The 72089-nt window shown below is 33.8% G+C and overlaps 2 protein-coding genes and 1 pseudogene across 2 annotated transcripts; all 3 read right to left on the bottom strand.

The window, feature by feature from the left end:
• Positions 1-25219: 25219 nt before the first annotated feature.
• On the bottom strand, positions 25220-31808 carry LOC133182776 (retinal homeobox protein Rx1-like). The gene is made up of 3 exons (XM_061317624.1): positions 31682-31808; positions 29510-29844; positions 25220-25820 (listed from the first exon to the last, which is right to left on the bottom strand). The coding sequence occupies exons 1-3, from the start codon at positions 31806-31808 to the stop codon at positions 25326-25328; spliced, it is 957 nt and encodes a 318-aa protein (XP_061173608.1). The 3' UTR covers positions 25220-25325.
• A 19496-nt stretch (positions 31809-51304) lies between these two features.
• LOC133182775 (uncharacterized) lies at positions 51305-53367 on the bottom strand. Its single transcript, XM_061317623.1, has 5 exons — positions 53149-53367; positions 52978-53016; positions 52585-52777; positions 52248-52382; positions 51305-52131 (listed from the first exon to the last, which is right to left on the bottom strand). Exons 1-5 carry the CDS (start codon positions 53365-53367, stop codon positions 51305-51307), a joined length of 1413 nt encoding a protein of 470 aa, XP_061173607.1.
• Positions 53368-53672: 305 nt separating this feature from the next.
• On the bottom strand, positions 53673-55541 carry LOC133182774 (uncharacterized; annotated as a pseudogene).
• Positions 55542-72089: the final 16548 nt, after the last annotated feature.

Here is a 72089-nt window from a genome sequence, read left to right as displayed (position 1 = left end):
AGAAACATGCTTAATACTGATACCATTAACAAATAACTAATACTGACATACCAATAACAAATACCTAATACTTACATTCCAATAACAAATACCTTAATTATACTGACATAACAATAACAAATAACTAAAACTCATAACAGATAACTAAAACTCATAACAATAACAAATAGCTTAAACTCATAACAATTAAAACACAATAACAAATACCTAATACTGATATACCAATAACAAATAACTAGCACTAGTAACAAAAACAAATAACAAATAACTAATGTCTAACAAAAAAAAACATAATTTAACATAATCATAACAACACACCAATAACAAATACCTAATACTGATATACCAATAACAAATAACTAGCACTCATAATAATAACAAATAACTAAAACTCATAACAATAACAAATAACATAATCATAACAACAACAAAAAGATTGTACTAATAACAATTATAACAAAATACTTAACTAACCAAATCAACATAACAAAGTACAAACAAAACTTGAATTAACAAATGTCTAGCAAAAAAAAATGTAATGTAACAAATAAATAATATAATGAACAAAACTAACAAAATAAACATTAGATAAATAATATTATCTAAAAATAAACAAATAACTTACAACTAACAACAGTAACAAAGCAAGAACTTATAACAACTAAGATAACATAAACAACTTAACATTAACATAATAAAAACAAAACAACATAACAAAAACATCCATTCCAGCGTTGTTGGGATGCTGTTCCAATCCAATGTGCCCAGCCGCCTCCAAGTCCTTATTCCACCATCTCCAACGATGAGGTCCCGGCAAAGAGAAAACAGAGAAGATTAGACAAATCAAAAACAACACAACACAACAAAAAACTATTACTGTACAAAGATGTGCTGAGAGTGGGAGAGGGAAGGGAAATGTTAGTACTTAGTAGGGGTGCCAAAATGATAATGAAACGATCTTACCTCTGCTATTTCTTAATGACTAAGAAATACCTCCATTCCAGCGTTGTTGGGATGCTGTTCCGATCCAATGTGCCCAGCCGCCTCCAAGCCCTTATTCCACCATCTCCAACGATGAGGTCCCAGCAAAGAGAAAACAGAGAAGATTAGACAAATCAAAAACAACACAACAAAAAACTATTACTGTACAAAAGATGTGCTGAGAGTGGGAGAGGGAAGGGAAATGTTAGTACCGGTACTTAGTAGGGGGTGCCAAAATAACAATGAAACGATCTTACCTCTGCTATTTCTTAATGACTAAGAAATACCTCCATTCCAGCGTTGTTGGGATGCTGTTCCAATCCAATGTGCCCAGCCGCCTCCAAGTCCTTTTTCCACCATCTCCAACGATGAGGTCCCGGCAAAGAGAAAACAGAGAAGATTAGACAAATCAAAAACAACACAACAAAAAACTATTACTGTACAAAAGATGCGCTGAGAGTGGGAGAGGGAAGGGAAATGTTAGTACCGGTACTTAGTAGAGGGTGCCAAAATAACAATGAAATGATCTTACCTCTGCTATTTCTTAATGACTAAGAAATACCTCCATTCCAGCGTTGTTGGGATGCTGTTCCAATCCAATGTGCCCAGCCGCCTCCAAGTCCTTTTTCCACCATCTCCAACGATGAGGTCCCGGCAAAGAGAAAACAGAGAAGATTAGACAAATCAAAAACAACACAACAAAAAACTATTACTGTACAAAAGATGTGCAGGGAGTGGGGGAGGGAAGGGAAATGTTAGTACTTAGTAGGGGTGCCAAAATAATAATGAAAAGATCTTACCTCTGCTATTTCTTAATGACTAAGAAATACCTCCATTCCAGCGTTGTTGGGATGCTGTTCCAATCCAATGTGCCCAGCCGCCTCCAAGTCCTTATTCCACCATCTCCAACGATGAGGTCCCGGCAAAGAGAAAACAGAGAAGATTAGACAAATCAAAAACAACACAACAAAAAACTATTACTGTACAAAAGATGTGCAGGGAGTGTGGGAGGGAAGGGAAATGTTAGTACTTAGTAGGGGTGCCAAAATAATAATGAAACGATCTTACCTCTGCTATTTCTTAATGACTAAGAAATACCTCCATTCCAGCGTTGTTGGGATGCTGTTCCAATCCAATGTGCCCAGCCGCCTCCAAGTCCTTATTCCACCATCTCCAACGATGAGGTCCCAGCAAAGAGAAAACAGAGAAGATTAGACAAATCAAAAACAACACAACACAACAAAAAACTATTACTGTACAAAGATGTGCTGAGAGTGGGAGAGGGAAGGGAAATGTTAGTACTTAGTAGGGGTGCCAAAATGATAATGAAAAGATCTTACCTCTGCTATTTCTTAATGACTAAGAAATACCTCCATTCCAGCGTTGTTAGGATGCTGTTCCAATCCAATGTGCCCAGCCGCCTCCAAGTCCTTATTCCACCATCTCCAACGATGAGGTCCCGGCAAAGAGAAAACAGAGAAGATTAGACAAATCAAAAACAACACAACAAAAAACTATTACTGTACAAAAGATGTGCTGAGAGTGGGAGAGGGAAGGGAAATGTTAGTACCAGTACTTAGTAGGGGGTGCCAAAATTATAATGAAACGATCTTACCTCTGCTATTTCTTAATGACTAAGAAATACCTCCATTCCAGCATTGTTGGGATGCTGTTCCAATCCAATGTGTCCAGCCGCCTCCAAGTCCTTTTTCCACCATCTCCAACGATGAGGTCCCGGCAAAGAGAAAACAGAGAAGATTATGACAAATCAAAAAGAATACAACAAAAAACTATTACTGTACAAAAGATGTGCAGGGAGTGGGGGAGGGAAGGGAAATGTTAGTACTTAGTAGGGGTGCCAAAATAATAATGAAAAGATCTTACCTCTGCTATTTCTTAATGACTAAGAAATACCTCCATTCCAGCGTTGTTGGGATGCTGTTCCAATCCAATGTGCCCAGTCGCCTCCGAGTCCTTATTTCACCATCTCCAACGATGAGGTCCCGGCAAAGAGAAAACAGAGAAGATTAGACAAATCAAAAACAACACAACAAAAAACTATTACTGTACAAAAGATGTGCTGAGAGTGGGAGAGGGAAGGGAAATGTTAGTACCGGTACTTAGTAGGGGGTGCCAAAATAATAATGAAACGATCTTACCTCTGCTATTTCTTAATGACTAAGAAATACCTCCATTCCAGCGTTGTTGGGATGCTGTTCCGATCCAATGTGCCCAGCCGCCTCCAAGTCCTTTTTCCACCATCTCCAACGATGAGGTCCCGGCAAAGAGAAAACAGAGAAGATTAGACAAATCAAAAACAACACAACAAAAAACTATTACTGTACAAAAGATGTGCAGGGAGTGGGGGAGGGAAGGGAAATGTTAGTACTTAGTAGGGGTGCCAAAATAATAATGAAAAGATCTTACCTCTGCTATTTCTTAATGACTAAGAAATACCTCCATTCCAGCGTTGTTGGGATGCTGTTCCAATCCAATGTGCCCAGCCGCCTCCAAGTCCTTATTCCACCATCTCCAACGATGAGGTCCCGGCAAAGAGAAAACAGAGAAGATTAGACAAATCAAAAACAACACAACAAAAAACTATTACTGTACAAAAGATGTGCAGGGAGTGTGGGAGGGAAGGGAAATGTTAGTACTTAGTAGGGGTGCCAAAATAATAATGAAACGATCTTACCTCTGCTATTTCTTAATGACTAAGAAATACCTCCATTCCAGCGTTGTTGGGATGCTGTTCCAATCCAATGTGCCCAGCCGCCTCCAAGTCCTTATTCCACCATCTCCAACGATGAGGTCCCAGCAAAGAGAAAACAGAGAAGATTAGACAAATCAAAAACAACACAACACAACAAAAAACTATTACTGTACAAAGATGTGCTGAGAGTGGGAGAGGGAAGGGAAATGTTAGTACTTAGTAGGGGTGCCAAAATGATAATGAAAAGATCTTACCTCTGCTATTTCTTAATGACTAAGAAATACCTCCATTCCAGCGTTGTTAGGATGCTGTTCCAATCCAATGTGCCCAGCCGCCTCCAAGTCCTTATTCCACCATCTCCAACGATGAGGTCCCGGCAAAGAGAAAACAGAGAAGATTAGACAAATCAAAAACAACACAACAAAAAACTATTACTGTACAAAAGATGTGCTGAGAGTGGGAGAGGGAAGGGAAATGTTAGTACCAGTACTTAGTAGGGGGTGCCAAAATTATAATGAAACGATCTTACCTCTGCTATTTCTTAATGACTAAGAAATACCTCCATTCCAGCATTGTTGGGATGCTGTTCCAATCCAATGTGTCCAGCCGCCTCCAAGTCCTTTTTCCACCATCTCCAACGATGAGGTCCCGGCAAAGAGAAAACAGAGAAGATTATGACAAATCAAAAAGAATACAACAAAAAACTATTACTGTACAAAAGATGTGCAGGGAGTGGGGGAGGGAAGGGAAATGTTAGTACTTAGTAGGGGTGCCAAAATAATAATGAAAAGATCTTACCTCTGCTATTTCTTAATGACTAAGAAATACCTCCATTCCAGCGTTGTTGGGATGCTGTTCCAATCCAATGTGCCCAGTCGCCTCCGAGTCCTTATTTCACCATCTCCAACGATGAGGTCCCGGCAAAGAGAAAACAGAGAAGATTAGACAAATCAAAAACAACACAACAAAAAACTATTACTGTACAAAAGATGTGCTGAGAGTGGGAGAGGGAAGGGAAATGTTAGTACCGGTACTTAGTAGGGGGTGCCAAAATAATAATGAAACGATCTTACCTCTGCTATTTCTTAATGACTAAGAAATACCTCCATTCCAGCGTTGTTGGGATGCTGTTCCGATCCAATGTGCCCAGCCGCCTCCAAGTCCTTTTTCCACCATCTCCAACGATGAGGTCCCGGCAAAGAGAAAACAGAGAAGATTAGACAAATCAAAAACAACACAACAAAAAACTATTACTGTACAAAAGATGTGCAGGGAGTGGGGGAGGGAAGGGAAATGTTAGTACTTAGTAGGGGTGCCAAAATAATAATGAAAAGATCTTACCTCTGCTATTTCTTAATGACTAAGAAATACCTCCATTCCAGCGTTGTTGGGATGCTGTTCCAATCCAATGTGCCCAGCCGCCTCCAAGTCCTTATTCCACCATCTCCAACGATGAGGTCCCGGCAAAGAGAAAACAGAGAAGATTAGACAAATCAAAAACAACACAACAAAAAACTATTACTGTACAAAAGATGTGCTGAGAGTGGGGGAGGGAAGGGAAATGTTAGTACCGGTACTTAGTAGGGGGTGCCAAAATGGTAATGAAACGATCTTACCTCTGCTATTTCTTAATGACTAAGAAATACCTCCATTCCAGCATTGTTGGGATGCTGTTCCAATCCAATGTGCCCAGCCGCCTCCAAGTCCTTATTCCACCATCTCCAACGATGAGGTCCCAGCAAAAAGAGCGGAGAGAAGATTTCAAATATTCAGTAGGAAACTGAAAATAAACAGTACTTTATTAGATGCCTGATATTTGACTCTGTGTTGTGGATGATATACGTACTAGTTTAATTATGAATTGGCTTATGGATTTTAACATACTAAATTTTACCTTTAAAGAATACAGGTGTTTGTATGAATTTAGGTTAACTGATGATCTACCATATCTCACCACCACCACCATTACTAAACCACCCCAACCCAACTTCTACCAAGGACTGAATTATAAATATTTAAACCATGCATACAATTATCTCATTTTCAACTCCATGAACTAATTTATAATTAATTTCATCTTAATGAATGCCATCTAACTTCCATCAAAGTCTCACACCAATAACAAGAATGTTCTGGTATATGTGCACGGGTTATTATATAGATGCAAATCCATGCAAATGTTGTCTTTGTAGGTCTTATGGTTTCTTGAGAATGGTCCTGCTAAAAAAATTTGTTTTGGTTACCAGGAAAATGTATATCAGTTCATCCAGATAAGTCAGATCCTGCATCTGATGCATGTCTGGTTTATGTGCATCCCTACACATGTAGGTGCATCCATCATACTAGTGTGGTTAAGGTAGGGTTTATTTATACATGTAGTTATTTTGCAATGGACCTACTCAAACACCTTTAACCTGGTCACTTATCTAGAAATGTAGGTCAGGTCTAGCCTGTATTGAGTATCCTATGATGCATCAGCTATATTCGGTCTTCGAATTTGGATAACACATGTCATTTTAGTTACTTAAAGAATGAACCTGCTCAAAAATTTTGTTCAATCAAAATCTTGTATGTTAGACCCAGCATCTGAAGCAAATCTGGTAAGCTGCTTCCTCATTGCAAGTTCAGTCACCATAGGGATTGTAGTTACTTGGGAATAGATCTGCATGCTCCAAAAAACATCAAAAAAATATGGAGCGAAGACCCACTCATATCGAAAAATTGTGGTGTGATCCCTTTTGCCCTCTTTAGGATGTGTGTGCTTTTTAAAAGGCAATAAATTTAATCTTTGTGAGAGTTTTGCAAATTGTGGAGATTTTACATAAAGTATACTTTAATTTTTTATGAAATTTCAAAGAAAATGTTATAATTGAGATGTAATTTTTCACCTCCTTGTTTGTCGCACTATAGGCATTTCGCTCTCCTTGATCGCCCATCTTCTTTAGAAAAATTGAAAAGTATTTCAAACCTCAGGGTCATGAGGATAAAAATGGTTAAAAATGGTTGTACTTTTTGGAAGTGATTTCAAAGGTTACATACAATCACAACTTTCTTTAAGGGGCCACCTGAAATCAATGGCCGACTATAGTAAAGTACATATACTGACCTTCTCTAAACTTGCATCACATCTTGTCTATTGAAATGAAATATACATAGTATCTGATCATGCAAGTATTAACAGAATAATGCTAACATCTTTTGCAGGAACCTCTTGCAGGTAACCAATTGGCAATTCTGTATTCAATTGTCATCCCATTATAGCCAATGATATAATTTTTGAAAAAAAGTCAAACTTCAAATTCATAAGGTCAAAACTTACAATAAATTTGAAAATGACTCATCAGAAAACTGTACAAAAAATAGCTGTACAAAATATTGCCCCCCAAAAAATCAATAACATAGGTAATCAAAGATTACAAAGCTCAACTTGACAATTGAAATTTATAAGTAAGGCAAATCTCACTAATTTTTTTTTCTAGTGTGCATCCCGAGATCAATATCCATGCAAGTTTGTTTTAAAGCAAGACCTCTTCCAAAAACCTTTACCTTTTCACCCATGTGGAAAATAAAGGTCAGAACCAGTATCTGAAGCAAGTCGGGTAGTGTCCATCCCTATATACATAATCCATACTAGTTTGGTTCAGGTAGCATTTAAAAAATATACTTCATTTCCAGCATCTGAAGAGGTTGGGTAGTGTACATACCCAGATGCATCAACTATGAAAGTAAAGTCCAATAAGGCTTATAGCTACTTGGAAATGAACCTGTTCCCCACACTGTAACCTGGTCTCCCATCTGAAAAATGTATGTCAGATCCAGCATCCAAAGTAAGCCTGATAATGTCCATCCCTAGATGCATCATCCATGTAAATTTGGTCCAAATAAGGCTTATAGTTAATTGAGAATGGACTTGCTTCTAAAGCTTTGACATCTACGCTAAAGCCGATGCTAATGCCAATGCTTGGGGTATAGCATATAGCGACATGAGATTTAGAGATTCTTTAACTTTGTTGCAAAAGAGCAGCAGTAATTTTAAAGTGACACTGTGACGCACACACGGGAAAATTGACAAACATAGAATTTTTATATGACCCTTGCAAATTTTGTTCAATTCCTAAAAGTATTAGGTTTCAGAAAATTACAGGTTTGGGAACCTAAAAAAATCTATTTTTATGGAGAAAAAAAATAATTTCTGTATAACCAAACCTGAAAATATTGTTTTACCATTTCCTCCTTATTGTACGTGTGCGCAGAAAAGTTGAAGAAGTTACCATGGTCTCAAGTACCAAAAAATGAATGTCGGTAGACCAAGAATTTAGATACAATCTTCAAAAAAGATTATTAGAACATATTTCTCACCTTTGCATACTCCGATTGAATGTTGTTAACAAGTTTACGCTAAAAATAAAAGTGGTGTGACCTTGTCATGCACGATAACAACGAAACGGTAGATACAACCTTTGTTTTTCCGGCACTTTTATTGTGCAGTCTTTCCCTGCTCTGCAGTGCAATTTAGTTGTCATATTCTCGCTATACTCATAATTTTCATTAATCTTTCGCTTTATGATACAGATATCTTAAAAGAAACACATGATTTTGACTCATTCTGTAACTTAAATAACTGCAAGGTAATAACGAATTACAAAATATTTTGTAGGAAATGTTTGACACCTTTAATCCCTATGTTTTGTTAACCAAGCACAGATCTAGGGTCAAGCGTTATTGATTCCAGTGTTTTGAGAGTAAGAAAAATGGCAGTTTCTGGTAAACAATTTGATCAAAATAAAGGACACATTTTTTGTAAAGCTAGTAGACAACATAATTCAAGTAAATGTCTGAGAAAAATGAATGAGATTAAATGTTCTCACACTTTTGCAAACACATTTTGGTAATGCAAGAGAAATCTAAGAAAAAACAATATTGTGATTCCAGATTTGTGTTCAATAAAATTTTTCAATTCATTATAATTTCATCTAATTAATATCTACATCAGTATAAAGTATTGATTAGTAAATTGAATATACTGAGAAATTTTCCAAAGTATAATAACAGAATTAAAACACGTAATAAGAGTTATCATTTACACTAGAAATATGTCCATAGGACATGAATGCCCCGCCAAGTGCACATTAGTTATGTGACATGAAAATTTGTATAAGTGTATGAAGTTTGATGAGAATATCTTGAATAGTTTCTTTAAAATTAAAATAAAAAATTATGTATATTAGTGCATAAGCTTACATAAAAATAACTTAAATGGTTTCTTTAAAACTAAGCAAAATGCAAATTAAAGAAAAGTGAGGTCAAGGTCATAGGAAATTGAAGGTCAAAAGTTTTTGATACAGTTGAATAGCTCTCTCTAATGTGTATCAGCATATTAAGTTTGATAAAAATTTCTTGAATGGTTTCTTTAAAACTGCATGAGCTAAACAAAACACTAATTTAAGAAAAGTGAGGTCAAGGTCAAAGGAAAGGTCAAGGTCAAAAAATGTTGATGCAGTTGAATAGCTTAAATCAGTAAGTATCAGCATATGAAGTTTGATTACACTATTTTGAATTGTTTCTTTAAAACTGCGCTAAACACAAAATTATGAACATAAATGTAATCAAAGATTACGAAGCTCACCTTGACGTATGATATCTATAAGTAACGCAAATCTCACATCATATTTTGTTCTTTAGTTAGTGTACATCCCAAGATCAATATCCATGCAAGTTTGGTTTAAGTAAGACTAATAATAATAAGTTACTTGGAAATAGACATGCTCAAATACTTTTAACCTGTTTACTTAATTAAATCAACAAAATTTTGGTCAGTTCCAACATCCAAAGCAAGTCTGGATGTTTTCATCCTTAGACGCACCATCTATGCAAGTTTAATCATAACAGGCTATAATATGATTTAGCTACTCCAAAAACATTACCCTGGTCACTCATCTGGAAAATGTAGGTCAGATTCAGAATCCAAAGAAAGTCTGGAAGTGTCCATCCCTAGATACATAATCCATGCTAAATTTGGTTAAAATATGGCTAAAATTCACTCATGTGGAAAATCTAGGTCAGATCCAGCATCCAAAGCAGGTTGGTTAGTGTACATCCCTAGATGCATCATCCATGCAAGTTTGGTCAAGGTAGGGCTTATAGTTAATTGGGAATGGACCTGGTCCAAAAACTTTAAACTGGTCACTCATCTGGAAAATCTAAGTCAGATCCAGCATTCGAAGCAAGTGTAGTAGTGTCCATTCCTAGATGCAGCATCCATGCAAGTTTGGTCCAGGTAAGGCTTACTGTTCCTTGGGAATGGACTTCCTCCAAAAACTTTAACCAGGATGCTAATGCGGTCACCAACGCTTCGTCACTTCATTGAGGTGAGCAAAAAAGTAAGGTCAAAGAAAAGGTCAAGGTCAAAAAATGTTGATGCAGATGAATAGTTTATATCAATATGTATCAGCATATGAAGTTTGATTACACTATCTTGAATGGTTTCTTTAAACCTGAGCTTAACACTAATTTAAGACAAGTGAGGTCAAGGTCAAAGGAAAGGTCAAGGTCAAAAAATGTTGATGCAGTTGAAAAGCTCTCATCAATATCTATCAGCATGGGAAGTTTAATAAAAATATAGTTTCTTTGAAACTGAGCTTTGAACTGACCTCAATGCAAAGCAGGATGGAAGGACAGATGGAAGGATGAAAGACGGACATGACAAACTCTGTATGCCCTGGCCATTTTCATGGCGGGCCATAAAAATAATAAGTACATATCACCGCTTCAATTCACCATTTTTTGTTTCTGTAATTTTGACTAGTGAAAGCAATCTGAATAAGAATTTCAGATAATTATTCTCAAAAAATACAAAATAATTGTGTTATCTGTTAAATTAATATACATGTGTCTTAAATTATAAAAAGTTTGGAAATTTAAATGCTACCATAAATTTGAAATTTCTGTACTGAAATTCCTCTTCAGAATTGACCCTAAAGTCAAAGAATGAGCCTCCAATGATAAGATATGTTTTATTACTAATTCAGTGCCCATATGGGCATAAAGTGAACAACCTTAAGAAGGAAAAGGCCTAAAATATAGGTGAAAGAAAGAAAAAAATATAAAGCATGTACAAGTAGACATATGACACTTGTATATATATATATATATATATATATATATATATATATATATATATATATATATATATATATATATATATATATATATATATATATATATTGTAGTAGGGGGTATCAACATTATAATGACAATTAATTAATTAATACATGCATCATTAAGCTAAATTAATGCTTAGGTAGAGTATAGAAATTGCAATGTACATAAGTTGTAATAGACTGAAGTGCACATGAATTTAAAAATATTTTTTTCTAAAATTTTCCCTTTATCTTTCAAGATTTTTTTTCTCTTTAAATGAAGGATTTGCATTAAAAAAATCATGTAGTTTAAGTAATACATTGTGATCTTCATTTGTCATAATCCAAAAAAATTTTGATAATTGGATACAGTGTGGTGAAATTTTTATAAGTGTGTTGCTAAGGAAATTGAAGAAAGCTTTCTTCTCTTCTTTATATAAAGAGCAATTTGTAAGGAAGTGAATTTTATCTTCAATACAATTTAAATTAAAAAGGGTGCATATTCACTGATTTTTTTCTAAAAGAATCTTTTTCCCATTAACATCTTTTGTATAATGACATATCTACCATGTTCAATACTCAGTTCATGTGCATTTTTTTTTAATTAACCCAACATTTTCCTCTGTTCAAAAGATCTTAGAGACAATTAAGTATTTCTCTGTGGCAAAGCTAGGTATTTTTCAATAAAAAAAAAATATGTATCAAATTTTCTATGTTTGACCCTCATCATGTATTTAATTTAAGCCAGTATTGGTAAAAATGCTTTTTGATAAGTTTTCTCAATAATCCTTTAAAAGTGGTTATATTGAAACGTTTACAGATAAATGAATTATAAGGACATATGCAACGTAGTTTGAACTTGATTGTCTTTTTCCCTGGAGTTGAAGAGTTCCAATACTTAAAGGAACTGTGTGCTACATTTTAATGCCTATATATGCTGTTGTACACTTCTTCTAAAACAAGTTTAGATAAACAAAATATCTAGAATATATGTTTAGTAATTTTTGAATATTTTTCTTTGAAGTATACAAGAATTTTCATCAATTGATATCTTTTCAAAACCCCTGGTAATGCATGCTGATTTTTTGTCTATGAACATCTGATGGCACTATAATCTTAAATTAAGAATATCTTGAAAAATTATCAGTAGGTAAGGTACGTTGCGTATGTCCTTAATATCTAATTTGTAACATAAAAATTTGACAGTGTTATACCAGTTATTGATGTCAGATTGACTAAGATTTTTCCATTAATCATATACACAATGTAATAACTTCAGATGATTCTGACATATTTTCTAACCTATGCCAATTTAATAGGATAGTAAACTAAGGTGATTGAACTGAATACATGAATAATCTACCAAGTTCAGACAGAATAGCAATATTTGTACTCCTTAATTTACAAGCACCAAGAATAAATTTACAAAAGAAGATGGGTGAACAAGGCCGGTGAAGTGCCTATAGTGCAACAAACATGAAGTGAAAAATAAAATCTCAATCATATCCAAAATTTCTTTGATATTTCATCTAAAATTAAAGTATACTTTATGTAAAATCTCTATAATTTACAAAAATTTCACAAAGACTGAAATTATTTGCCTAAGAAATAGCATTAACACACACTAAAGAGGACAAAAAGAGTCATTTTCTCACACTTTAACTAAATTTTTCTATATGAGTGGGTCTTCTCTCCATTTTTTTGAAAGTTAATCCTAAAAGTTTGCATAAAAATATGCATTTTTTGGTTTACAAAAAAAATGGAGCAAAGACCCACTATATATTAAAAGTTCACTTTCATGACAAAGCATTCGCATCTTTCCAAAAAATACTTGAAGTCCATTAAGTCAAGGGTCATATCACAAACATGATTTAAATGCCACTATTCATCAGGAGCTGTGCAGCGTAGTGGGTAGCGTGTTAGTCTCAGAGCAATATGATACTCCGGATTTTTATTGTTAGGGGTTCGAATCCCACGAATACCATTTTATTTTTGTAATAAAAGAATAATTTTTCTGAGATTTTTTTTTTCTCAGAAAAGTTTTGATGATCATAATTTCATAAATTTCAACAATGAGAACTTTACTTTAAATACTTAATTCACAATTTGAATATGATTTTTTTCATATTTGAAGCTATAGGCATTCTGCACGCCTTGTTCACCCATCTTCTTTGATATTTAATTTCTACATACATCACAATTAACCTTTATATACATTATAAATGTCTTTATTTTTTCAACTTAGGTTGCATTTAGATAACATGCCCCAAACTTAAATTCACAACTGTATAATGATATTGCTTTGATTTATGGTCAAATAGGTGTAGCTGAGTTTTAATAGATGGATCTGATGATTCCATAGCTAGTTGTGGAGATTGAAGGAGGTGTTATTTAAGCTTTTTTAAATACTATTTCTTTGGCTTTCTTAAAGCTGGATGAGCAATTAGTACTATTCTTAGATATTTATACCTGTTGACACATTCAATTTCTGTGTTTCCAAGAAAAAAGGATTCCTGAATAAGGCAACCAATTTTGTTAAAAATGATTATTTTTGTTTTGTTACAATTTACTTCAATGTAAATATATCCGAGATTTATGTTAATAACCTTTAATTATTCTACAATGACCAGGTTGATAGTGATAGACATTTTAAAAGATGTATTTTTTGTTGGCCTGAGAGGCAAGAAAAATATTCAACAAGAGGCCTATGGGCCACATTGCTCACCTGAGTTACTATGGCACTATACTGTTTTCCATCTGCAGATTATTTCTTTTTAAAACTTTCATCATATATTGTGGCTTGTGGCCCCACCCCTTGGATCGACATTAACGGTTGTCCGATTGCCTGGGACAAGTAAATTTTCAGTTCGGGCAAGTGAAATTGTCGACATACTTGTCCGATCCGGCAAGTGAATTTTTTTCATACAAATGTACATATTCATTTAATTTACATTAATTTATAAATAACACAATAAATTGAACACTTGATATCCACAGGCACCTGGATGACAATGTTTTTGCATTCATAGTGTTTCTGGGTCATACCGTTCATTTAAAAATCGGGATTGTGTTTTTCTTTCGTAGTAAATACGCTCTACGTTTAACAAAATTTTGTTAACTTCTTATTAGGAAATTAGATTATTTATTCACGCACAGAATATAAGTACAGGGTAACACGATGTATCCTGATCAAGATAAGATGTATGTTTCGTAGCAACTATCTTCCTTTAGCGTTGCTTCACAGTTATCTCCAGAAGTCACGATTCACAAATGGATCCTACTAAAAATAATTTTTTAAAAATATAAATTTTATGAAAAGGAAACGGAAGGTTATTGCTGCATGAAAGTGTGTATTAAAAGGTCAAATTCACAAGTACAGTGGTATATATTTATGAACAGATGCGGCATCAAAATTTTTTTCAGGTGGCTCAACTTGCCAAATTGACAGTAGTGTATTTGGTCACATTTTTTCTTATAATAACATTTACAGTAATTAATAATTTTCTTCTTTTCAAAAGTTCTTTCCTAATTCTGGTCGACAAAGTTTTGCATTCGGACAAGTCAAAGTTTGAGATCACTTGCCCGATGGGCAAGTGAATCTGAAAGTTAATGTCTATCCCTGCACCCTATTCCAAGGAGTCATGGATTAAACAAATTTGAATCTACACTATCTGCATCTTTATAACTATGACTAATCATGGATAATCTGTTGCTCTTGTGTAAAACTAGATATAACACGAATGCCCCCTACACCATCAACCCCCCCCCCCCTTTTGACAAGCAAGTTCAAAATATGTGAAAGTAACAAAAGGTGGAAATTGCACAAACAAAACATGACAAAAATAAAATATCATTCTGCTGCTTTTGTTTTCTGGAATCAAAATTGTCTATACTATAATATACTTAAGCTGCTTGAAATTGTGCTCATTTACAAACAGGCAATAAACAAGAGGCCCATGGACCACATCGCTCATCTGAATATTTGGCTAGGAGTTCAGTATTATATAAGTGGTATCAACCTTCCCCTAGGGGAGATGATTTTAACAAACTTGAATCTACACTAACTGAGGATGCTTCCATATTTCTTTGACAAATCATGGCTTAAGAAGATTTTTCCCCATAAGTTTTATCTTCTATTGTGGCAATGCCCTATCCCCATGGGACATAATCTATGTCCCAAGGGGACATAATCTTTTTTTAAAGATTTTTCCTATGTATTCCTATGTAAAACTTTGATCATCCATTGTGGCCCCACCCTACACTTGAATCTACGCTACATGAGGATGTTTCCACTTAAGTTTCATCTTTCCTGGCTTTGTGGTTCTGGAGAAGATTTTTAAAGAGTTTCCCTATGTATTCCTATGATCCTATTTTCCTTAATTATCTCCCCTTGGAAGGGGGGTTGGCTCTTCACTTGAACAATTTATAATCCCCTTTACCCAAGAATGTTTTGTGTCAACTTTGGTGGTTCTTGAGAAAAAGTCAAAATTGTGAAAAGTTTACAGACAGAAGAGAAGACAGATAGATAAAACTTAGGACAGACACCGGACAACTGGTGATCAGAATAGCTTACCTGAGATTTCAGCTCAGGTGAGCTAAAAAAAACACTCTTGGATGTTATTGTAATATGAAAATAAGACATTCTTTGTGTACTTCTGTTGCATCATTCCTGTATACACCTTCAAAACATTTGCAATCTAAGTTCTATAAGTTTTGGGGCTATATTGAGTAGTTGGTTAATGAAATTATTAGGTGTCCTATTTTGGTACACAAGATAAATAAGCAATGTAAAGTATTGATCATACTTATTCATGCCTCACTACACACATGGTGAACAGTTACTCAGTGGAAATTTACATCTTTTCCTTAAAGTGTTAAAGAACACATGGTTTTAAAATATCTTTGCTTTTGGTTCAGGGCTTTTTTAAACTCCTGACTAAAAAATGTTAATTAGTAGTCAAATTCTTGCAAATTTTTGTACATTACAACAAGTATAATTTGTGAAAAACTCATTAAAATAGCTAAATGAAGCTTTTTGTAAAGCTGAATAAAGCTATTTAAGCTAAATTCAAGCCTGATGTAGCTAAATCTAATGATTGTAATCAGGTAATGGACCTCTTAAACAGAGTTCAATTGTATTATTATCTCAGTTACTGTTTGTTGACTTCATATTTCAGTAAGTAACTGCTCCAGAATTACTATTATAGTTCAAAGTTTTTAAGGCTAAGAAACTACTTTGTAATTATCTTGCACTTCCATGGAATGTTACCTGTTGAAGACACTAGGATGCAGAGAAGCATGCAGAGAAGCATTCCTCCAGAGAGACTGACATTCGAATGAAGACCTTCAAAGTGAGAACTGTCCACTGGGTATTTCCCATTTCACCACATCTCTGTTAAACTAGGAAAAATCAGTGAAAAACGTTTTGTGTTATTTAATATTACTGGTTAACTCTGTATATCAAATTAACCGTCAAACGCACTATAACATCGAATAAAATACATATAGAGACGACTTACCTGGGTTAAGAATTAATAACGATTCCTGTATCATTTAGAACACATCAAATGACTCAACGGATATACCTCACACACACATTCAGCAGGGCAACTCTCATGGCGGCAATACGAACAAAAGAACAGCAGAAAATTCCCACCAAAATAAACACGTGACCAAAGATCAAAGTGCATCCAATGAAAAACAAGGTTCACTAACCTATATATTCTATTTATAACATAAAAGTGGAAAAGGAAAGCATTTGTATGCAGCGACCTAAACTAATATATAATTAAGATTAATGATCTCATGAATTTTTCCAGAGGGGGCTAACTTCCTTAAAAAAAATCAATCCAGAAATTTGTTATGAAAAAAAACAAACTCAACTCCTTTCCAAAAACCCGCAAAATCTATTTCGAGGGGGGGGGGGGGGAGTCCGTGCGTATTTTTTCCTCTCTTCGGAGCTTTCATTGTCATTTTGATAACCCCCCCCCCCCGGATATTGCAGAATTGTTAAATGTATATATATATATACTAAAGCAACAAAAAGGACACACACCCACACCGGAAAATGCGGAGCCTATTACATGCAAGTTGGTAGGAAAAGTCAAATATGAAGCTTAAGAAGGAGTGGCTAACCCCAAAAGAAAGAAATAGGTCATTCACGTTTTTGAAACAACAAGTTTATGGAATTCCATATACGACAGCCAACTGCTTACTACCAACTGCCTATGTGATATTGCTTATTTTGTTATCTTAATAGCTTTATTATGCACATCTTATGATAACCGGTGGGGGGGGGGGGGGTGTTAAAGGCCTATATATAACGCCAGATAAAAGTCATTTTACGCTATGTAAAACCATGCAGTAGATCCTAGGCAAGGAAGCAATTTTCCTTTTTTAGGGTGGGGGGTGGCGGCACAACTCAACAGATATCCCTTGACAAGTAATTAAAAAGGTCACAGGCGTCTTTATTGAGGGAATACATGTATAACTGTATATTATACCGATACAAAAGTAAAATCTAGAGGATTAAGAATAACCGGGAATTAGTTTACGAAGCAGGGATTAGCTCACTTGACTAAGGCACGGTAAAACGGGTCCATTCACACCTAACGATCTAATTTTATATAAGGAAAAATCTGTAGAGGTCAAATAAATCTAATTCACGTGCGGAATCGGTTAACAATAAATTCCAACGGTATGATCATCCTTGTCTTTTAACATATTTTCAAAGTACCTTAAGACAACTGAGACATGAGAATAGGAGGACACAAGAGGTTTGCCCGAGATTTATTTATTTTATCAAAGTTGGAAAAACTATTATGGAAGACATCACAACATCAGCTCTGAGTAGGGTTGTCACCCTCTGCGCCCTCGGGTGACAACCCTTCCCCTGATAATTTGTAAAGTGTCCCTTCTAAAACAGTAGATAATAGTGTATACTGTCATAGTGGTACTACAGCAATATAATGCAATCTAGTCTTTGTCATATGCTGTATGTTTTATTCAAGACTTCTAGCATTGGATTTATTTCCTCGAAAGCAATGTAAAGGTCTAATAAACTTAAATGTCATTGCCATGCAAAAAATTCCATACAGCATGCAGGGGGTTGATAATTTTAGACATATCTATTAATCAATTAAATTTAAAAATACAGTAATACTTTAATTTAAAGATGTACAACATAATGGTGGAGATAAACCTTGCGATTTTAGTCCAGCATTTTACTTAACGTCAAATTTGACGTCAATTTTTAAGCGTCAAAACGACGAGCGATCTCGATGTATTTGAAAGCAAAATGGAATTGGGGTCGTTGATTACTTGTATTAACCCCTCCCCCTCCAACACACACACAGGAAAAAAGAAAGAAAGATTATCCCTTTTTCGGTAATTCTATAAATTGAATTTGTGAACATACCACAGCATATTTCTTTTTTATATTTATGGTACGCAGCTGCTTTCCGAGTTAAAATCTGCTAGCTATATAACATGTTCATATTACTAGTCTTTCTTATAATTATGCAGATAAATATTTTGTTTGTCTTTTATAAAAACTATGTTTAATTAACCTTTTCCATTTATCGATTCCATTTTCATCAAGTCACGATCAAAGAGGAACAACTCTAAAATATAGGAGATGTGTGTTTCCCTTCCCTTTGTTGAGTTATTTCTCGTGTTTTCCGAACAATATATTTTTTTCAACGATGTGCATACACATAGTAGATAAATTCATGTATAGAACATAGAAAGGTAACGAGATTTAAACGACAGGAATTTTGGGGGTGCGTATGTTATATAATCTTAAGGCCTATATCCAGATTTATTTAATAAACATATGAGTAAAGTATACTAGTACAATATGTATGTGATTCTTACTGGTATCATGTTCATATAAAATATTTTGGGTATTCCCCTACTTGTATGTCTTTTCTATCAATCAAGCAATTCTTTCCCTCTTATGTATATGTATATTGTATTTCGTGTGTATGATCATAATCATTATATACATTTTAACAATGTACTTTCTTTTTGCCCCATGAGGGCCCTTAATTGGTCAATAAACAAATTGAATTGAATTGAATTGTACATGTATATGTGTGTATTTTTCTTTCAGCCTTAAAAATCTGATATTTTGCTAATTTTGAATTCAAGTTTATGTTAATCAAGAAACATTTGTAGTTCAAAATAGTAATTAATAGCGATTCTCTGTAACCACTTATACTTCTTTGCCACGCATGGTCACCGATTTTGATGAAACTTTGCCTATTATTAAAGCTTGACACCAGAAACATATATCAAATAAAATTTCGTTGCTATGTGTCTTGGTTGCCATGGTAACAGCCAGAAAAGTTGGAAAAATTGAGATTTTCAGCTACTTTGAATCTTTATTAAGTCTTAATAAAGACTAAGAAAAACAAACAAACCATTCTCACAAAAACATGACACCTTGTTGCCACTTATGCTATAAATAAACTATTTAGAATTTATCTCTAAGTAAGTGGTAACCATGGGTACATTTATAATACATTTTAGATGCTGAAAAATGCTCAGTATTCACTAATGGTAGGTGTTACATGATCAAACTCAATCAACAACCTAAGAAAAACAATAAAAATATTTGACCTTAAGTAATTAGGTATTGGCAATGTTATTTTAAAAGTAAATTTCATGGTTGCCATGGTAACACAGTGTAACCATGCAAAAGCTGTTGCTAAGATTGGGTTAATGCTACTATCTTAAGGAAAAACAATAAAATTCAAGACTGGCACATATACATCCTTAGGACCTTGCAACACCGAAACCGAAGAAAAATTGGGATTAATTGTTACTTTGCAGTGTAAGTACTAACCATGGAAACAACGTATCAGTTGTTTAAAGTGATATTTTTTTTGTTGCCTTAGGAATTTACTTACCTTTTAATCAAGAAACATATCATTTGACTCACCTTGAAGAGTACTTATCTCGTAGAACTAAAGTTGAATGTCATATATTGAGAAAGTTTGTTGAAAAATGAAACACTGTTGCTATGGTTATCAAGAAGGGAAAATGTTCGATTTTTAAAATTTTATATCGATATAAAACCCTATGTGCCAGCTTTTTGCATCCAGTTAGAGATCGGGTGGTAGTCAAAATTGAAAGTCAGGTTAGTTGTTCATAAAAATCAATCATAAAAGTTTTGGGAATCTACATACAAGGATACGTATCCAAGGAAACAGATTATTTTTATGATTTTTGTGCACATTTTTTCGGCTAATTTCCATAGCAACGCTCTATTTAAAGAATTGAATTTTAATTTTTTTGAAATGTAAAAATTAGAATCACACCAACGCCTTTAAAATTTGATCATCAGTTATATAGAAATATGCTTTTTAAAAAGATAGGATAACATTAAAACACTAAGAGAGTGAATTTAAAATCCCTACGTGGTGATAAAACCATGACAACTATTGCCAACCTATAAGAAATATCATATTTCATCCTAGGTATATGTTACAAGAATCTTTTGTCTATTATTTGCTTGCATTTCAACCTATAATTGTTTTTATTCTTAAGTGTATGACTTTATAAAATTAAATTAATAAAATTATTACTTTTGAATACTTTGTTTCCATGGTAACGTAAGTAATAGTTGATTTACCAAACATGTTTATCATGCATTTAAGACATCAGGCCTTCAACTTTCAGAAACAGTCATTGCCACTTGTTTGCTTTGCTGCAAACGTTAACTGTGGGACTCTGAACATGTTGAAAAATGCCATTTTTCAAACTTTAGGACATGTTGCTATGGTAACCATGACACGTAGCAACCAGTTTTTGCCTGATTTGAGTTTACAGTATCAAAGACTTATCATAGAGAGTTTGGAGAAATTCTAAGACTATGCGTGCCACAGCTCCTATATAAAAGTTCCAGTCATTACAGAGAATTAAGAAATAAGGTATCATTTTTAAACATCTATCGGGATATAAATACGGGTTGGTCGCGAGATCAAATTCCATAAAGCCCGAATAAATGTTTTAAAATGATACCTTATTACTTATATTTACATTTGTGACTTATTCACATTATATATTAGCTTGATTATAACCTTTAAGGTCAAGATCTAGTAAATGACATCAGACTGTCTTTTTGGTGCTAGATCCAATATGACGTCATAATCAATTTCAATTTCTTTTTTCCCGAACTTTACGGCTCTAATAGAATTAGGTAGAAAATAAAGTATTTTCATGGAATTCAATTTGAAACATTGTGAAAAGTAATCCCGATACCTGTATTTAATTTAATATTATTTTAAAGAAGAGGCCAAGAACATACAAATTACCGTTTTCTGAGAGACTGTAGGCAATCTGGATATATTTCCTTTGTCTGATACGGAAAAAAACTCCTGTATTCATGACTGGTTTTCTTAATTTTTCATTGAAAATGACAGTTTAGAATATGATTTTTCGTCTTGTTTATCTACAAATTATGCCCCAAAACACCTTATTTGTCCAAGCTATAGTTATAAAGCATCATTAAAGGAATTCATTTCTCAAACTGGAGAAATCTGTAGGCACCTTTCATTTACTAGATCTTGACCTTAACGCGTGAAATGTTTTATTTTTTCAAACTCAACGGCATGAGTTTGATCTATTGATTGCGCGTCGACCCTTTATGTCGTCACTGAGAAATTACGTCGAACGTTCATGATGCGAGGAACCCGTGTTTATGCGGATATATATACGCGTTGCTTATAATAGTGTAATATAAAAGAACACATTTGCACATTTATAAATAATTTTAAAAATACGAACAAATAACGACAAAAGTGAAGTAAACAGGGCGCCCATTAAATACGCTTGCGATCGGTTGCGATAGATCACATTTGACTTAATTCAACTTGAAGACTTTTTAAATGAATTTTTCAAAAATTTAAGACATTTTTTAAATTACATGGGAGCCTCTATTTTTTTTTTTATTCATGTTACATTTCTTCGCGAAGTCTGCAGTCAAAAAATATTTGCTGCCACACTGTGTTACAAATCCTTCTGAAATCTACTCGTGCTCAAATATGTATAACAACTAAGGATTCGTAGTCTTTAAAAACAATGATAAATTTTAGTGATCATGGCAACACCATTCATCGTAATCAAATATTGATAAAAGAAAGACTAAAAAGGAATGTGTTCTTTGATGTAGTCTGCTTGAATGCCAAGTTTTCTTGTAATCCGCGAAAACTGTAGGGAAAATGAATTTTTTAAACAATTCGACAGATTCTTAGATCTTCTTTCAAAATCTGATTAAAATCAGATCCTTTAACCGCTCACAAAGATCGCTACACAATCGCGGATCTCTGGAATTTGCAGAGATATTAAAAGTAAATACTGAAGAAAAGAAAAAAAAATGACTTTGGACCCACCCACTCCTAGAAAACGTGGACCCCACCATCACAACCACCAAACAGGTTTTTTCCACGTTTGCGAAATGCATTTTACGTTGCTGCTTTTTTTTTTTTTTTTTTTTTTTTTTTTTTTTTTGGCTTGTCAAGAAATTTTCGGGGTTTAATATGTTTGGGAAGGGAATTTTAGGGTTTTTTTTTTTAATTGCTTGTCAAGGAATTTTGGGTTGGATTTGTTTTTTGGACTGGGATGGACCCCCCCCCCCCCTGGAAAAAATTCCTGGATCCGCGCCTGCTACACAAGGGTCTGGAAAAAAACATTGAGGGTCATTTCCTGGTGACCTTCCATTATGTTGTCAAGAATCTGCCAGTGTTTTAGATTTCAGCGAACGGATAATTGCAATTACTACTAGGCCTAGAATGATCAAACTTTGTCAGCTGATATATCTTGGGTAGAAGGTGTGTCGCACATTAAAAATAAGTCGCTGTGATCTTTGATTAAAATGATATGACAAAACCCTAGTGAGGGACTTTCACTTTAACGTCCAACTTCTAAAATCCCGATAAAGTATGAGCTCTCTGATTGGTTAAAAATTTAAAGAATTTTTAACAAGAGATGACCCTAAATGTTGTTTCTTACGATTCTTGAATAGCGATCTACAAAAATGGATAAAAGAATGCCGATTTTGATCAGATTCTTATTACAGTAACCATTGCAAAATAAAAAAAAAAGAGAAGATATTTAGAATGTCTTTTTGACCAACTTTACTGAAATCTACAGAAGCCGGTAGGTGCCAGGTAGAAAAATATTTTATCTGGCGGCCGCCACATAATTTCTGGCGGCCGCCAGATAAAATATTTTTTCTACCTGGCACCAACCGGCTTCCGTAGAAATCTGGTCAAAACATTAAAAGTAATATTCTGAAGTGTTTGTTGACAAGCAGAAAACAGACAGAGGGACTATGTACACTTCACCATCGCATAAACTCGATCTTCTTGTCTACGACAAGTAAACAAGAGGGCTACAGGTCACAACGCTTACTTAGTTTGAGTTACTTTTCTCTTATCCCGACAATAGTTTTTTTTGTTTTGTTTTATTTTATTTTTTCGTTTTTTTTTTTTTCATTTTTGTTTTCGTTTGTTTATTCGATTGCTTTCCATCTCCTCAAGAATGTTAAGATAACTCATGTTGGAATTCCAGGGTCAAATTATCTGTTGGAAGGCTGCAATTTTAGAACAGTACTCGGAATTTTTACCAATGAGAACACAGAGAAATCGCTTTCGTGTCAGCACGTTCTACAACACGGGACTTCGGTTTATACTGTCTTATGCCAATGATCGGTCTCCATATATTACAGTGGGATTCGAACCTACAAGGTAAGAATCGACTCTTCACTCTACGATTATAGAACAAACCAACCACTGCGCCAGACAGCTAGTGACTCCAACAATGAATTTGTAAACAAATGAAATTTTAGTATTCTTTTTTATGTATCGGGTTCCTGTGAAATAGGAAAGGGAAATATTTCCTGACTTTCTATTTTGATTTGCTAAAAATAACTTAAAATATGGTAAATGAGTTATTTGGTACCAAATGTTACATTTTAAACACGTTTTTCTAAAAAAAAAAAATTGCTATCTCTTGGCCCTCTCTCCACCATTTTAAAACGTTGTTTGTGTGTATTTGAATTCAAAGAAACGAGCAAACATTTAAAGAAAAAGGAGAGAAGACCCAGAAACCATAAAAGATAAACTTTTTCAAAAAAAAAAAAAATCAATGTGCACCATTGTCGTTTTAAAGTCCGTATTGTGTGTGTAACGAAGATAGCTCAGTAGTGCTATAGTATACAAGTGTTATCAGTTCAGAGTACCCAGGAATCGGAAAGTTTTTGGTTCGATCTTCGAACGGAGCGTATATTATTATTTTTCTTTTAAAAGAAAATAGTTGCACAGAGAGCGATAGCAATTCATTTAACCCACTAAGCGTCAAATCTTTACCCTTTATCTTACAGGTGTTTACAATTGATGCGAAATGTAACCTTGTCATCGTTGCTATTAAAATAAGCGGAACTACACATTACAATTTGACATGGTATGTAAATATTTTCCTATATGCGTTTGTAAAGTTTGTCCAGCCGTGGTCAGCCGATCAAATCGTAGAAATTTTGACTGTAAATGTTTCGTACACGATTCCTGCAGATCACACCCCAAATACGCCCATCTTCTTTACGAATTTTAAATATTTTTGCTCAGGAATTCTTTAATATCTGAGTAACCTTTATCAATACTGTTGACATACGTATGTTCCACGCTCTCCACCCTCTCCCTTCCCCTCGGGGGGGGGGGGGGGGGGGCAAGATATGAACAAACTCTCATACTAAAGATAGAAAGATACAAGTAATCTGTTCGACTTGTAATCTTCAATATTTATGATCGATTATGATTTCAACTTTTGTTGGGAGTGTTCAACATTACCATACCATTGTGTTCCATTATTTTATTCATCAATAAGTAAAGCCTATGGGGGTGGGGCTGGAGGGCATGATATGAACATACTATCAAACATAATAAAGATATATAATGTGTTATACTTGTAATCTTCAATAATTATGATTGAATATGATGTCAACTTTGCAACTGAGTGTTCAATACAATACATAACTATACTGTTGTTCTATTATTTTATTCAATAAGTAAAACATATTTCTACAACAAACCACTTGTCAACAAATAACAACACAGACATGTAAAGCAATAAATAAGCACTGAAAAAAAGCAATAGAATTTCTAAAATCCCGGACTAATTCAAATCATTTTTCCACAAATTCATTTCGGCAAAAAAAAACAAATAAAATTACTCTCACTCTAGTTGGAACATCCATTCACCTGAAACCTGATTTTTTAAAGGAACTGTGGTAGTATGGATGAACCGTCTATCCATTTTTTGCAGTGAAAATCTTGTAGCCTAAGTGTATTACAAATCAGTCAGAATTCTAAAGCGGTCTCGTCGTTTCAGTAGCACCCTTTGTAACAATAAAACTTTTTACCTAATTTGCTAACAACCTTACAATGCATTCCATAGACCATTCATTCCCACAAGAGTATGGCATTCAAAAATTAAGACAAAAATGGATGTTTCTCAGAAGATGCTGAACAGTGCTCTTTTGCTTTGATTCTTAAGTTGTCAATACTAGAGATCCTTAGGTCGAGAGATTCCTGATTCAAAGGTAAACGCCCTGGACCGGAACTAGGTATGCCGGATGAAGACGGACCGCTTCCACCGAAAAAAAGTCCAGGAAACCCAAAGGTATTAGAGGTTACTGGGTAATTTGGGAAGAGACCGCCAAAGGGAAATTTTCCGTGAAGTTGATGGGAAGCAAGATTTCCCATATTTTGTTGATACAGGGCTAACATGGGATTCATTCCTGTGAGATGGGACACTCGAAGAGACCAGAGATGTTCCGGAGAATTTGGGAAGTTGATTGTGTGTGGAATGTGCGGTGTAACGTCGCAGAGACTGGGCGTGGAATCTGACTGAAGGAAATTCGGACTCTCTCTCCCCATCGCCTTTTCCCGTTTTCTCCACTTGGCGCGTCTATTTTGAAACCATACCTACAAAGGAGAAAAAAAAGCTTCCTTTTTACAGGCAACAACAAGGCAGTAAAGTAATTTTTCTTCATTATTTGTATTTGTTGTTTTGTCTTCAGGGGTCTTAGAAATGTATTAGAAGAGAAAATTCAATCAGAAGAGTTTCCATTATATTATCAGAACCTGATAAAAAGTTAATTTAGGGCTGATTCAGGGAATCGAATCTTAATTACAGTCTATTTTAGCTCCAGGAATGCCTTAATGAAACCGTGGCGTTCAAAAATTAACATTTCGAGAACTTCTTCATGAAATCGTTTGTTTGTTGTTTATTGTAAAGTGCTTAAAGCAAACGTCTTGAAGGGAAGAAACGAGAAATAATCAAAGGAAAAAGAGACAATTTTCTTTTAATTCGCCAATTTTCTACCCGACTGCTCTTTGAACACTTCACACTATATTAGCTACTTGTGGGACGGCGAACGAAATTAATATCCTGTTTTTCTATTAGATATTAATTTGAAGATGAATTGTATAAAACTTACTTATGATAAAACATTGACATTTTATGAGCAATAGTACATGTAAATAAAGCATAGTATAAAACGTGATGTTCAAATAATTATACTTAAAAGTCAATTTCGCAGCATTTTTACCAATTAGAGTGTTTAAGAAAATTCCAGATAAAAAATTAATATAAAAATATATCTGTATGCTAATTAATTAAGCATTAAATTAAGAATACATTTGTGGTACAAAAAAAAAACAAATTTGCGACGCAGCCATCTTTTTATTTGTTGGCAGACTGTAGAAATGTCTGGGAAAATAATTATTTTCTTTCATGTTTATTATCAAGTAAATGCTAAATATTGAGTACGTGTATGTTGGAAAAACTTGCCCCTTATGTGGCATAGTTATGAATGTTTTCCTTTCACTCCCCCAAGCAATTTATCTCCAGTAACTGAGTGGGGAGTGCATTTACATAGAATATATATATATATATATATATATATATATATATATATATATATATATATATATATATATATATATATATATATAGTGTTGAAAGTTTAACTGTAAAGGCAGTCAAATTACACAATTTATTTCTTATATGTTGAAAAAATAAAGAATTAGTATATTTGTTCTCCATATCATTCAAAGGTAGCCACTGACTGACATCCATATCACAGATAAATATTAAAATGGTCTTTATTTTTATAAATGAAATGGGTGCTTTTGTCTTGTCTTGTGAAAAAAGAACTTGTTAACTGTATTTCCCTGACAAATAAAGTAAAGTATCATTGGCCAGTCGAATGTTTTCTTTAAGTAAACCTCTGTGACATTGCAATGGCACATGTATTACAAATCTATCGATAGTTTGGAATTTTTTATCCTTGTGGTTTTTTTTCGTCTAATCGAACTATCAAACAATGAAGTAGACTGTATATTCCACATCAGATCAGGAAAATGAGGTAAATCTTGCCGATTTTAAATGACATAGAATCCAAACTATGGAAATGTCGAACAGACGTAAGCAGACATTTTTTCAGAATGTTTCTTAATTTTTCAGTTTGTGATGCTCGAAAAAATGCTTGTTAAGTACGATGTAAACATGCAGTTTACTTACATCTTTATTTTTTTTTTACTATTTGTTTATTTTCAAAAGAAGACCAGTACACGTCCTTGATAGAAAAAGAATTGCTGGTACTGTTTTACGAATAATTAAAGAAGGCAATCTTCGGCAATCAAGATGACAAAAAAGTTTGAAACTGCAAAAATAGGATTGATTAATCAAACAACTAATATGGTCATGGCGTTTCTTAACGTTTATGAATTTGCGCAGGGGTGGCATTGCTTTTTAGAAACATCTTTTTTTCAAAATTATTCTGCAAAGTTCACAGCACGATTAAATCTATATTATATAAATTTACAAAAAAGTGGTGAAATAGAGATGACGTGATAATTTTACCAATCATTTATATATTATTTGAAAAGTAAACAAAACGGTAACAAATTGCACGCAGGCACCCACGCAATTTATTTCACAAGGGTCTATTTAGGAAGATTGGGAAAATGTTTTGATGTGTATAGCGTCAAGGTTGTTTCATTTTGAACGCTACAATATTCAAGTAATCCTAACGTAATTATAACACCATACCCGTCCTACTACAAATCCTATTGTCACCCGTCTACCCCATTTCGACGGTATCTATGTTATTTGGACGGCAGGGGGAGACTCCGGTCTTTTTGGAATCAGGTGTGACACGGCTAATTGTAATCTCTTTTTAAAAGTTTTATCCAATCTCGTTTCATTACTCTCTTTAAGAGGACTCCATGCACAGCATCCTCTCACCAGGGTCTTACATGAAGATTTAATCAAACAAATAAACGCTTGAAACAGATAATGAATGACTGAAATTATACTTCTCGACATGAACAGGATAATCAGATAACAATAGACAGGGGACAAAAGATCGCTGTAATTCCAGGCATTCTTATTCTATGTCTTTTGTCCGCTTAGTGTCTTTGGTTGTGGAAAAATATTTGTCATTTTTTCACCAGTTAACTGTTTTAATGAAAAAGGGAACTCACATCCTGTGGTTTTACCTCGCGGGATATTCGAGTTTGTTCTGCATTATAGCTATTTTCTACGGGCACACGTGGAGAAAATTCTAATCTGATCCGATTTAATCCTATTCGGAGTATTTATGACTAAATCAGATTCAAGAATTAAAATAACAAATTTTTTTTAAAAAATCCAAGACAAAATGCCTCTTCTTTAAAGCATGCATTGGGAAAAGGACGCGGCTACAATTCTATACAACGTGTATAATATAAAGCATTATTGTCTAATTATCGTGGCTGCATTACAAGATAAAGAAATTTCACTTTAAGGTGCTAAATGACAAACAGATAAAGGGATATAAAGAAAAACATCCGTGTCATCGAGTCAGTATTAAACAGCGAAAAGTAAATATCGATAAGAATCGCACTAAATCTAACTTTATCTGATTACAACTCTTATATAGAACAACGATTAGTTTATGATCATATTCATTCCAGTAAGAAGGAAAATATTTAATAAACAAACACAGACAGGATTTAATTGCCATATGGCTGTGATATTTCTGGTTCATCTGGTCAGTTTGAATTTAATGTCTTTTGCATCAGTCAGGAGGCAATGAAATGACAAGGCAGTCTTTTTTTTCTTTTTTTGTCCAGGGTTTTTAATAAACTTAACCATGGAAGCAAACTAATTTTTAGAATGTAATTATTTTCTAATAAGTAACTTTGTACATTTTATCAATTTTGAATCATTTTTACCGCTTTTTAGGAATTTTAATGTTGTTGATTGAATTATTAACTTGTCGTTACTACGCGAAATCTTTAACATTCAACTACGCAATTCTTTCAAATTTATGCAACATGTATTTAAGAAAATTGACACCAGTATAAGTATTTTATTAATTTACCGACAAATTCTAAATGTCATTTTCCTTAAGTGTTAAACTGCGCGGGGTGTAAGTGGTAAATATAGTGTGAACTTTCATTTGATTCATCAGTTGTGCGTTAATTTTAAAGAAAAAATATTTTATTGAATGACAAACTTCCTGTATTTGCGACTCGCTGAGATTGAGGAGACTGAGGCTCAATAATTATCTATCGGATGTAGAATAATTTATTCTAATGAATGACGCATTCTCAAAGTAATTTACCTGCACTCGCGCCTCACTGAGATCAAGCCTCATGGCGAGTTCCTCTCTAGTAAACACATCCGGGTACTGAGTCTTCTCGAAGGCGCGTTCGAGTTGATGAAGCTGGTAAGTAGTAAATGTCGTCCGACTTCGACGAATTTTCCGGGGCTTGGAGGAGAAGGATTCATCGGAGGCGTCATCACCTTTGTCCGATGAAGTGTTAAGCGAGGAAACGTCTGTTCCCTCCAAGAATCTCTTTTCCTGACCAAATTCTTCTGGCGTGGCACAGGGCGAAACTGAAGTATCGCTCCTACAATCATCCCCGGGACTTGGAGAAGACTGGGATCGAGGCTTTCCTGAAAACGTAAATAAAATGCAAATTCTTGCTTTCTAAACAGGTCCGTAGCAACGGTTTCAAAAGTGGGGAGGCCAACCTCCCCAAAAATCTGACAGGCAAAAAAAAAAAAAAAAAAAAAAAAATCTGACAAGGGAAAAAATCCTAAACTGTCCAAATTCTGGAATTTGCCAGTGCTCGATCTTACAGCAACAAGAAGGGGGAGGCAACCAGTACCGAATGAATATTTACTATAGCAAAATACTATACTCAGAAAAGGGGGGCTCCCGCCCCCCCCCCCGCCCCTCGCATTCTACGGGCTTGCTAAAAGAGTAAACAAAAAACAATAAGGACGAAATCCTGGTTTATTTTTTCGTTAAAAATTGTAAATTGGCGGTAGATACAAAAGTTACAATAATATAACATATTTTGTGTATATATTATTCAGCTATTTCTATTAGTAGATGATCAGATTTGCTACATAAAGAACTCTTTAGCTTTCAGACATTCCTTTTGTATGTAATGTCATTGGCATATAGAACTAAATACATGTAGATTGCTCAAGAAAAAGTGAAAAAGAAAAAAGTTATAGATCTTCATGGCAACAACAACAGCAAAATTGTATGACTTTTTATTTTAAGGAATAATAAAAATAAATATATAATTATTGATTTATTTTACTTATCAAAATATGAATAATAAATGTGAAATATATTTTCGGATTAAAACGTATAAAAAATTTGATGGTTGATAGAATTAACATGACATCATAATTAATATTCCAAACAGTTCTAAGAAACTATCAATTAATTCAAGAGACTGAATAATTCAGTTTAATATAAAAGAGGGGGGATATAGACATCTCAAATAAATTTAATTTTTACACTGGCAACAAGTATGAGGAATTATGAAATTGGAACGAATTAAAGAAAGTCGAAATTTTCCTGAGTTTATAAGTTTATAATTTTCCATAATTATCCTTTTTGATCCTGGACTATGCAGGGAAAAAAAAATTTTAAACCATGCATGAACTTCAAAATTCTTAGTGTTCGTTATATTTTAAAATGGCTAGTTTACTCAGGCTGATCTGTGCTTGTAAGCAAGGAGCATTACATTAACCTGTTAAATGTTTAAAAATTCGGATCCTTTACCAGGAAATAACATAAAAAAAACTTCATAGATGTGAAAGAGACTTTGTTCTTTAAAGGTCATGGGTAAGTCATATCTACAACATTTTCGAACTGATTTTATAATTTTGTCATTCTATATTGTTTTATGGGGAGAAAATACTTGAAAAAATTAACAGCTTTTCCTGTAAAAATTAAGATTTGATATTTCTTATCGAAGTTTCAAAAAAAAAATCTACATTTAAGACAAAAGATTACAGAGTAATGAGGGTTTTTCGTAATAACACTTCCTTTTTAAAGTGCATAGTGATTTTTTTTTTTTTTTCGTTTTATATAAAAAATAAATTTAGTTTTGTTAATTTAGGTTGGAACTCTTGGATTATTTGCAATGGCTTATATTTCTTCTTACACAATTATACCTTATGCTGTCTTCAGTTTAATCTTATTTTTTGTCTTCTAAAGTTATAAGTAATTATCTGTATATAACAAGTCTGAGTGTGTGCAATTTTTCTTTAGATTTCAGATTTCATAGACTCTCAAAAACACACAGGGGGAAAAAGTTCAAGGGGGGGTTGCTTTATCAAGACATTGATAACGTTACCAAAAATTATACTACGATCAGCCGCCTCCCCCTTCCAATTTTGTATTATATATGTGATGAAAAAAAATCATTTCTTCAATATATAATATTTATGTTAAAATACAGATATTTAGAATTTGGTCTGTACTCACCGTCAGGGCCGCTTGTAATGGTGGAAACCTCTGTATCCTCGTCTTCTAGAGAACCCTTTCTAAGAATACTGTCCATGCTGAAAGATACAGCTGGTTTGTTGGCCACACTACCGGTCGTAAGGTCCATTTCTGTTTAATTTGTCTTCTTCGAATGTTACCTTTTCTCAAGTTGTCTGTCTTTAACTTATATTAAGCAGCTTTATCTGATGGTAGTCCACGTTTCCTCACCAACTTTATTCTGTAATTATTTAATCACCAATGAAATGATAAAACTGACGCTAATTATCTAATATCGATAGATTTTTTTTCTAAAATGATCGCTTTTCTGATTGGTCGGTTGACACTCGAGAGAACCTGTTTGTTTTCACTGGGAGTAACCGCGTAAGCTTGCAACAATGTAATCATATCATATTCTACCATTCTAAACAGGGGGCGTGTCCTTGGTCTTTATCAACAAATGAGGGAACGAATAGGCGCCTTTCGCATAATGTCTGCATTTGCCATATTATTATTAGTTTAACGAGAATTGCATTGAGAAGCTTCTTTTCAAAGAGATTTTACTCGCTAATCATCGTTCTGATTGAGCGATGTTTTTAGTTGAGAAAAATAATTATTGATATTTTGAACTTAGCCGTTTTACTGACACCAAATTGATAAAACTGTGTTTGGAACATCTTGTAAAGATAAAAATTGCACTTAAAGTCACCTGTATTTCCTTTATTTTATTTCATGGTTGCAGAACGTCTAAAAAATGTTGATTCCTTTCTGATGGAATTTTCAATTATTTCATTTCACAAGGACAGGGGTAGAGAGATTCAAAAGAACAAGCAAAATACAAGTATTTTTCAAATAATAACTTTCCGAATTCCACCACTTTTTTATTGTTTAAATTGGGATTCCCTTTCTACCGATAGACAACGAGCAAAACACACTCTAATTAAATTTAAAAAAAATGTTTTCAAATGACGTTGAAATGTGGCGAAAATTAAGAGACCATGCGGAATATTTAATTTGATAGAAATTTTGTACTTGTATAATGGAAATAGAATAAGTTAGACATCCTTGTCTATTGTTGTTAATATAATTAACATGTATATATTGAAAGACAGGTGAATCTTTTGTAATCGAATCAATAATCAGGTATCATATTCTTTTCTTATTGTCATACTTAGCCGAGAATCAATAAACACAAATCAAAAATTAACACCCCGCAGAATAGACAACGTCGGCAGTCACACCTTCTTATTTACCTAATTGATAGACAACAAAACCTAAGTGTCAGCGGCTAAATGCCAAAAATATACCATAAGTTCAAACACGAAAAAAGTCAACAGTTTTAGAAAAGAACAACCCCGTGGTGCACGTTACTTGCAAATTACTTTATTATGAAATAATTTACCTTTAATTATTGCTATATTCAAATACTTGACCACTCGTTGATTTTCAATCTAAGTTTGGTCGAAAGTTTGTCGCGCCTGATGTCAAATAAACAAAGACCATCGTTAGTGTCACATAGGGCTTACAGCCTGACCAATCGTCTTATTGCAATCGGATCGTACCGTTGTTTTGTAATCATCTTTGATTAATTACATAGACTTAAACAAAAGACTTTATAATATTCGTACACGAGGATAGATGTGTGTATTAGATTTAAGTTCTAGTGTCAGCATATTCAAATTGCAAAAAGAAAAAAAAGATAATAATGTTCAGATTAAACAACACTGAATCAATTGATATATCTATTTTGATATTAACTTAATATCAAAATAGATATTTCAATTGATTCAGTGTTGTTTAATTTGAATATTATTATCTTTTTTCTTTTTCCTAATTAAGTAACTCTTAAACACTTTTTCTTATTCGTGCACATTTTATCTGTACATTTTTTTTTTTTTTTTTTTTTTTTTTTTGTAAACTTAGGGAGAAGTTTTTGTATTTTGTGTTTTTACATGTAAATTTTTGATAAATTAAAGGGGAATACATAGATGCTAATAAATAAGATATTGGAGGGATAAAGAAATGCAAATTGATTTTTTTTAAATTAAGATACAAGCTTTTGATTATGCTGAAAACTTTTTTCAACAGTTTTGGACTTAATCGAAAAGATCCACACATACATGTATGTATTTAGACTGAAAATTTTTTATCGATCCAGGAAATATATTAACATGATTTTAAAGGGTTTTATTTAGTTTAAAACATCAAAAATGAGGATATAAAAGAATTAAAATTTATTAGCTGGGTTACAGGACATTTGGAAAATTTCACTCAAATTATTCAAATTTGCGACTCCTTGAATCATAGATATGAAGTCATACCAAAATAGATGAAAAGGTGTTAAACCGAGATAATATACAATATTATAATTATTATTTATCATATACTTAATAGTAAATACACCGATTCTGCACTGTGCGAATCGGGTGACGTCACAATACTCCATATCAAGGGCCGGTCCGAAAATCCATATCACGTATCGGACCGGCGTGCAAAAGTCCATATCAAACCGGAAGATTAAAAGTTAAGTAACTTGATTTTATTTAAATATACACGTAAATTATTCTTTACTAACATTTGTGGACTTAAATTTGTTTTCAAAGACCTAAAATTGACTCTATTAGATTTTAAAGGAAGGTCATAAAAATGCACGAAACATTCTTCAATGACTTTATGTGGACTATTAAGTATTTTAAATAAAAACAAAATACCTCATACTTCGGCCCTCGGAATGATTTGGGACCACTCGGACTTATCTGACCTATCATATAGATTTTAGAATGTAATATTCTCTATTTATTAATTTCATCAGTTTATGTCATTTCAGTTAATGTTCAAATCTATTTAAATGAAAGACAACATTTTTTAAAGCAAATTTAAAAAAAATGCTATTATATTTAAAAAGAATTACTTGCAATTTATAACCGAAAAGCCAATGTCTTCTAATCAAAACATTACAGATCATTGGGTAATGTATATAGGGGAATGAATTTTTATGCCTTAAATATTATTTTTCATACATGTAAGAAATTGCGACACAAAGCACGTAGGATAACTTGGGATGAGACAACCTCGCACAGCTAGCTGAACCGCAGTAAATCATAATACCTTGTTTTATTGGATGTCAATCCTTATCACGTATACCAATAATTAAAAATTGACATGTACTGTGGGATACATTCTTATTGTATATTTTAAATAGCATATACGATATCATATTCGATTAGTCGCCCACGTGGTGCAGTGGTTAGAGCGTCTGCTCTAGAGTCCGAATTAAGGAGTTGATCCTTACGTCGCGGGTTCGAATCCACTGCGGGACGTGGAGACCGGTCCTTCGGATGAGACCGTATAAACCGAGATCCCAAGTCCAGTAGGTGTTGGCGCGAAAAAGATCCTTCGTTGCTCAGTGGTCCTGAGTGCCGAGTATAGGTATAAAGCAGCCCTCCAAGGGCAAGTGGTGGCGTCTCCATATGAGTGAAAAATTCTCGAGAGGGACGTTAAACAATAAATAAACAATAAACCGACAAGCATATACGATTATAGCGAATTTATGTTGCAAGTGAAATACAAATATGTATTGATTTTGGGAACTTTGAATAGTATCAGTTTTCGCTTTTTGAATTCAACATTTCCGAATCAGTGTAAAAAGGGAGTACAATATCAATTAGAACATTCAAAATATTATTATTTTGTATTTAAATAATAATATGAAATTATGATTTTACATATTGACTCCATATTTTTATCAGGAAATATGAAGAAAAAAAATAATAAAATTGCTAACAATAAGAAAAGGATATAATGGAATCGCTAAGTTGAATTCCCGGTACATTTATTTCTTCTTGTTTTAAATCTTTTAATATCCTTAATATTTGCTAAGAAGTTTTGCCATATATTCCTTAAAAGCACGAACGACACGAGCATTGCGCTTGAGAAAACCGTCTATGAGACAGTAATTCTATTAGACAGAATATTTATCCATTAAGAAATGATATTATCGCATGCTAGGCGACGATTAAACGGCAGAAGGACCGGCATCCGTTTTATCCGTACCGGAAGTTCCAAGACGTGGTTTAAAATCAACGTGACTGGAACTTTAGACACTGTTGCGTGCATTGGGATTTTATTAAACAATTAATTGAAATCACAAGAGGACCTGAATGGGTTAAACGAACCATACATAGACTAAATGAACTGATTGTATTTTTGTTGGATTTAAAACAATGTCTTCTAGTTGACCGAACATTCTATTTCATACACAAATTATCAGATATCCTTCTCTTCTTAGAACAAAAATTATCCAATACTCTGTATGAAGGATGACGCTAAAAGGGATAAAAACGAAGAAATCTAACTGATAGTAAACTTTTTTTTAAATTCAATTTGGAAAAAATTATAAAGTATTTCAATATTATTTTTCTAAAACGGTTATCAGCCTTCTTCAATTAATATAAGGAATATTACATTACACACTTGCAACAAGGAAAGTAATAAATAAGTTGATTGTTAGGAATAATATTTATGAAAATTGTAATTATTTATTCTGTGCAAATACACATACTCCAGTTATGTTCGAACACTTGATTTTTCATTATATAATCGACCACCTGGTTTTATATGATATAGATCAACCATGGCGTTCCAGAGTATCTAATATAACAATCAAACAGACATAAGGCATTGTACAATGTATGTCGTTGTAAAAATACACTGTAGATTAAACAAAAAAAAAACCTATATATATATACTTTTTGTTTTTCCGAATTCTTAAATGATTGGGGAAAAAATAATTAAGAGATTGTTACGTTTCGTTTTGAAATGACAGTACAGCTACTATATGCCATAATCGACATTTTTTAAGGGGAAAAAATCTTGCTGTATATCATTAATAATTCATTTGAATTGAAGGAAGACAAAGTATTTGTTTTGAAAGTAAAAAAAAATAAATCTACAGAAAATAACCCCTTAATATAGCCTCTACAAAGAATAAAGTAATGTATTTGCCTTCGACAAGACATTTTAAGGATTGATTTATCTTGGATGAGAAATTATTAGTTGTTTTACAGGCCGGCTATTTTACTTCCATTTGATATGATTACCCCTAATGGACGATCAACAGCCTCACAATTAGACGCTCGTTAGAGTGAGGTTTACAGCAAATTTACCACTCTTAACATTAATCCATTGAAAATTAAACCTCTAATATACCTCGCTGTAATTTCCTCTTGCTTCTTGTGTTTCTTTATAAACGTTAATCACAAGTAAATTTCCGCAGATAAACGACTGCCGAGCGAATTCACGCCATTAATTTGTCGACCGTCTTAAGCAAGCTTCATCTCCAAACCTGCACTAGAGGACATTTTTGAAGCTTGCAAGACAAAAAAATGTCCGACTCGGGGTGAGTTTGACTTGTCAAATAAAAGACGCTTTTGATGCGTCTGCTATCTCATTTGCAGTCATTAACTTGGGTAATTAAAAGTTAATGAAAAGTAAAAATGTTTCATTAATTTTTATTGCTCTAGTTCTGGACTGAAATTCGCCACCTGCATAAGGGGATGATTCAAGAGAAAGCGTGAAGCAGCATTGAATCGGTTCATTTTATAGTTTTGTGATCAGAATTGTGTTTTTGGCTCTTTATTGTTATCTTATATTTTTCCCCCGCGATTCATACCCAAGTTTAACGTTTAGATAGGTATAGTTCACTTAAAAAAAAAACAAACTCTCAAACATTCCTTTTCTTAGAGTGTTTGAAAGTTATGATTTGCCCTTAAAACAATAGGTAGTACCGAGTCTTGGTGCAATGAACCTTTCTATAGATAATAAGTATTTTTACCAAATCTGTACAAAAGTACTCGGATCATTACAAATAAGTGGGCATATGATGCAACAAATAATGGACTAATAATGATGTTGCAGTTTGAATGGACGCGATAATGATGCGGACATATAGCTGACCCCTTTAGAGACACTCATCCGTCTCTGTCCATTGTAACGTCAATCACAGTCACTTCGTTATTGTTCAATTATAATGCAATTGATACTTAGTAAATTTGCCAATAATAACCGAGCCCGTCAGAGAGTGATGAAAGCTAACTGACCAAATAGTCATCTTTTTTTCTCTCTATTTTTGCTGGGTAGAAGGATGAAGGGGAGAAAAATCAATGAGTCCAGAGTCTGGGCTCTAATTGCTTAATTCTCAAAACAATTTTCCACAGTTTAGTTATATGACAAGTAACTTAATTGAAGGAATTATCACAAGGGGTTACATTCGATTAATGTGATAATTTAGAGCGCTACAAACGAATGCCTATAAAAAGTCCCCAACCGATTCCGTAATTGATTATATTATGTACAAAATTATCAATTAATATCAAGTCTGCTGATGACAGTCCTGAAAGAAACATCGGTAGGACATCGCAAACGTCATCTGAAGGGAGGCATTATTAGCTTGTGGTGTCTATGACAGATGGAAATTTTCTTGTGAAGAAATGATCGCACTCACCCGATTTTTAATTTATCTAATTGATTGTATTTCATTGTCACTAGACAAAGTTATTAAATGTCACATGTAAAAAAAAAATATAAATACCGAGGGAATATTTGTGTATCATATTCTTTGTTTCATGATATATAGAGAACAATACATACATTTTTCCATAACGCATCCTGTGTCATCCCGAAACACTAAGATACTGTGCATCGTGTTTTATTTTTGTGTGGCCTTTTTTCCCTCATTTTTTTTCCATAATTAAGGTATGATTATTATATGCATTTTACCATACATATTTCCCAAGACTATGATTGAAGTATTGCTACTTTAACAAGTTTTCGCACAAAAATTGCACATTATCAGGCATTTTTTCACAAGAATAACCCCATATTTTGGTCAAACGGAGGTATCCAATATTTATTCAAAATTTTTATTTAATTATCGAAAAGTAGCAGACAAAAACTTATCAAGAATAAGCTTTACATTTTAAAAACTCAAGTCAGATCCTTTAAATAAAGGCAAAAATGTTAATGATAAAGCAATTATATTTATGAGTTCAAAATATTTTGACAAACTCTCTTACATCCAAATTAACTAAACAATTAATTCAATATTTTTCCAGTGAAAAGTAAAACTTTCAAAACAATTACTTACCGATGAATTGAAAATCAGGTGAAAACTGTAACAGAGGGTGTTACAATCTCACGCAGTTCTGGCCTTTGATCGGACACACAACGGGTGTCAAAATCTCAAGTAATCTAAGCAAATATACATGTGTTTTCATTTGTAATTGCTCAGTGTGAAAGTCTATCGTCCACATTTAATTTCAAGCACTCTCAAAAATTTCCTTCCATTATCATTAACTTCATTTGGCTTATTTAAAATGTCCGAGGACCGAATGTAGTCTTTTCTTGTCAAGCCCCTCTTATTTATTTAAAAACCTCTCCAAGTTATATGACAGCTAAATATTGTCATTTTCAACAAACAGAACCCTCTGATTCTTTTAACAAGCGCTATAATGAACAAATATTGCTTGATACTATCCAAAAGTATTTACTTTAATAAGATTTCAATTACCTACATCTTCAAGGACCATTGTATTTTAATTCTCTTGTAATTATCTGTTATATCATAGCCCGTGCCTTAGAAGAACAAGGCTGGAATTGAAAAGTCACAGTCTAAAGCTTTAAGTCACTACTTACACGGCTTAGTCCTCTTATACGTGTTGACTTTGACTAGTTATGTATATTTCCAATGATTGTGTATTGTCTCACACGACTAAGCTCATTAAGTATAACATGATTAAGTTGTTAGATGCTGTAATTTGGGGGTTTAAGATTTCTATTAGGTAAAAATTAAGGTTCTGTAAAATCTCGTTATGGTTCATTTTTCTCTCTTGCCATACACATCTGTATTAATTTTATGTAATGAATATGGTCAGAATAAGAAAGGTTATTATAGAAAAAAAAATCAGGTCTTTTGTTATCAATACCGACGACAATATAACTGATTTGGATGAGAAAAGGAAAGTAATACATGTATACAAAACAAACATATCCCAATTCTCGTAGAACTTACTTTATTGCATATAAAACATACTGGAAATTCAGGTAATGCACAATTTCTTTCTCCCACCTTCTGGAAAGAACAGTAATCAAAAAAGCTTACAAATGTAAATGTATTTTTGTGTTGTATTTTCTACCATTACATGTTACATTTAATTCATTTACTTTTGTAATAATGCTCAAATTGCTGATGAATTTTAACTTCACTACATTCTAGAATGTTATGTAATAAAAAAATTAACTGGGCAATTATAATGCTTACAGACCGACTGTTATTTATGGAACTAATGTCAACTCAAAATGAAAAAGAATCCTCAAAAACTATATATGTTTATCCTAAAAATCTATGAGGCTGTCTATCCTACTTGATATTTCCCCCCTCTATTTTTTTTTTTAATTTTTATTCATTCTCTGTTAATTTTTCTATTGTATATGTACATGTAGCGGTGACAGTTTTAATGAAGATCTTAAAAAAATTATTGATTATTAATCCCAACCATTAATACCCTTTAATAAAAAACATGTTACATGTAAACACAACTATTTTATTACAACCATGTATAATATACAGCCAACGTTTATTTGTTTGGTTGTTTAACGTCCATTCGAGAATTTTCACTCATATTGAAACACCTCCACTTGCCGGGGGGGGGGGGCTGCAAATTTTGACCTGCACTGGACACTTACGGCCTTTGAGCAGCGAAAGATCTTTTTCGTGTCAGCACCTTCTAAGACACGGGACTTCGGTTTATACGGTCTCATCCGAAGAACCTGTCTCCACGATCCTCAGTGGGCTTCCAGACGCGGATCCAGGAATTGAAGTTGGGGGGGGGGGGCGCAAAAAGTAGGCAGGGGGTCTGGGAGCCGCCTTGAGGCCCCCAGTGGATCCAGGGCGAAGCCCTGGTGGCGGCCCAGGGGGCGAAACCCCCGGAAGCTCCTGGATTCTAGAGATTTTTTAGGGTAAAATGAGGTCTATCGAGTAGACATTTTTACATTTTCTCGACGAAACTATGATTTACGCTAATTTTGACAATTTTAGGGGTGGAGGGGGGGGGGGCGCCGGGTGCGCCCCCTTTAAATCCGCCACTGGCTTCTAACCTGTGACGTAAGGATCATCTCCTTACTCCGCGACTCTAAAGCAAAAGCTCTAACCACTGCACCACAGCAACGTCTAGACGACTACAGCAAACGTGAATCTCATGTATGAAATGTGAAGATAACGAATAGTGATCAAGCTCAGAAGTCCACTTAAAACAAAATAAGAGCAGATCCAACATGGACCCCTGAAAACAGAAGTGGGATCAGGTGCCATGGAGGAGTAGGCATCCCCTGTCGACCGGTCACACCCGCCATGTGATCCATGTAATAATCGGATAATCGAGGCAATGCAGTGTAAAAATAATGGCCTAATAATTTGTATGGAAAGACCAGTCAACATTTGACCTAACGACAGATTGTATTTGCAAACAAGGTCAGTGTATCGACCATAGAATGTGCGAAATGTTGACTTTAAACTAGATTGTTGATGTCATTTTTTTGTCAACTTAGTTGTCAATAGCCTGCCTTGTTTTGTGAATTGTTCGTAAGTAGAACATGCCCTTGTGTAAGTAAACTCCATATGCTGGTGATAATGGTATATTGCTACATGTACATAAGAAGGGAAGTTGACAATAGAGAGGTTAAAGTCGTCATTTTTCATAAAGTTTAGTTGTTAGTTTGCCATCAATATACATATTCTCTCTTGTCTTTTTTATTCTCTAACTTTTCTTTCATTTGCACCAGTTTTGGAGATACTAACTGTTTCTCAGAATAATAAATAATAATATAATAATAAAAGATACCTTTTTGATCCACTTGATATGTAACAAATTAACATTCTTAATCATTATTACTGAAATATTCTATACTTTGTTTCAGATTTATGAGTGTGAAATATGAAGATAAGAACAGTATTCAAACTCAAAAGTCTATTTAAACAATACAAATTGTGAACAGAACAAACACGAACAGAGATGGGATCAGGTGCCATGAAGGAGTAAGCATCCCCTGTCGACCTGTCATACACGCCGTGTTCTCTTTGTCATGATTGTGAACATTCATTCACAAATTCACACAAAAATTAACAAGTGAACGTTTCGAAAGAGATATTTGCTTCAGAACTCAAGTTCAAGTTCAGTTTACTCCCAGAAAGAAAAATATTGGTACATGAGGGACATAAATAAAATAATATACATTTTATACTGGTCAGAGGAACATATAAAATAGAAAAAAAAAATGACAATAGAAAAAAAATGACAGAAAATGAATAAAAATAAAAGGGAGAGGGAAATATATCAAGGAGGATGGACAATATCATAATTTTTTAGGATTAACATGCATAGTTTTTCAGGATTTTCTCATTTTGAATTGACATTAGTTCCATAAATTTAATAACATTCGGTCTTTAAGAATAATAATTGCCCAGATCATTTCTTTCTTCCATTAACCAAAACTTTATATTCTGAGGAAATAAATTCATCAAAATTTGAGCATTATTACAAAGTGTACATTAAGGGATAGGACCGTTATTGGTCCGTTCCACAGGTGCTTGTCGACAGTAGAGTATTTTATAATACCGCGGGTATGATTCTTTAATAAAACGTTAATTCTACGTTATTTTTTTTTTTGGATTTTTCGTATGGAATACATGGTAAATGTGTACTAAAAGATTAATTTATGGAAAAAAGACGAATAAAAATATCCTAGGACACAGGTTCTCCCACGTGTCCCCTAATTCGCACATGTATTGTCTGGAGTAGACAATACCCGCGCTCTCTTTCGGTTTACGTTCACTCGGCGCTCTGTTTACCCAACTGGAGGCGGAATCTTGTGTATTACTTTTACTGGTCCACTCAGGTGTAGAACCGGTGGCGTATTCCTGCGGGGTGTACTCCGTACCGTCTTTGAAAAAGGACATCACTAACTTCGCATGTTTTTTGGTCCCTTTTCGCTTGTCTAAACATTGAAAAAAGCTTTTCCCATTTTTTCCTCAATTTCAGCCGGAAACTGTTCACTAGTATACATGTACACTTTACTTCCCTTGAGGTTTTTTTTTTAATTTAAATATACTCTCTGTCTTTCTCTATATTAGATCCGCACAAGAGTACGCCTCTACTTGCTGGAAGCGATATAGAACGTTATAGTTTTACCAGAAACCATTTTGCCTTTTTAAAACTTTAAATTCAAAATGGTCACATGCTTAAGGAATGATTATCCATACTCGAATGTTTAAAGAAACAATTTTCTTATATGTTCTGTACAGTGTACATATTGCAAAGAAAAAAAAAAGATAAACATCTTGTTCTCTCAAGTATCTGGAAACATACTTTCGTTAATAAAGTTATGTAGTAGCCCTTTACAGTTATGGGGTATTTAATTTTATCTTTGTTAATTATTCAACAGAATAAAGAAAGATACGCAAGTATATATATAGACTTAACCTCTTTTTATACCAAATATCTTCTACAGCCTACAAACTGTTCAGCACATAAGTTGGTCACTATTTTTTTTTTAAACAATCACTACTTTTTTTTTTATTGCTTTCGAAGTAGTGATAAGATATGTACTTGTGTAGTTTGTTAAACAAAACCATCTGTATAAGTTGGTATCCAAAAATTCACAGGTTCTGCATGTAACAGGTATGTCCAAAATCCAGTTGGAACATACAATTAACCTAGAACTCGCTGATGTGTTAACCTTTTTGTGACCAGGGGGTGGTCTCCTTACTTTAAAAAGACACTCATTGAAGGGGGGGGGGTGGTAACAAAGGGTTATATTCTGAGGAAAAGTATCCTGTGTTGAAAGTGAACAGAAATTGTGTTTAAAAAGAAGAAAAATAATAGAACACACCCCTTTTATTTAAATTAAATTTGCCTTTGCAGGATAATCAAGCATGTTCTAAAGCTTGAATATCTTTTATGTCTTCTCATTCCAAACCCTACACAAATACATATTTTGTGTTGCAAAGATTACTTATCAAAATACATGTATGATGATATTCTGATCAAATCATTTCATAATCACATATAGTGAAAATACTTTTGTAAATTCCGTTACAATTATATCAAAAGTAGAATTTACAACGTAAAGATATTACACTACATAAATAGCATGTACATGTATGAACGTTAATAAAATGCAGACTGTCCGTGATGCTACAAAGGAGCGCCATCTTTCGACCAATCAAAGCGCTCCAATGAAAAGCAATTCTTTACAAATGAAAGGCTCACCACAGGGGAAATACATGTTGTCCACGTAAGACCCAGCCTAAATTGGAGCGCTAGGCCCATGTGACAAAAATTTTGCAGGTGGCTGAGGAATCTATATTTACTATCATATTTGCACTGCTTGTCTCCCAAAAGAGTCAAGAAGATAAAGTAAACGACATAATACATATCAATATATGACAACCTTTATAGCCCGACGCCGGGCCTGTACCCTTGCCCACGGCGACATGAAAATTTTAAATTTTTAATTTTTTTTGTAGAGGAGACTAGCTGCTCACAAGAATCTTCAAATGTACGTACTAGAATTACATGAGTAAAGAATTTATAAAATATAGTGCATTTTTAATTTCGATTTATTATTAAATACATTGTATGATCTGCTCAAAGTCTGATGCCCGAATTTCCTTTGCGGGGGATTGTAAGTGAAGGTAATATTCCTCGAATAAAAATATCAACCATTTCGGATAAGCAGTCGAGAAAGAGAGAGGAGTGTGATTTTAATTTTAGATAAAAAATGATGTTATACTACTAGCTCTATATTTCCCCAGAGGTCCATGTACAGAACCTTAATATGGGTAATGAAGATTCAATTTTCCTACGCTGAGGAGGGGGAGGCTTTTGTCAATATATTTCCATTAATATATTTCATATTTGACAACCTTTAAGTACATTGCATTAATATACAAATGCAATTTCTGAGTGTGACGTACAGTTGCCTTTATTTTTCGAGACACCTGTCGTTTAGGAATATGTACAGGTAAAATAAATTATCACCTCATTCCAAATAAGCTTACAGAAATGAGAAAAAGATATGATTAAAGTTATCACCACTGTAGAATTTAAATGTTGATATTTTGACATTTGCTATGAATTAATTATATTGATAAATTGGTGAACTTTAAAAGTCTTAATTAAAAGAGTCATATTATAGATGGATTTCCGTTTCAACTGCTAATTTCTGGGAGTATTTTGAAATTTCTACCGTTTTGGTTCGTTCTTGTAAAGTAAACATGCTGCATAGCAAACCCTCATCTGGAACATTACAATTTAATCCCCCAACCTCCAGCGCGGAATAATTGTTACAGAGGAAACGTCATTCCGGATACTTTTATTACTTTACTTATTTGTGATTAGGAATAAGTATATACATCGTGTTGTTGATAACAATCAATTAATGTAGAAGATTCCGAATCAAAAAAAAAAAAAATTTTTTCCTAAATCATATTGAATTTATTGTGAAAGGTATATGTGGATGGATAATCTTCATAAAATTTGCATGTACACTTAAACCTGTACAATTATTATTTGTTTTCAAACCTATATTTTTTCAGAACTTTTCGAGAAATTAAATAATTGTTGTGTATCTTTAAAAAAATACATTTAGGCCATCATTAAAAATATTTTTGTTTCCCTAAGCCGACCATAAAATCTCAAGTTGAGTAGGTTTGTTTGTTTGTTTGTGTATTGTTTAACGTCCCTCTCGAGAATTTTTTACTCATATGGAGACGCCAAGTTGAGTAGGTAGGTAGGTAATTAATATATTTTCTGACAGCAGCTTTGATAAACCATTCTGAAATTAAATGGACTTATACTTTTATGAATAAAAAAAAGTATAAAAGAAAGCGATTTGTAAACAGATTATCTTATCGTGCTTACTATGTACCTTAATTTTATAACAGAGGCTTCTAAATACCACCGAAACACTCTAAGTCATGGTAAATTTTTTAACGAAATGTTTCAAGAGTGTGGGATTCTAATAAGCTTAAGGCATAAGGTTGATACGTCGCCGTTGTTTAATAACACGAACTGTGACCACATGTTGTGGACGCCATTTTGTTTCCAATAAATGCTTGAAAATCACAATTTAGAACAAAATCTGCCGTTCTGATAAAACAGATTTTATATGAAATTGTATTTTATAAAAGTTGATAAACATTTTTAAAAAATATTTAAATTATCTTATTAAAAACTTTTCAGTCGGCGCAATTTAATTGGGTCGGTCGGTAAGGAAACAAAGGTATTTTTTATTTTGGCCTTAGGTACCAAGATTTGTTAGTAAAATTTTGTAAATGCATCTTCCAAAAAAATTATTTTATAGGACGAAAAAACACGTATTTTCTAATCAATTAACGATATGAAAGTGATAAAACTATTTTAGCTACTAAAAGGGCGAATATTTATTTTACTACAACAATATATAAAATTCGAACCCTTTAACACTGTTGAAGGTAAGGTGGGAAGATTTTCTATTCAGAAAGAATACTAAACCTTCCTCCAGCGGTTAAGGCTTTTCATATAGTATCTCTTTATCTTCCAGGGGTATACTTTACCATCGGTGGGGGGGGGGGGTTATATATATATATATGTATATGACACTATCAATCGTCCCATTAAGACGAGCGGGTCAATTTTGGAATATGCAGTCGAAATCCTACGAAATAATTCAATTTTGTATATATATAATCTTGACCCTGGTTGAAAACTGAACCGGGTTTTTACATTTCAACGTTGAATATTGAGACCATCAGCGTTGAATTCAGACGCTTGCCTGTTGAAAATTGAGTCGGATCGTTGAATTTTGATCATAAAACCGGGTCAAAATTCAACAGCATAAAACACATATAAAGTAAATTGACGTTTACAATTATGATTTATTTATTCAAAAATAACACATGTATATAACACATCTATATTTATATTTCACCATGTCCGTAGGAACCAGGTAAGGGAAAGGGGGAGGGGGTACAGGGTGACTGTTTTCCTTAATACATGCGATCACATACTATATAATAGGAAACAAAACTAAAGAACGTCACTCTCTAGACCTTTTTGGTATTTTTTTGCTTGTCAATGAACTTTTGTTCAATACCCCCCCCCCCCCCCAAAAAAAAAACAAAACAAAAAAAAAAAACAAACACACACACACACACACAAAGAAAAATAAAACTGATTTTTCTTCTTACTTAGCTGTCCACTGAATATAATTTTATTCTTTAAATTAACATGAATACTGATGTATGTTCAATTCCAAAACCGTTCACGGTAGCTCAGTCGGTAGAGCGCTCGCTCCGTGATCGGGGGATCGTGAGTTCGAATCCCTCACTGCTCAATGGCCCTGAGTGCCGAGTAAAGGTCAAAATTTGAATCCCTTCACAGGTATATGGTGACGTCTCTATATGAGTGAAAAATTCTCGAATGGGACGTAAAACAACATACAATCAATCAATTCGAAATGGTCAATTTATACCTGTACCACTTCACGAAGAAAGGTCTAAGGTTTTCTAAAAACCTATCTCAAAAATACACAGCAATACATGTATTATTATATACCTATGGAGGGACAATCGACAAAACTTAACAAAAGGGAAATATCAGATTCTTACTAAATGAATACTATAACCAGCTTGAAAACTGAGTTACTTTAATTTTACACAACAGTTTTAGCCCTTATTTATTATTAAAACTAATTCACTTCCCAGACACCTATTTTTTTGTTACGCTATTCAATAATTTCAACCTTTTCTCATTTATTTTTCATTAATTCATTATACAAGATTTTTGACGTCAACATATGAAATGAAATCGGAAATGACAATTAACAGTGGGACGGACAACTTCGGAATGGACATTTTTCCGAACTTGCGCACCCTTTTCCTTTAAAGCTATTATCTTAGAATTTTTTTTAAATGGTGGGGTTTTTATATTTAAATTGATTTATGAAATAAAAAATCCAACATTTTTAGCTAGTTTTTGAGATATTAAGTGGCAAAGATAATTATGGTATTTAGTCTAATTAAAATACTATAGATCTGAAATTGGTAATCTTTCTTTCTGTATGAAATGAAATTACTGAAAAGGAAGAAGCAGCTCTTTCCACTACAGTTTTTAAGTTGAACCGACTGAATTTTCTTTACAAAGTTCTACCGGTATACGTAATTTTCAACAAAAATGAAAAAGATGAAAATGATAGTGAATGATCTCAAAATTCTCAAAACGATACACATTTGTGAACAGGACATAGAACACTTGACCAAATGGTCCTGATGTTCAAAAATCTGGTAAAAATATCCTTGTTTTTTTTAAAACCTTTATTCTGTTTGCCTTCGATATGCCAAAGAGCAGAGAAAATTGCAAAGAAATAATGCATTTTCACTTCAGATTCAACACAGCCCGACCCTAAACTAAAACCCATGTTTCAGGGTCAGGAAATTCACAAATTTGGTAGAGGTACCCTCATCATCATAACTATGCACTTAGTTGAAGATCCCCCCCCCCCCGAGAAACACCAAAACCTGGGACCACAAGTTTTAAAAAAAATGTAAGAAACACAATTGTTCATCATAACTATGCACTTTGTTTATCTGCTCAACACTAAGGAGCAGACAGGATTATTTAACAGAAATAATGCATTTTCACCCACCCTTACACCAGAACATCACAATGGTAGAAGCACTCTTGTTCATCATAACTATACATTTAGTTTCTTTGCTTTATAACCAGGGGCAGAAAAGAATATTTTCGAAGAAATAATGTTTTTTACTATATAATCAATAGAGCCCCACCCCTCCAACCCTTGAGTCCATGAATTTCACAATTTTGGAAATGGCAGCATTGCTTATCATAACCATGCACTTAGTTTGTTTAAATAATACACCGGAGTAGAGAGGAAAGTTTTCGAAGAATTAATGCACTTTCACTATATAGTTGATAAAGTCCCACCCTAACACTCCTGACCCAGGGGCCATGAAATTCACAATTTTGGAAAAGGAATCATTGTTTATCATAACCATGTACTTAGTTTGTTTAAATAATATCCAGGAGCAAAGAAGAAGATTTTCAAAGAATTAATGCATTTTCACTATATAATCAATAGAGCCCCACCCTAACACCAGAACCCCTGACCCAGGGGACATGAATTTAACATTTTTGTAAAACGCATCTTTGTGCATCATAACCACGCACTTAGGTTGTTTAAATAATACCAAGGAGCAAAGAAGAATATTTTCAAAGAATTAATGCTTTTTCACTATATGATCAATAGAGCCCCACCCTAACATCAGAACCCTGACCCAGGGGGCATGAATTTTACATTCTTGTAAAAGACATCCTTATGCATCATAACCATGCACTTAGTTTGTTTAAATAATACCCAGGAGCAGTGAAGAAGATTTTCGAAGAATTAATGCATTTTCACCATATAATCAATAGAGCCCCACCTTAACACTAGAGTCCCTGACCCTGGGGCCATGAAATTGAAAATTTTGGAAAAGGCATCCTTGCTTATCAAAACCATGCACTTAGTTTGTTTAAATAATACCCAGGAGCAGTGAAGAAGATTTTAATGCATTTTCACTATATAATCAATGGAGCCCCGCCCTAACACCAGATCCCCCGACCCAGGGGCCATGAAATTCACAATTTTGGAAAAGGCATCCTTGCTTATCATAACCATGCACTTAGTTTGTTTAAATTATACCCTGGAGAAGAGAAGAAGATTTTCAAAGAACCCCAATATATGATCTATATAGCCGCACCCTAGCACCAGAACCCCTGATCCTGGGGCTATGAATTTCACAATTTTGGTAGAGGGCCCAATGCTTAATACAATCAGGCCAACAGTTTGACTGATTGATGTCTAAGAGTAAAGAAGAGGATTTTAAAAGATTGCATCAATTTTGGTGGTTTTAGCCCCACCCCTCAGGCCCCAGGGGGGCAGGGACCATGAAATTCATAATTTTTGTTCCCCTTTACCCATAGATGCTATATGCCAAAATTGGTTGAAATTGGTTGAGCAGTTCTAGAGAAAAAGTTGAAAATGTTCAACAGTTAACGCAAGACGACAGACAAAAACGGATAGCAATAGGTCACCTGAGTGACTCAGGTGACCTAAAAGCAATCTGTCGTTAGGATGGATGACTGATGTCTTTTATAAAAAATGATGGGCCATTTTTTCATACTGAATACTGACCGTGTATTTCTCAATTTACCCGATCATGACAAGGGGCACGCCGCGGGTGTGACCTCTCAACAGGGGAAGCTTACTCCTCCATGGCATCTGATTCCACCTCTGATGTTTTAAAAGTTTGCTCTGCTCACAATTTGTATTGTTTTATTAAACTCTACCTCATAATTACTGTTCGTAGGAAAAGTTGAAGTCATCTCCTTTGTCATACATTTGAGTTGTTAGTTGACCCGTATCGTCGATAGTCAGTTAAATACCCAAATATGAAACAGATGTTGTGGACTCTCTGATGTTTTTTTTTTATTTCGAGTTCACTGGGATATATCAAGTCAACATATGAATGAAAGTAGCTATTGAAAAATTGAAAAAAAAAAAAAAACAAACAAACAAACGTCGAGATATCTAAATGTTGAGTTAAGGTATTAGGGGTAATGGTCAGTAATTCAGATATTGCCAAACACATCAGAACTAAGGTGAAGTACATTTAATAATTCATTTCAGCAAGTCTGGTAAAATTTTAACCACAAAAAAAGTTTTTACAACATTTTATATGACACTACCCATTACGGCTTCATTTCCACTAATGAACAGATGGTTACCACAAGTATTTTTTATATTTAGTTGGAATAATCAATCTTATTATAAGTTTTTTTTCCTGATATGATATTCTAAAATAAAATTAAATTCATTTGCATCCTCATTTTAATTAAGTAAGGAAATGCTAACATCAAATGAGTCAATACTTTTTCACAAAGACAACATTTTGACATGGAAAATACTAATTTCAATCCTAAAAAAAAAAATTATGAGTGCAGAACCAAAAAAGTTTTATTGCTTTCAAAGTACATGTATATATGATTATAATAAAAGAAAAAAAAAATTAATTCCATCCACACATTTCTGAAATATCATTTGCCAATCTAGGGTACCCCCTATTGAAAAAAATCAATTTCTGCACTAAAATCGCTTTATCATCCCATATAAGAATAATGATACTTCATGTTAACAATAATTATTTATTAAAACACTTTTACTGAATAAATATTTAAAAAAATTTAATCATTTGACCTTGACCTTTGAAATCCTTAAATATTTGTAATTCAACTAATGTCGACTATGACTAAAAAGGAATCTATATTTGAGCATGTTTACATTACATATTAGTCCCTTGTCTGATCATTGAAAACATCATCTGACCTCAAAAGAAAATTAATTTCACTCACTAGAGATTACAGTATAATATTATGTGTGATATATCAAATATGAAATACAACATTCTTTTTTTTTTTTTTTTGCTTTGATGTACAATTGGTACACAACAAGACACACATAATTACATGAATTTTACTTGTCAAAAAATTCAGATAATTTAGGAATAACAGTGTCCAATGTTTTCCTACAAGAAGTAACCCGAGCTTGGCCATGACTGTTTTTGCTAATAAAAACATTTCGAAGTCCATCCTCACCCTCCCTCATGTGAATTTTTCGAAGATTTGCAAGACACAAACCAGACCCTGCAACATTTTCTGCTGTTGTCATCTTCATCACACCAGCTGCAATTAATGGATTTAATGATCCAATGTTTTTGGTTTTATCTCTGTTAAATGCCAACTGATTTTTCACTGCTTCAGGTGAAAACGAAAAGTCTTTGAGATATTTATCTGTTACTTTCTCATGCTTCATGAGCCAGCCTAGTGATCTTACATCCCCAAGGGCATTGTGTGCATCATATGTTGCAGCTAGTAGGTTTCTGACAAGATTTTCTTGTTTGTATGAACTTTGTCCAGGAAAAATCTTTTTCAACAGAGGTAGACTGTCAACAAAGCCTATCACGACATCACATAACTCTGATACACGATCCACAGATGCAAGTGCTGTCATGAAGACAGGGAAATCGAAATTTTTGCCATTGTGAGCAATCAAGATGACTTTCTTGTAGAATTTTAGCCATTCTAGAAATTTCGACACAGCCGAGTCAATCGTTTCAGTCTCTACCTCCTTCCCATTTACCATTAATACATTGGATGAAGACACGGTGATTCCACTAATTCTCTGGGCTTCCTGTGACTGTGGAATCTTAGGAAGCACATAGCAGTTGAACTCCCTCTGTGATTTGGGGGTCATGTCAGATGCCGCAATCTGTGTAATATGTGGGATCCTTCCTCCACGAACTGCAAAAAAAATTTCAAATTTAATTAATATTTACAATGATTATACAAATAGCAACATGTTTATACAATAAATATTTTATTATTCGATAATTTTATTTCTAGTATTGGTTACTTACTTAGATCAGTTGTCTCCAGATCAAAGGTAACATATGCAATTCTGTCTTGAGGAGACCTGGGAATAGGTTTAAAATATCCCTTGGATACAGGACTAGGAATTTGTTCAATATCAACATTATCCTCATGTCCAACACCTAAATAAATAAAGTGTAACAATAATATAAAAAAAAAATGTAAATAAATAACAATCTGTCTCTTCATATGAAAAAGTAATACTTAAAAAAATGAATTTACATGAAACTAATTTTATAACAATTGAAAAACTAAATCTTTACATATGCCCTCAACATGTTCAATGTTCATAATAGCATAAAAATACTATAACTCATAACTGACCAGATTGGTAAGAAACTCCCTCCAAAGCTTCCATAGCCCCTTTTGTCACTGCCCTCTCCTGCTTTAGCATAAGTCTCCTCCTTTTCTGGGATGGCAGCTTTGCTTTCTCCTGTATGTAGTGTCGGTGCTTCAGCTGCATCTCCGCATAGGCTTCTGTGTATCTTCCTGGTGATACTCCAGCTTCTGCATGTGCCTATTAAATTCATTCATGTAATCAATGAAACAGACTAGTTTACGACTGAACTGTTTAGCACAAAACAATGAATTATCAATATGAAAAAGGGGGGAAAACTGATTTTATTAAGATGGCAAATTGTATATGCATGTGCTTTTCAAGGTAGAAAAATTAATTTTCATCTTTAAAATTTTTTTCTTAAATAAACACAAACTCACTGTAATAAACTGAACTACTAAGAGTTTTCTTGGAATGGACTGTAATGTAAAAAAAACATCAGGCAACTCAAACCAACTGCAACCTGAAAGTTCAAAAAGAAAAAAAAGAAATAAGAACACAAAAACTTTTAACAACAAACAAAACAAAAAATCCAAATGAATGAAAAATACCTGGGAAATATACTTTCGACCCTCGTTGATAAAAGCTGATGTGGCCATCACTCGGAAATCCAAAGACTCAGAGTTTCCATAGTGCAAGGACTTTGGAGCACGTAAACTTACTTCTCGATTGGCATGCTCACATTGTTGACTGGATCCTAAATCACAGTACTGATCCACATTTGAAATAACTGGTGCAAACAGTTTCTCAAGTTTTGTGCAAATCAGCATCCTTCAAAGCTGTTCTGTATGGAAGGCTGCGATGTGGATACACTTCCTTAGGATTGCGTTTATACCCACAAAAGTGTGGTTTACAGTGAGAATGATCACCAAACTGATGAGGGATTAGTGCTTTTAAATTCTCTTCCATACCATCTCTGTTTCCTTGATTTTTTGCAAAGATGTACTTTAAACATTTTTGAATGTGCATAATCACTGACCTACTAAGTTTTTTTTCTTGCAAGGAAAACATGCTTTTACCAATGTTTTTGACAATATGATTTCTGTCAAATCTTTTTTTCATGGAAATGTTCAAATCACTCTTTAAGTCTTGCAATTAAAGTATTGTCACCATCACCTTCTAAATATTCAACTGGTGTACCACTTTCATTAAGTTCTTTTACCCCTTGAATTCCACCTGTACTCTCCATCATATGTGCACTTCCTTGATGATTTTTTACACATCTGTGAGGCCGAACAGGTACGTTTGGACGATGTCTGGACCACCATTTGCAAGTTCCACATGCTCGATGTTTAACAATTGCTTTGCCTACCTTTTTCCCGTAGCAAGATTTGCCCAAGAAAAACGTGTGAGCTACAATGTGAAAAGGATTAATTGTTTTATAAATCTTTTAAAAATGACCAAAAAATAAAGGATAAAATATCAGTACTTTTAATTTTTAAAATATTCATTTTTTATTTATTTTCATTATATTTAAGAAATACGTTATTATTATTACATGTAAGACTATCAAATCCACGCTTATGCCAGGCTGTATCAACTGCCAGAGACATGCCACTTCTTGTGCGAGAAGGAAAGGTTGATGCAATATTTCTTTTCACATACTGGTTCTTCACTTGTCGACTACCTGTTTTCTTCAATGCCTTGTAGACTTTCTGCTGATTTAATGGTGTGCTGTAATTTTTTTTCAAACATTGCAAAATAAAGCTAATGGGAAACTATAAATACTGAATTGAAAGAAAATGTTTTTTCTCATACTTATATATATAAACTAAGTACACAAAATTCAATAACAATATCATGGTATGAGAAAAATTATTATAAAATTCGGATATCTCAGACAAAATTGATGAACAATAGAACAATTAATTAATTGTTGCACTACACTGTTAAATTTATATTTAGTTATTTACCAAGCAAGAGATGCAGCAGTGGACTGAAATTTGAATAAAGAACTAGTCTCTCTGTTCAATTCACTATTGGCAATCTGGTCCTGGTTATCTGTGTTGGATACATCAGGCTCATGAGGAAATGAGGCAATTCTTGAACTACAACATTATTTATCACATTTCAGATTTCAACCGCATTATTTAGCATGAATAAAAAGCACAATGCAGTATGTGCAAATGTCAATGATTAATGGGAAACACTAATCTTAGATAAAAACAATGTTCGAAAATGACAAATTTGTAAAATTATTTTGTTTACAAGTTCTTTGAAACAATCTAGACATATATAAATTAGCATCAAACAAATAAAAGCTCTGAATCAGCAAACCGTAAGGATGGTGATGCATCAGGCATGAGCCCAACGCCCAAGTCATTGATGACTTCTCCCATCTGCCTGGTAGCTTCAGCCATTTCTTCATGTGAAACATCCCTTTAAACATTAATACATTCTAACTGTAGCACACCACTCACATGAATAAATTTTCAAATGCATTAAAATAATTTTATAGATGACTGTAAAATATATTTAACTTACCTCATTTCTTGTTTATATGTTTCTTTTGCAGCTCTGTCCATAGACTGTTTGGCTACCTCTTCAATTTTTTGCCCTGCTCGGCGTTCCATGGACTTTAAGTTCTTTTGATCAATGGGCTTAATATTTAGTGTTGATAAAAATTATTCACTCTGTTTGGCCCTCCAATGCTGTCAATCATGGCTATCATTAAAAAAAATAGTTGACAATATTTCAAAATTTTAATTTATATCATGCAAATACTCTAAATATCACTAGTTGATTTATTTTAAAAAATCAATATAAAAATACTTACCCGTACCAAGCTTCGTGTTTGCAACGAAACAAGGCATGCCCCTTTTCCTCTGGCGATGTGTTTTCCCGTATGGGGCAACATTCACTTGTTCACAATCAGGGTTCGTGCATTTGACATATAAATACCCCCTAGTCCTTTCTTCATTTCACCAATGATATTATATATAGTTAATGGCACGGGACCTAGTTTGCAGAACGTACACGTTTTCAAACTAGACAATAGGACATAAAATTCTACTATGCGCCGCCCCACCTCCATCCAAACCTATCGACATTTTCCCCCAAATTGATGTTTTCTTGAAGCGGACAGTATTGATCACTTCGTCCCGATAAATAATCGTGGTCAACTTCATATGTTGGTTTTGATTTTTTTCGCACAGAAGGACCGATGTTAGTTTTTTTTCCTCTCGACACCCAGAAACTTTCCTTTGGTGTCTCTCTTACGCGCCATTTTTTTTCCTTCTTTATCAACTTTCGTTTAGTGACGGTAGATAACTCGTACCGTTTTCCGAGAATTGCCGAGGTGGGAAACATCGGCTTACATCGTAACTTTTACCGGAAATGGGGTATTACACCGCTAATACCTTAAAGCCCAAAGCAGGATTTTTCTTGTTCTCATGTAGAAGTATTTTGAATAAAGTCTAATTCATAAGATTATAAAAACAGATCTGTTAATAAAGGAGCACAATTAGTTCCCATTGAAATTCCAACAGACTGTTGAAAATCACGTGATCCAGGCGGTCACGTGACATGCTCCGTGGCGTTCTGTTCACAGAAGCTAAAAGATTTTTCCGAGTCCTATATGTCTTACCCTGCAAGTTATTTTTTATAACAAAAAATGTTCGTTTGTCAGAAATGGCCGTATCTCGAAAATAGGATGGGTGGATAAAGAGGTTCTTTCCCAGAATGAGAATGGTGACCATCACAACCCGAGTTCTCTGTCTTAGAAACGTCGTTTATCCGATATGGATATAGTATAGACGCCTTCTTTTTATAAAATCTGATATGTTTAAAGTTTAAAATAAACAGTATTTTAGGGATTTAATAATTATATTATTGTTAAGATACTCAACTATTTTTCTAACTGTTACTTGGCGATCTTTCATAACAAATTTCTCAACTAAAGACGGATCTCTTCCCCAGCTTGCTTTCACTAGGCAACATAACAAACATCATTTTTAACCACCCCCTTCCCTCACTAAAATAATCAATTATCAATTATTGACTGAACCTCTGGGGAGTCTTTTGTCTTTATAAACCTTGTACAAATTATCATATGCTACTGCAAAAGAATTTCCAAGATATACGTTCAACTTTACAGTCTTTCGTTGCTCAACTACGATTGAGTCAACTTTTTTTTGTCACAAAGCACCTACATTGTGACGTCATTTTCACATTGTGACGTCACAAACGTAGCAAAACTTTACATAACGTCTGTTATTTATAGAACATTTGTGCCAAATTGTACTCTAATCTGAATTGTGGTTTTCCAAATATAGAGATAGTTCGCGAATTTTTTGATCACCCCTCGTACATAGATCTTGAGAAATAGGAACTAAGGCATATTTTTTTAACATCAACCTCAGAGTGCTTGTTTGTAGAATCAGACTGTTTTTTTAACAAATTAATAGTATAATGACTAGTCACGTGAGAGGAAAATTCCTAAATTCCATTTTTCTCGAAGAGGTCGTTCTATGATATTAAAACTATGATGGCATATTTCTGCCCCTTATATGCAAGATAAATTATGTCCACATGCAACATAATTATGTAGACATGCGACTTATTTATGTCAACATGCAAACTAATTATGTTGACATGCAAGTTACCAATCTCTTTAGAGAATCTAATTTTAATGTTGGTAAACTAACTTACTAACGCCATTAAATGACATTATACAAGCAAGATACAACAGAATTATGTTGATTTTTGTTAACATGTGAGATGATCATGTACATGTAGACATGCGATAGGACACAGGGCAAAACGCTGTAGTTGGGGCCAATATTCAACAGGGTCAATTTCTAACGCGTTTATGTCATAAATGCCGAAAAAGTGAATTACCAAGATGTTGTTGAAAAATGAACCTGGGGTATAAATTCCACGACTTTTGGTCTCAATTTTCAACGTTGAAAAGTCTCCCCTGGTTCAATATTCAACGTTGGAAAATGAACCCCGGTCAATTTTCAACCAGGGTCAAATTCTACGTTAAAAATATTCTGATTGTACACACAAGTACTCTGAAGTTGACATTAAAAAGATGCTTGAGTTTCTAATTGACAATATCTATGTGGTTTTTGGAGAAGAGGTCTTCCAACAATCTATTGGAATTCCCATGGGTACCAATTGCGCCCCGTTATTAGCAGACCTTTTTTGTATTCATATGAAGCAGATTTGTCCAAAATCTTGCACGTGAAAAGAAGAAAACACTTGCTGTGGCCTTCAACTCGACATTTAGATATATCGACGACGTATTGTCAATAAACAATGGCTATTTTCATTCTTATATCGATACGATATATCCTTGTGAGCTTGAGATAAAAGATACCACAGAGTCTGACACATCTGTTTCATATTTGGATATTTTACTTGAAAAAGACGTTAATGGTAATCTAACAACCAAGCTTTATGATAAACGTGATGACTTTAACTTTCCAATCGTCAACTTCCCTTACTTATGCAGCAATATACCTTCATCACCTGCAACCGTTCACGGTAGCTCAGTCGGTAGAGCGCTCGCTCCGTGATCGGGAGGTCGTGAGTTCGAATCTCGGCCGCGACAGACCTAAGTCGATAAAAATAGGTAGCAACTGTTCCTTCGCCATGCGCTCGGCACTTTGAAGTGAAAGTTGCGGGTCCTTCGGATGAGACCTTAAAAACCGAGGCCCCGTGTCACGGCAGGCGTTGGCACGATAAAGATCCCTCACTGCTCAATGGCCCTGAGTGACGAGTAAAGGTCAAAATTTGAAGCCCTTCACAGGTATATGGTGACGTCTCTATATGAGTGAAAAATTCTCGAATGGGACGTAAAACAATATACAATCAATCAATCAATCAATCATCACCTGCATACGGGGTATATATCTCTCAGTTGATTCGATACGCAAGAGCATGCTCTACGTATGTACAATTTCTAAAAACAAGGTAAATTATTGACAAACAAGTTGATGAAACAAGAATATCAGCAGTCTTGTTTATAGTCATCATTTCGTAAGTTCTATGGTTGATACAATGACCTAGTCAGCAAATACAATTTATCATTGACTCAAATGCTGACTGACCTTTTACACACTGAATTGTCGACGGATTTTTCCGTTATTTCCCGATCATGACAAGGAGCACACGGCGGGTGTGACAGGTCGGCAGGGGATGCTCACTCCTCCATGGTACCTGATCCCACCTCTGATGTTTGGAGGTCCGTGTTTGCTCTGCTCCTATTTTGTATTGTTTGATGGACTTTTGAGCCTGAATACTGTTCGTTACCTTCATATATTTCATTACACGATCAGTCTGATATACTGTGGCGATGTGTATTTTAAATGACAATGCCAACATTCTTACACCCATTTGATGATTATTCTGTAGATAAACAGTAAATTCAGAGATCTTGCAAGGATTATAATATAGTGGAAAGCAGAGGTAGAGTGCATAAGGCTTTGTGATATGATAGAAAATTTTACTTGCCACTGGGGGGATAGTACTCTAATATAATAAACAAATACTTACAATTACTTAAAATTACATTTTATATAGTTGAACAGCAACTGAATGTACCAAAAGACGATGCAATGGAACAATTTAAAGAAGCACATTGTTTAAATTTTTTTAATAGCATATATGTCCATTGTTGTAATTTAACCTGAAGCCAATTAAAGATAAAAGATAAATCATTTGTATTGTATATCTAAAATACAAAGATAATACCTTGGCTTATAGACTCTTAAGTTCTTTCAGTGAAGCATGTTTATCCGAATTTCCTGCTTTGAAATGATCACTTGAATTCAACTGACTTTACAGATAATTCAAAGTCTACGTAGAAAATGGCCGACACTTCGGAAAGGAGCCCATCAATGACTGTGACTTTTCGCTTTCAATAAGGTAATGAGATATAGAGATAACCAACAGTATTTAAACCTCAAAAGTCCATCCAAACATGGACCTCTAAAACATCATGGAGGAGTGCGCATCCAATGCTGACCGGTCACACACGCCGTGTGCTCCTTGTCATGATCGGGAAAAGGGGAAAATCCATAGACAATTCAGTGTGTTAATAATTGTCTATCAATTAGTATGAAAAACGTCAGTCAGCATTTTACTTAATGATAGATTGTATTTGATGACAAGGTCTTTGTATCGAACATAGAACTTGCGAAATGATGACTTTAAATGAGACTGTTGATATTCTTGTTTCAACAACTTGTTTGTCAATAGCTTGCCTCGTTTTAGAAATTGTTTGTACGTAGAGCATGCTCTTGCGTATCGAATCAACTGAGAGACATAAACCCCATATGCAGGTGATAAGGGTATATTGCTACAAAAGTAAGGGAAGTTGAAGACTGAAAAATTGAATTCATCAGGTTTATCATAAAGCTTGGTTGTTCGGTTACCATTATCGTCTTTTTCTAGTAAAATATCCAAATATGAAACAGATGTGTCAGACTCTGTGGTATCTATTATTTCAAGCTCACTTGGATGCAGCGAGTCGACATATGTCGAGTTGAAGGACACAGCTAACGTTTTCTTCTCATGTATAAGATTTTGAATATATTCTGCTTCATATGAATTCAAAAATAGGTCTACTAATAACAGGGCGCAATTGGTACCCATGGGAATTTCGAAAGACCGTTTGAAGACCTGGTCTCCAAAAAGTACATAAATATTGTCAATCAGGAACTCAAGCATCTTTTGAATGTCAACTTCAGAGTACTTGTGTGTAATATCAGAATGTTTTTTAACAAAATAATGTTGCAAATGACCAATGACAAGGTAAGTAAAATTACTAGGTACATTTTTATTGAAAAAAGCTGTCTATGATGTCAAAAAGCCTGAACTTTAATTTATCGTTGGTAATGGTTGTATAAAGTGTTGAAAAGTTGTACCTTTTTGATGTTATTGATTTTGGTAAAATTTTGTGATTTTAAATTTTCAAAAGACTCTTTGGAATTTTAAGCATCCACATCTGATTTACACTACTTCTCTAATATATTGTTGTTTAGTACTCCTGAAATTTCTCCTTCACTGCTGTTAATATTTAAGTGATGAACAAAGAAAAAGGCTTGGTAGAACATTTACTGGAACCCCCATATGTATCTTTATTTGCAAGGATTTTTATGAAGTTAAGGAATCCAGTCTAGGTATCATATGGTAATTCAAATTTATTTGATTATTTGGAATATTAAAATTACAAAATATTTAAATCTGACATATGATTTTGAAGAATTTCCTCCTTAGAAAGGGAGCTATGGGTAAAGAAAGAGTAAGTATCCCCTGTCAACCGGTCACACCCGCCGTGAACTGGTCTATCAATTAGTGGCTATGGGAGACATTTCAGTCAAAATACAACCCAACAATAGGATGTTTTTGCAAAGTTAATCATATACGGTACCAATTTTGATACATCAGATGCGCATTTCGACAAATTATGTCTCTTCAGTGATGCTCAAGCCGAAACGTCGGAAATCCAAAATATTTAAATAAAAAAGACTTGGAGGAGTTGAAAAAAGGTGCCAAAGACTGGAGCCAAATTTCTCGAAGGATCAGAGCTATGCATGAGGGAGATAATCCTTAATTTTGAAAATAAAATTTCGAAAAATTTACCACAGCAATTAAATATATCCCCGTATTTTCAAGCCAGTACCGAAGTACTAGGTAACTGGGCTGTAGAGACCCTCGGGGACTAACAGTCCACCAGCAGAAGGCCTCGACCCAGGGGTCATAATGTAAATCATATACGGTACCAATTTTGATGCACCAGAGTCAGTAACTATGAATACAGTATATATTTTTCAAAAATTATACTTAGGAGAAAAAAGGAGCTTGATTTAAATCATGAAAATAATCATTATATATGGGAGAGTGTTAGACTACATAAAGTCAAAGACGTACTGTGCTACAGCCTATTCAAGAAATGGTGTAAATCAAATGTGGATTCTCAAGATTTTCGAAGAACTTTTAGAAATTTAAAATCACACAACTTTTCTAAACTAATCAACATTATATAAATAGTGCATGTTTTGGAGTGTAACGGTTGAAATTGACAACCCGAGAGAAAACTGTTGTCAACCGAAGCATCAGTGGAGGTTGACAATCGTTTTCCGAGGGGCGTCAATTTCAACTGTTAGCCTCCAAAACACACACTATTTATTTTATTACACTGAATGTCTGATTGATAATTTGAAAAGTTGGAAATTGTCTTTCTGAATCAGATCTTGATTTGAAAGGCATTTAAACACTTCGCTTACGTTTTACGTTGAGAAAGCTTCAAAAAATATTCAACAACCTCTCAAGTCTTTGATTGGTACTTAGAAAGTCCATATTCTTCAAAACTTTTGTTACTTCCGTTTTCCTTCTGTTTGTTGTTTTAGCAATTAATCTTACTCGAACCAAGCGTTTAATAACATCCAGTTTATGACACTCAATTCAAACGCACGACAGACGTGTTGAGAATTCTAAGGCGAACCGTACGCGCATAAATTACACGCTGTGACATTATCGTTGTGTTACCCGTTGGCAAGTGCGTTGCTAATGCTGAGGGTAGCATAAAAATTGGTTAATGCTTCTTAATCAGTAAGACTTTGGTATTTAACATTAAGGTGTATTAACAAAAAAAATTGACTCTTCGACACGTAATACAACCATTCCTCACGATTAATTAAATATTACCCTTTTTAATACCAAAGACAATTGCTTATTCAATAATAAAGAAAAAAGAGCTCAGAATTGTGATAGTCATCTACATAATTACTTTGTAAAAAACATAAGTTCTCTGAGGTTGAAAGGATACTGGAGTTCCTCATTGACAAAACGTATGTCTTTGGGGACCAGGTTTTCCAACAATCTGTTTGAATTCAAATAGGAACTAACTGTGTTCCTGTTTTAGTCGACCTGTTTTTATATTTCTTTAAAGCAGAATTTATTCAAGAACTTCTGCTTTAGGAAAAAAAAACACTTGCTGTGGCCATCAATTGAACATACCAGTATATCAACGTTTTATTAATTACTAAGTATTAATAGTTACTTCCATTCATATATCGACTTGATACATTCAAGTGAACTCGAAATAAAAGACACAACAGAGTCAGCTGTATCTGTTTCATATTTGGATGTTACACTGACTAAAGACGATAAGGGCCAAGTAACAACTAACGTATATGACAAACTGAGATTACTTCATCTTCTCTATTATCAACTTCTCTTATTTATGTAGTAAAGTTTCAATGTCACCTGTGTATGGTGTTTATGTCTCCCTTTAACTTATTCGATACTCAAGAGCATGCTCTGAATACGATCAATACTTAAACCGAAGCAAACAACTAAAAAAGTTGATATCACAAGCATTTCAACAACCTCGTTTAAAGTCAGCATTTCGTAAATTCTATGGTCGTTATAATGACCTTGTTAGCAAATATAACCTATAACTGGGTCGTATTTTGACTGACATTTCGTATCAATTATTAGGTCTTTATTTCTATACATAATTTGACTATGGATTATTCTCTACTTGATCATTACATAATGCTCTTAGCGTGTGTGATCGGTCGACAGGGGATGCTCACTCCTCCTAGGCACCTGATACACCTCTGGAATTTCCAGGAGTCCGTGTTTTATGTCCCGTTCAGATTTATATTTTTGAGATCGATCACTGTTCGTTATCTTCCTCTATTTCATAATGTCTTTCTCATGATAATATTGTAATGACTAAAACGCTGACATAACTGGCGGATTAAAGGGGGGGGGGGGGGCAGGGGACCAAAAAAGACATGATTAATAAATCAATTTTTTGGTGTGTGATACTGCATTAATTATACGTAAAATATAGCTAAAATAAATTCGAAAACTGTTTCATAAACTCTTAAAACCTGAGAGCTTCCGGGGGCTTCGCCCCCTGGGCCTCCACCCCACCCAAACTGTCCCCTTTTTCGAAGAATCCTGGATCCGCCAATGAAAGTTTATCATAGTGAAGATATATTTGTGAAACACTGATCACCTCGTATGGCTGCTCATCACCAAGGTTGATGTCTCTAAAAAAGTAATCAAACTCAAAGGTCCATGTTTAAAGGTAAAAAAAAAAATGAATTCACATGTGATGCATGAAAGCCAAGTGTTAAAAAATAATGGCCAAGGATATATTCATTAAAAAGTAGGTCAAGCTCCAAGGTTAGGGTCCTAAATGTTAGTTACCCAAAGGAGAGTCTTGTCACAAGAAATTCAAATTTCTACACCTTACCCTTCTGTTTCAATATTCAATGCAGAGTTTTTAGAATTGGACAACTGTTTTATGAAAACTTATCTCTAATTTAATTTTACAAGTTAAATAAAAAAAAATTGTAAATGCTCATTATTATTTTTTCTATATTATATAAACATAGTCTGTAATGTTACAATATTTAAGAATTATTTTAATAATCACCTAAATTTATTCTAGTTAAGGCATTCTCAAGAGATCTGCGTCTAAATTAAGAACTGTCTTAGGACTATCCTAAGTTTTGTCCTAAGACAATTATTAAGTCACTCTTATGACACTTTCGATAGCATGCATGCAGTTCTAAAACTACAGAATGTATTATATGCCGTATATAAAATTTTCATTAAGTATTAGTAATATTTTTTTTCTAGAAAAAAATATTTCAAAGAAAGATGTCCTGCTGATGGATATTATTTACAAGCATAGAAAATAACTTGATATTCTTTCTATAAAAGCAACGCTTTATTTCTTTTTCAACATGAATTTAACACGTATGACACTTAATATTATTTTCATGTACATCTCACGTTTTTCAATTTTTTTTTTTTGTTGCGATAATGAATTATTGTCTTCCTATTCCTGTGTCAAAAAATTTCTTCATGTTATGGTAGACATCAATTTCATTTCCGAGAAAGTAAGCACCAGTTTTTACTATTTTACATATGGATCTAATTCTATAGTTGTTGATGCAAATCAGTGTTGGGAATTTTTAAAAAAAAATGTGAAATTTAGAACAGAGGGTTATTACTCCTTAAAGGTACGCACGTGTAGTCTGCATGTACTCATTAGTAATATAGCATATTATAAGCGACATTTTATAATTAGGTCAAGAATATTAAATAAATATATAACCACGAAAGATTCTTTTGTAAATTAATCAAGAACAAAATCCTCTGAAAGCTTTGCAAGACTTCAGAAGCATTTGTGATGAAGACATGTTTAGTGACACATCATATATATTCTTTCGCTGAAATACAGTACTGTATATGTCAAAACAGCTATAATTATTACCAAGTTAACACCTTTAATAATATAATTATGTAATCGTTTAAATCAAACATTATTTACTTAATATGAGTTATTTTGTTTAATCAATTTGTCACACATGCTCATATGCTAACTGCAATTGTGAATATACCCAAGGCTAATAACACCCGGGACTGCATCCTCACAACATCAGGGGTCCTGTGTCCAGTCCTGGCCGCGGGACCTCAGACAATTTACAGGAGCGACATCTTTCGGGGGAAATTACAAATCCTGATTTTTTTTCCATCGACCAATCACATTAATTTCGCCTTTCGATGATAAATGTGCATTTAAGTGTCAATTGATAACTCTGCATGTTTACTTTTTATGTCAACTTATGAAAGCCTCAATTTGATTGGTGAATTTCATTAAGCTGGCCCAAAAGAAACAAATAAAAGTTTGTTAGGGGTCTCATGGCCACGAATGGAGAAAGGACCACAAGCTAATTCATCGATCAATGAGGATTTAGCCTAAGGTTCATGGTAGACCTGCTCGAAGACAAGCAAGTCTGTAGTGTTGTCTGATAACAACTCAGTAAAACACGATTCTGCTGCAGATGTATTTTTCGGATGGTCACACATAGTCCGAGTAGCTGTTGCGGAGACTCAAACTTAAGGAAGAGTAAGACAAGGACCACAAGCAAACGGCGAAAGGATTCGTCGGTAATTATGACTGACTGCAGTAGGTGAAATCGCTACCCTCCCCAAACATTAATTTCGAAGCTATTCGCAATTAATTTAAATCAACGGGCCTTCATAACCAACTAGTAATGCGGACTAACAGTAAGGCTCTAACGAGACAATCAGCACACTTAGAGCAAGTTTAACATAAACAAACCGTGACATATTCACCTTTCACCAACACATTAAGAATTGAGGAAAGTTTGTTGAAACCATAACAGCAACGAACAAATTAAAGTAATTCAAGTAAACACGGGGCCAAACCTTCCTTCCCCCTGGTACCAAAATCAACCTAGCGATTAAAACCAGCAACCTTATGTTCTGTATGCTACATTGTAGTTTCTGGTGATTCTTGAGACGAGGAGATTTCGAAGTACGAGGAAATTATCACATTGTTCTTTGATGAAGACATGCTTAGTGACACGTCAAGTTCTTTAGATTTCTAAGCTGTTTTAAACATTTTATATGTTAGTTACCTATAATTACGTAACTATTCTACAGACTTTAATTACGTTTCTGTTTAACATTTGAATTGATTTAGTAGTACTCAACATCAGTTTTTCTGTCACTCATGTTCATTATGCTAATTGCCATTGCTATATTATTTGATTCATACATTGTATGTTATACATATTCTTTGTTTATAATTTTGGATTGCTCGGAGTAATTACGGATCCACTTGAAGTCAGCAGTCTGTTACTGATTCTCTTTCTCTGTTAAGTGGAAACAATTCTGTCCTATTTGAATATATCTATCCGTTCTCTTTTGGGGGGGGGGGGGTGAGGTTTTGAATAAGGAGGACAGTTTCTAAGTTCCGGGGGGGGGGGTGAAAACAGGAATCAATTATAAGGGAAACAAAATAAAGCCAATTGTGGACAGACTCCTAATACATGAAAACTTGATAAGTTTGAATCAATACAATAATACATTGCTTTTATATTAGTTTTATCAAACGAAGCCTTGGAATTAGGTAATAATTTTAATTCCCTGTTTCTCTTTTTTTAAAACTGTGACCCCCCAGTTACAAGTACACCAGAATCCCTCTCTCAGAGATAGGCATCATTTGGGAAAAAAACTAAATCGAGATACAAATTAAATATGGATTTAAAAAATTATGGACCTACTGTTTTTCAGAAATTTTCTCTGTATATTGCTATGTAAAACCTTGATAAACCCTTAGTTGTTAAAAAAAAAGAAAAAGAAAAAAACAAAAAAACAAAATAATGTCTATTGTGGACAAATCCCAACTCGGTGAAAACTTTATAAAGCTTGAATCATTCAATACAATTGTTCTCTAAAAGATTTTCCTGTTTTTGTTTGTAAAATTATGAGCCCGATATTACAAGTGCACAGAACCCCTGACTGAGGATTAGGCATCATTAAAAAAATAACAATTAAAAAAAACCCGAGATATAGATAACAATTTTACAAATGATGGACCTACTGTTTTTCATCAGTTTTCTTTGTATATGACTATGCAAAACGTACATAAACCCTATTTTCACTTTTTATTTATCCCTCTTTGAATAAACTTGAATCTCTTTTATCCAAAACAATTTAGCTAAGTTTGCATGAAATTGGCCCATAGATTCTTCAAAAGTTGAATATTTGAAGAGAAAGCTTTAATGGGAAATAAAATCCATGTGCTTCGTATCTCCATATGTTTTCGAATTTCAATATTGTTCACACTGTTTAACTGACCAAATCCAATGGAAAATTTAATATTCAGCTACAAAAATTATTACCCCCCCCCCTCTATCTCTCTCTCAGAAATTCCAAGCTATTTTTGTGTTAAATATTGTTTACTTCATGAGTAATGAGCAAGGTTATAGTGGAAAGACAAAACAAATATAAATTGTCCTAATCTTCAATATGGGGAGAAGTCGAAAGGAATACTCTATTCTCCATTGAAATTAAAATATGTACATTAGAAATGTTATTTTTCCTTTGTTTTCTGAATCGGTATATCTTAAAATAGTATTTAATAACAGATAAAGTCCTTCACATCCGGCATGTTTCTAAAAAATTAACGGAATTTCAAAGTTGGAAATATACTTGTGAATGATTGGAGGAAGTTTTTCTAAACGTTAAACAAACAATTCTATGTCGCAAAAGAATTATGTGGACCTACATGAAGAAAACACACATTGTAATTTTCTACGATAAGCTGGGTAAACAAGACAAATAGAGTTTAGGAATAATTAAAACAGCATTAAAACATAATTTTCTTTCTTCATACCTCCCACCTTAAACAGATAGAATTTCAACCCCCGTAGCAATCTATAAAGGAGGCACTCCACGAGCTAAATGCATGCTGACGGGGATAAGATTAAATTGTCGTTGCGCCATTCATGTCAAAAATTGTTTGTTTAAAGTATCGTTAATACTGTACAAATGTTTGGCGGATAATTTTCAGATAAACATTTGTCCCATGTTAAGTATGACCATATGCCTTTTATCAAAACTTTCAACATTATTCCATCATTTTCTCCACACTTCCTCGGCGTTTTCAAGAGCGCTACTGTGTGAAGAACTATATTTCTATTATAATCAAACAAAATGTGATTCGAATGTGCCATATCACGCCAAGAAGCGGTTATTAAAATGTTTAAACCGAACACTTATCGCTATGACCAAATTGAACAAATTGGACTTTAATTGATATTTGATCAACCTTTTGGCAAACAGTCCTATTCCATTAGCCCGATTAACGCCTAATGCTTTATCTGCATAAAGTGAGGATCGACAATGGACTTGTCATTGCACAAATTATAATCATGACGTTTATAATCCTAAATCGTTTGTCACTAATGTTCCTTAAGGAGCGAGAGAGACTTTTTTCTGATAAGAAATGAGGGTCAATTGCAGCCATGACACGTGAAAAAAAGCATTGTAACAATTTGATACTGAACTTTAAAAGTAAACACGTATTAAATAGAAATATACTTACCTACACAATACAGAGATGTTAACAATTACATGATAACAATACTTATTTGATAGTTCAATTGCAAATTTCCAAAATTACTTCTTAAATTGTCACCAATTTGGTTTTATATCTGGAGGGGTTTTAAAATTCAATTATTGGTTTTAATTTCAATAAAATTTCTTTGTGTGGAAACTAGGTTATTACGTTGGAAAATATGGTGGCATATTTCTGCCCCATGTGTGCAAGTTATTTTTCTGTCAAATATGTCGACATGCAAGATAGATATGTTGACATGCAAGATAATTATGTCACCATGCAATATAACTATGTTGACATGCAAGAAAATTGCAATCAAATAAGAATTTGAAAAATTCTTTAAAAAATCTCAAATATTGCCCACATGTGACTTCCAATATGCTAGATGCTACTTATTTATGTCGACATGCAAGTTATTTATATTGACATGCGAAATAAATATCTTGGCATGCAAGTTATTTATGTCAACATATGTTAACATGCTACTTATTTATGTCAACATGCAACTTATTTATGTCAACATGCAACTAAGTTATGTCAACATGCAATTTGTTTATGTCAACATGCAACTTAGTTATGTTGACATGCGAGATAAATATGTTGACATGCAACTTAGTTATGTTGAGTAGCAGATATATATATATAATTTTAAAAAAGTAAATATCCAAAAATGAAATCAAAAATCGATGTAAAATGTCTGAAGACACAGGAATGGCGAAAAAGTTTATAGTGAATTTGATCGATTTGTGATTTCATTTTGGATATGATAAGATTTTGAATTAAATGATCAAATCTAAATGCAAAAGAAATTATGTGATACACAATTTGAACATTTGTGCGATATGAGCCGGACAACAAAGTATAAATTGAATTTCCTTAGATAAAATGTCCTGGCGATTTAAAAACGTGATCGTAGATTATAAAACGTTTTTAGGACACCTCTCTGCGGGCGACCTAAAGTAATTAGTGTGTCCGTCCGTCCATCTGTTCGTCCGAGGTCTCTTTCAAAGGGTGTGCAGTGACCTTGAACTATGTTTCAAGGTCTAAGGTTAAGGTCATAGCAGAACTGTATCTGAAAAATGCATGTAAACATAAATAAGTTGCATGTCGACATAAATATGTTGCATGTCGACATAAATAAGTCGCATATCAACATATTTATCTCGCATGTTAACATAAATAAAATGCATGCATGTTGACATAAATAAGTAGCATCTAGCATGTTGGATGTCACATGTGGGCAATATTTGAGATTTTTGAAGATTTTTTATAATTTTTATTTGATTACAATTATCTTGCATGTCAACATAGTTATGTTGCATGTTGTCATAACTATCTTGCATGTCAACATATTTATCTTGCATGTCGACATATTTGATAGAAAAATAACTTGCACACAAGGGGCAGAAATATGCCACCATAGGAAAATGATTCTTATTTCTACACTAAAAACCAAACTGAAATTGAACTACAAATCTATAGAAAAATAAATTACCTTGTAAAAAGCCTGCCCTTTCAAGGTTCTGTGGCATTAAAGTATAGGCTATTCATATACGTCAACCATAATGTATATTGGTGAAAAATCAATATAAGAATAATATTTTCATCTGTATCAATTACCATCCTCTGTTTTGTTTTTTGTTGTTGTTGTTTTGTTTGCGTGTGTTTGTTACTGTTTTTTTTTCTTTGGGTTTCTTTCTTTTTTCTGCTATTGTTACAATGATTCCGACCCGATTGCGATTTCTTTTAAAAATTACAATTAACATACTTAAGAATTTTAATACGCCGAAGTTTTGCTGATGTATTACAGAATTCGGCTCAAAATCACCTATTTTTAGTTACCTGAGTATCTTTCTTTTTTTTGACATACGACTACCTTAGATCAATTCTGGAAGTTCAAAATAGGAAGGGTATTGTGCACAAATTTGAAACATAAGCATGCTTCCATAAGTATTTTAACATTTTGTAGCCATGTGTTTAATGCCCCCGCCATAAAATTGTAGATAATGCTGAGTTGATGTTTCAATTAGTTTGTCTCTTGTTATTGATGAATTACAGATCAAGTTAGAGTTTCGTGTTGAATTGCCTATTTCTTACGAAAGTTTCTTCCCTTAGACTTTGACCAAATGGATAATTGTCGAATACATATGAAAACCATTCACACTTAAAAAAAAAAGAAGAAAAATAGATGTGTCTTAACGCCACGAATGCCCCCGCAGGTAGCCATTTTTAAATGCTTCCAAGTTCAAGGGGGATAACTGTCAAAATCATCGGACCAGGACCAAATTCTAACTTATATTTTCTGGTAAAATACCTGTATATACAATTTCAACCTTATACATACATCCCTACAAAAGTTAGAGAGCGGAAACTGAAAATTTCTTACTTTTTCTAAGTTCAAGAGGAATAACTCTGTCAAAAATCATCGGACCATGACCAAATTTGAACTTGACCTCAAAGTTAGTAAAATACCTGCATATGCAATTTCAACCTTACAGTACATACATCCCTACAAAAGTTAGAGGGCGGAAACTGAAATTTTTTTTTTCTAAGTTCAAGAGGAATAACTCTTTAAAAAATTATCAGACCATTACCAAATTCGAACTTGACATGCGTATTCCTATGACGTATCCATATGTCAAATTTGAGTTGAATTTGCTCAACTGTTGCTGAGATAATGAACGGAAAGTCAATGATGACGGAATGACAGAATAACGGAACAGGGTAACGATATTTGCCCCCGGCCATTTTATGGCGGGGGCATAAAAATATATACAATTCAACTGCACAATTATATAAAATGCATATAAAAGTTATGCAACATTAACTGTAAAATTCTATCTTATTTTTTCAGAAAAAACATTACCGCTGCTGATTTTGTCAAACATTGTTAAAGATGTGTTTGAAGGGGGGGGGGGTATATGTTTGTCATTTACGAGTCATATAAATTGTTTGCACATACATGTCACATTGTTGTAAGTTTTGAGGTGTCCGTCAAATGTTTTAGCAATTGTATTCTATTATTATTATTACACATTATTTTTATCATTACAGCCTCTAATGACCCTATAAGCACTAATGAAATACATGTAAGCTCAGTCTTTGGACCTGTGCAAGTGTCAGCAATAATGCAGCTATAGTTACACAGTTTTTATTCAGCAATATACATTATTGTATTTAGTGAGGGGAAAACGCTGCCACTGAACAACAAAATACAGTCATTTACAAATGTAAGCTTGCATACCTACATTTTTTAGCAACAGACTTTTTATATTCTATCTCCGCACTAAATTGGATGTTCCTCACTTATAATCATTTAAGACCTGAACGGCTGTTGTTTCCTATTTATTTTTTTTAAATCCACCATAAGTTTCCCAAACTTTGATTGGGAAGGGGGGGGGGTTAAAAGTCAAATCCCATTTCTCACACCTTGAACTAGCTCCCTGAATCTAGAACTGATTGTATACTCTGGTTTTTATATATTTTTTCACATGTGCATTACTTGTGACAAAACCTTTCGGATTGTATTATGGTATTTGACTTCATGACTTTGATCTCTTTTGAGAAGCTATAATCTTTGCC

The sequence above is a fragment of the Saccostrea echinata genome, unplaced genomic scaffold (assembly GCF_033153115.1).
Source record: "Saccostrea echinata isolate AGI-Se365-2 ecotype Australia unplaced genomic scaffold, CSIRO_AGI_Sech_v1 ptg000009l, whole genome shotgun sequence".
NCBI classification, from domain to species: Eukaryota; Metazoa; Mollusca; class Bivalvia; order Ostreida; family Ostreidae; genus Saccostrea; species Saccostrea echinata.
Note: the sequence above shows the minus strand (reverse complement) of the source record. Positions and strands in the feature narration are given on the sequence as shown.

Coding starts and splice junctions, on each gene's coding strand:
- LOC133182776 (XM_061317624.1), bottom strand. CDS start 31,808: ATGGACCTTACGACCGGTAGTGTGGCCAACAAACCAGCTGTATCTTTC. Junction 29,845..31,681: donor CATTACAAGCGGCCCTGACG/GTGAGTACAGAC, acceptor TTACGTTTTCAG/GAAAGCCTCGATCCCAGTCT. Junction 25,821..29,509: donor TCAGTGAGGCGCGAGTGCAG/GTAAATTACTTT, acceptor TCTCCTTTGTAG/GTATGGTTTCAAAATAGACG.
- LOC133182775 (XM_061317623.1), bottom strand. CDS start 53,367: ATGCTGATTTGCACAAAACTTGAGAAACTGTTTGCACCAGTTATTTCA. Junction 52,383..52,584: donor GGGAGTTTCTTACCAATCTG/GTCAGTTATGAG, acceptor TTATTTATTTAG/GTGTTGGACATGAGGATAAT. Junction 52,132..52,247: donor TCTGGAGACAACTGATCTAA/GTAAGTAACCAA, acceptor TTTTTTTTGCAG/TTCGTGGAGGAAGGATCCCA.